Here is a 72089-nt window from a genome sequence, read left to right on the forward strand (position 1 = left end):
TATAGTTTGTTAACAGGAAATTTGTGGAGTGGTTGAAGAACGAGTTTTAATGACTCCAACCTAAGTGTATGTAAACTTCTGACTTCATATATATGTATATATATATATATATATATATATATCTATGTATGTGTGTGTATATATTTATATATGTGTATATATATACCGTGTATATACTGTGTGTGTCATGCCCTGACCATAGAGAGCCTTTTTATTCTCTATTTTGGTTTGGTCGGGGTGTGACTAGGGTGGGTTTTCTAGTTTGTAATTTTCTATGTTGGCCTGGTATGGTTCCCAATCAGATGCAGCTGTTTAGCGTTGTCTCTGATTGGGGATCATATTTAGGCAGCCATTTCCCCACTGTGTTTTGTGAGATCTTGTTTATGTGTAGTTGCCTGTGAGCACTCCATAGCTTCATGAAGATCCCACCACACCAGGAACAAGCAGCGTGCTCAGTAGGAGAAGGTATCCTGAGCTTGGGAGGAGATCAAGGACGAGAAGATATCCTGGACTTGGGAGGAAATAATGGGAGGACATGAAAGCCTTCCTTGGAAGCAGACGCAAGGAGAGAAGGGAGGACAGCGACGACGACGGTGTTCGCGGCCACAGAGAAAGCCCAAAAGACAGCCCCGATTTTGTTTTAGGGGGGAGCACACAGGGTGGTCGACGGGGCAGAGAAGTGAACCAGAGCCAATATGGGAGAAGATGGAGAAATTGGAGGAGAGAGAAATGAGAGAGTTGTGTTGGTGTCTGAGGCATGACATTCGCCCTAAGGAGCGTGTTATCAGTCTGATGCCACCTGAGTCAGCTGGGACTTTGCCCCCACCCAGACAACGGGTCCAACCATGGAGCAGGACTGGACGCCGTGCCTGGACAGGGCGTCGGCGCAGAGGAAGGCTCCGGCCTTGGGGCGGGACTGGACACCATGCCTGGACTGGGCATCGGCGCAGAGGAAGGCTCCGGCCTTGGGGCGGGACTGGACACCATGCCTGGACTGGGCATCGGCGCAGAGGAAGGCTCTGGCCTTGGAGCGGGACTGGACACCATGCCTGGACTGGGCATCGGCGCAGAGGAAGGCTCCTGCCCTGGAGCTGGAGGTTCCGGACTGTGGACCGGTGCAGGAGGTTCCGGACCGTGGACCGTCGCAGGAGGTTCCGGACCGTGGACCGTCGTAGGAGGTTGGAAGCGCTGGACTTGGGACCGTCGCCGGAAGCTCTGGACTGGGGACCTGAATTTGTTTCTAGTCATCTCTCCTCCTTCCTTCAGGTTTCTTCTTATTTTGGACTTTATATGGCGGTTGGCAACTAACTTTAGGTGGATTACCACCACCGACTGGAGTGTGGACCTCAGTTCATCTTTCAATCACCCACCTGGGTATATGCTCCTAAAAACTGTTAGCAGGTGTTGTTATTCTTCAATAACACTGACACCAAAGCAAATCAGGGGGAGAAAAATAGGTTTATTCAAAGAGAACAAATCATAGTTGTTATGCTGAGAAGTAGATGGTAGATGTTCATTCTTCTCTGTCCTCAATGATTCTCCACAGAACAAAAGACATGATGTAATTTGTAACCACCAACCCTAGCCTGTGGTTGACCAATTAGAATTTCTGGCAATAAAATTGGCCAATGGCCAAATAACAAGTATCTATAGTCAGGCTCAATGTATAGACTTTTCAGACCAATGAGATCTTGCCACATGTAGCTATGAGTTGTGGACTGAAATTCCTCCCATGTCTCTGAACCATTTATCCTTAAAAACAACTATTTCCATTGATCATAATTCCCTATTACAGAAAATACACTTTCTATTGATCGTTAATTCCCTCTTGACCTTTAGTCCTCTGCGTTGTGTATTTATTCTTCGAGGAGATGGCACATGGGTATATGCTCCTAAAAAACAATGAGGATATGGGAGAGGCCGTTCTTGCAGCGCGTTGAGCGCCACAAATAGAATCCAGTACTATATTAGCGCCTGGCCGCGCAGATGCTCGCAGACGCGCGTGTGCAGTGTGGGTGCAATGATTGAATAACATGTATGTGTACATTTATTTTGCAACACTCTCGCACGCGAGCGGTGTGGTCAGCATGTAAGAATACATATATTAAAATGGGCTATTTTCATCCCTTTCCTGTGTAACTTCTCAGAAATAGACATAATATGGAAAAGAACAAACAAATCAGTTGATGTGTGTGCGGGGGGGTTGAAACTATAAACCCATAGTCTTGGCTGTCTCATCTCTTCCAGGATTTTGAGAGGGAGGGTGGACAATGACCCTGTCATAGCAAATGTAAGCAATGTCCCCACGCGCTCTGGCTGCTTTCATGGCTGGGATAAGTTATTTTCTCTTCTGGCGCACAGCTTCAGGATAGTCCTGAAACAGCAACAGGGATCTAGACAGTCATAAGACCGGGACAATCTGCATTCCCAGCCACAAGAGCTAACTGCGTCGCGGGCTACTTTCAAACCCTCAAGAAAACCCAGCTGGCTTGATAGGCAGCTAACAGTGGTAGCTAGGCTAGCTGCTACACCAAGCAGCACATCAGACCCTTGATCGGCAGGATCCCTGGACAGATGGCAGAGGTCCCAGCAACTGTGGCCAACCCTGTCGCAGGATCCAAACTCAGAAGGTAGCTAGCTAGTAGCCACACTTTTTCAGTAGAACACTTTTTCAGAGACTGCGAGGAGTGCCTTCCCCGAGGTGTGTGAGGGGTGAGAAGAAGGAATAGAGGGTGATAAACGTAGATGGTGAGAAAGAGGGAGCACAACTAAGTGGAAGGAAAGAAGTAATTGATTTTGGCCATTTTTCTATGGCCAAACAAGTATCCATCTTGCCAGATTCCTTACTTTTGAATCCCTGTCTTGTATATCTTGTCCTCCTGGCCTGTAAACACACACGCAACAGATGGGCTTTGACTCTCAGGAAGTGGTTTGTTTATATTACAGATACGAGTGAGCTTCCATGCCCCGACGAATTGAGACTGTCCTGAGGGCAAAAGGGGATGCAACTCAATATTAGGACCACACTGTTCCTAATGTTTTGTACACTCAGTGTATATATGTTTGAGCTCCTATGCTTCTCAATGGACAGATCATATGTAGGATAACATTTGATACTTGTCACAAATGCCATACAATACATAAAAACATTTCAAAACCAAATGTAGCATATATGTAACCCATTCTCAACCTACTTTGCCTTGAAGCTGATACTTCAGGTCTTCACAACAGTGTCTATTTCAGTCCAATAGGTTTGAATTTCTAGTCCTTCCTGTTCTGCCGGTCTCTGCATTGTTGTCATAGGTGGCTTTGTCATAAAACACATCTTGGCCAGGTCGTTTTTCTAACATGGCCACGTCGTTTTTCTAACATGGCCAGGTCGTTTTTCTAACATGACCAGGTCGTTATTAGATACTGTCATGAATACCCCACTTGGATAAATAGAGATTTTAGTATCGGTAGGAATATTATTCTCTAGTGTCTCCCCTAAGGCTTCTTGACCAGCCAGTCAGTCAGTCCCTTCTGGGTGGTAGCTTCGGACAAGGTTGTGGCAAGAAACACCTGTTATATCCACTTAGGGGTTACCAGAAGGTTCTGAAGACTTTTAGTTGACCCCAATCCAGTCAGATTTGGGAAGCAGTGCTCTAAATAGATGTTTGAAAGAGAGAGAGAGAGAGAGAGAGTGATAGAGACAGGGAAACAGAAAGAGAGGGGGGAGAGAGGGAGACAGACGGAGACAAAGGGAGAGAGACAGAGGTTGGCCTATATATAGGGTCTGGACTTGCCACATGTAGAATCTGTTCCCCTTGGTGAACCACAACCGTTTGTCAGTGTTGCTGTGTCACTGCCACGCCGCCTTCATGAGAACTGCTATTTTAGTTTTAGGAGGATGGCACCGCACGGGACCACCTTGAACTGTAAAGGTTACAGTCAGCAACTACTGTAGTCATATCGAAATGGATGTTTGCTAAGTCACTAAGGATAGGCCATTGAAGGTCAGCTTAATTATACATTGGAGTGCGTTAGAAATACAAAATGTATTGCATTTACATTTTTGCTTGTCGCTATAGCAGGCATAAAATGAAATATCCCAAGCTGGCAGTGTAAGAGAATGGAGCATAATGTTCCAGTCAGTCACCAGACTGTCACCTCTGTAGATTTCTGTTGATGTCTCAATGACCTGGCTGACAGCCATACAATCAATGCATAAAGCCTTTGAGGGAACTATTTCATATGCACACAAGTTATACTGTGCCTCTTATATTATGGACGCGCACGCGCACACACTACAAACACTTTGGGCAACATACAGTACCTTGTGCACAGTAGTGTGGAGCGTCTCTGTAGCTGCTTGGATGTTAATTATGTGCTGTCCGGGGTTAGGTTTCACATAGGCCAGCTGAAAATAAATGTCAGTCACAGTTTGTGCTTGCAGGGCAGATAAGGGTGGAGAGAGGAGGGGAGGGGGTGGTAGGGAAAGGAAGAGAGTGCAGGGTAAAGAAGATATTGGCTCAGTATTTCACACAGGGATGTCATTGGGTAACATCGCTGACAATTGTCTGTTTCTCTCTCTCCAGCAAAGGAAAACTCCCCCCTGTCATGGCTGCTCCATCCTTCCTCCTCCTCTTCCCCCTGGGTTTGCTGTCTGCTGTGAGATCAGCCTCGCTGATGGACCCAGGCTCAATGACGTCATCAGGTAGACTGCTACACCCCGTACCTTTTCACACACTCGTTTGTCTCGTCATGTGATTGTCAGCACTGTAGAGAGAATGTGATGTGTTGAAATGTATGACACACCTACTGTATCTGATTCCACCTACGGTAACTGACATTTATCTCTGACAACAATCATCTATCTTATAACACAATACTCCTTTTTTTCTAAATCGGATCTATTGCTCTTTTTAGTATCAAATCTTTAGCATGTGAACCGATGCCCTTTCTTGTTCGATCCAATATTGCACAGTCCAGGGCATTTACACTTATCAAATCTTATATCAGACAACAGTTGCAGAGTCCTGTGTTTGCACACATGGGAAAAGGTTGTTGGTTGAGCAAACGGCAGCCGTTCCTTTTTCAGCCAGTCCGACTGCACCAGATCAATAGTGAAGGTAAATAGATTGAACAGGGCTGTGACAAAGTCCAGGGACAGGCAGACAGGATGGGTTACATGTTGACCTAACACAGCTCCCTCCATACAGCCAAGGAAAACATGCATTTTATATACTGCACGTTTATTAACCACTACTACAAAGGACAAATATTATGTCAAACGTAATATAAGCTATAGATATCATGAGTAAAAAAATGGGGAAGGGAGCCCTAATTGTTTTGCTCCAGTAACCATGTAAATGGTGTCTCTCCTGAGTGGTGCAATCTAAGGGACCAAAATTCAGGAATGTCATATTCATGGCCATATTCTGTTGCCACATCATTTGTGAAACTATGCTCCGAGTCTCTGAGTTCAGAACATGGCGTTATAGAGAGAGATAGCTGGACCCGGAGTTGAGCGATGTCCTTGCAATGCACTGGCTGCTGCTCAAATGGACTCTGTCCATTGTAAGTGGGTTAAAGTGAACAGCTCTGGGCCAACCTCTATTGTAGAAACTGTTCCCTCACATGATGTTTGGTCAATCTGTATGGAGTGATCTAGAATGTTTTGTCACTTACCATGAGCCTGTCTCCACTACTCTGGAATGTTTTTAAATTTGGTCTGGAGGACTCCAGTACATAATGTATCTCTCAGTGACCCTGTCTAACAGCACTCTCCATGGGGAGTCCTCAATCCTCTCCTCATCCTCTCTTCCTCGCCTCCTCCTCTACCCAGAGCTCAGTGGTCCATAGATTATAAGGGCATAAACCTGGAGCACTCCCTTATGGATTAAACTGTAAAAGTAATGGGACGCTGTTGGCCTGCTGGTGAAGATTTAATGTTGGAACACGTCTTTGGCAGGAGTTGAGAACTCTCCCCTGAGTCATCACACAGGGATCTCTCTCCCCTCTCTCACATGAGAGGGGTGGTGTGGCCTCTCTCCTCCCTCACATGAATACCTGGGTGGTGTGGCCTCTCTCCTCTCTCACATGAATACCTAGGTGGTGTGGCCTCTCCCCTCTCTCACATGAATACCTGGGTGATGTGGCCTCTCTCCTCTCTCACATGAATACCTAGGTGGTGTGGCCTCTCCCCTCTCTCACATGAATACCTGGGTGGTGTGGCCTCTCCCCTCTCTCACATGAATACCTGGGTGGTGTGGCCTCTCCCCTCACATGAATACCTGGGTGGTGTGGCCTCTCTCCTCTCACATGAATACCTGGGTGGTGTGGCCTCTCTCTTCTCACATGAATACCTGGGTGGTGTGGCCTCTCCCCTCTCACATGAATACCTGGGTGGTGTGGCCTCTCCCCTCTCACATGAATACCTGGGTGGTGTGGCCTCTCCCCTCTCACATGAATACCTGGGTGGTGTGGCCTCTCTCTTCTCTCACATGAATACCTGGGTGGTGTGGCCTCTCCCCTCTCTCACATGAATACCTGGGTGATGTGGCCTCTCTCCTCTCTCACATGAATACCTGTGTGATGTGGCCTCTCCTCTCACATGAATACCTGGGTGATGTGGCCTCGCTCCTCTCTCACATGAATACCTGGGTGGTGTGGCCTCTCTCCTCTCTCACATGAATACCTGGGTGGTGTGGCCTCTCTCTTCTCTCACATGAATACCTGGGTGGTGTGGCCTCTCTCTTCTCTCACATGAATACCTGGGTGGTGTGGCCTCGAATACCTCCTCTCTCACATGAATACCTGGGTGATGTGGCCTCTCTCCTCTCTCACATGAATACCTGGGTGGTGTGGCCTCTCTCTTCTCTCACATGAATACCTGTGTGATGTGGCCTCTCCTCTCACATGAATACCTGGGTGATGTGGCCTCGCTCCTCTCTCACATGAATACCTGGGTGGTGTGGCCTCTCCCCTCTCTCACATGAATACCTGGGTGGTGTGGCCTCTCTCCTCTCACATGAATACCTGGGTGATGTGGCCTCGCTCCTCTCTCACATGAATACCTAGGTGGTGTGGCCTCTCCCCTCTCTCACATGAATACCTGGGTGATGTGGCCTCTCTCCTCTCTCACATGAATACCTAGGTGGTGTGGCCTCTCCCCTCTCTCACATGAATACCTGGGTGGTGTGGCCTCTCCCTCTCTCACATGAATACCTGGGTGGTGTGGCCTCTCCCCTCACATGAATACCTGGGTGGTGTGGCCTCTCTCCTCTCACATGAATACCTGGGTGGTGTGGCCTCTCTCTTCTCACATGAATACCTGGGTGGTGTGGCCTCTCTCTTCTCACATGAATACCTGGGTGGTGTGGCCTCTCCCCTCTCACATGAATACCTGGGTGGTGTGGCCTCTCTCCTCTCACATGAATACCTGGGTGGTGTGGCCTCTCTCCTCTCACATGAATACCTGGGTGGTGTGATCTCGCTCGTCTCTCACATGAATACCTGGGTGGTGTTGCCTCTCCCCTCTCTCACATGAATACCTGGGTGGTGTGGCCTCTCTCCTCTCACATGAATACCTGGGTGGTGTGATCTCGCTCGTCTCTCACATGAATACCTGGGTGGTGTGGCCTCTCTCCTCTCACATGAATACCTGGGTGGTGTGATCTCGCTCGTCTCTCACCTGAATACCTGGGTGGTATGGCCTCTGTCCTCTCACATTAACATCTGGGTGGTGTGGCCTCGCTCCTCTCACATTAACACCTGGGTGGTGTGGCCTCACCCCTCTCTCACATTAACATCTGGGTGGTGTGGCCTCTCCTCTCTGAAACTAAGCCTCACTTTGTTCCTGGACTTCTAGAAGGTCAGAGTGGGTGTCAATAAGGTTCATACAGGTGACAAAAGCATGTAGAACATATCATTTTAATAATTTCAAAAGTTGGCTAAATAAAAAAGCAATGACAATAATAATGCCTACTAAAGTAGTTTTTATTAGTGAGCTTTCTCTGGTTTTCTGTTTGTGATATGTGTTACTGAATTGTGGGTAGCTAAAATTATACACAAATAGTTTGATTCTAGTGTCTGTCTTTCCCCGGGGGTCTTTAGTTCACCTGGCAATAGGCTGTTCCCAAAAACTGCTGCAAACACTTAGCGCTTCCAGTTTACATAAACTTCTGATAACTATTTAGATAACGACTGGCCATCATGATGTGTCCAAAATTCCACCTTATTCCCTATGAAGTGCACTACTTTTGAACAGAGCCCTATGGGGAATAGGGTGTCATTTGGGATGTAGTCAGACGCTGAGCAGTCTCCGGGAACCACAGAGTTCCGTGTTCATTTGATTGGTTGTCAATGAAGGCAGTGCTAAGGAGATGATTGTGGACTTCAGGAAACAGCAGAGGGAGCACCCCCATCCACATTTTGATTGGTTGTCAATGAAGGCATCCACAGATTTTGATTGGTTCCACATTTTGATTGTCAATGAAGGCAGTACTAAGGAGATGATTGTGGACTTCAGGAAACAGATTGTTGGTCAGAAGGCAGTACTAAGCAGATGATTGTGGACTTCCCCACCCCCATCCACATTTTGATTGTTGGTCAATGAAGGGACAGCAGATGATTGACTTCAGAAGGTGGACAGCAGTGGAGAAGGTGGAAAGTTTTAAGTTCCTCGGCGTACACCTCACAGACAAACTGAAATGGTCCACCCACACAGACAGTGTGGTGAAGAAGGTGCAACAGCGCCTCTTCAATCTCAGGAGACTGAAGAAATTTGGCTTGTCACCCAAAACCCTGCCAAACTTTTACAGATGCACAGTCAATACCATCCTGTCGGGCTGTATCACCGCCTGCTACGGCAACTGTACCACCCTTAACCACAACGCTCCCCAGAGGGTAGTGAGGTCTGCACAACGCATCACCGGGAGCAATCTACCTGCCCTCCAGTACACCTACAGCACTCAACGTCACAGGAAGGCCAAAAAGATCATCAAGGACAGCAACCCCCCGAGCAACTTTCTGTTCATACCGCTAACATCCAGAAAGCGAGGTCAGTACAGGTGCATCAAAGCTGGGACTGAGAGACTGAAAAACAGCTTCTACCTCAAGGCCATCAGACTGCTAAACAGCAATCACTAACTCAGAAAGCCTGCTGCCTGCATTGAGAACAAATCACTGGCCACTTTAATAAATGGATCACTAGTCACTTTAATAAATGCCACTTTAATAATGTTTACATATCTTACATTACTCATATCATATGTATATACTGTATTTTATGCCATCTACTGCATCTTGCCTATGCCGCTCGGCCATCGCTCATCCATATATTTATATGCACATATTCTCATTCAGCCCTTTAGATTTGGGTGTATTAGGTAGTTGTTAGGGAATTGTTAGATTACTTTTAGATATTACTGTACTGTCGGAAGTAGAAGCACAAGCATTTCGCTACACTCGCATTAACATCTGCTAACCATGTGTATGTGATTTGGAACTGGCCCAGTCTTCCTCAACAACAGTGAAACATCTTCCTCCTTTCTCCGCCTCTCTCTGCCTCTCTCATTCTCTCTCCTCTCTTATTCACTCCACTATTTCCTCTACCGCGCTTCTATCTAAATGCCCCTGAAACTCTCAGCGTGTCTCTAGTTCCGTCGTAGTTTCTACCCCAACCTGTTTTAGTATTTCTACCCTTTACATATATTTACCAGATGTGCCTCTGAGATGCAAGTTCTGTTGGGCCTTCCTAGAAATCTTTAGCTCCATGTTTTTTCACCAGTGGGCAGACCGCATAACAAGTAGAAAATATGCTTTTGGAGACGCTCCCTGTGTTTAGGGCCAGACCAGGGTGATTAGTGTGTGAGTGTGTGCCTATGTGCGTGCGTCTGACTGTCTGGACCCTGCGTACCTATTGATCCTGTTGTGCTGATTTTGAGGCTCTTGCTATTTAGCCATGCAGGCAGAAACAAGCGGTGACTGCACAGCGTTTGGTACGCCTTGCCCCACACACACACACACACACACACACACACACACACACACACACACACACACACATGCACTACAATTTCAGAGCCCTCAGTCTGAGCCCTACAAAGAGCAGTACTGGGTTGTGTTTACGGTTTGTAGCAGGGCTTGGCCAAGTTAAGTAGAGACAGGTCCCAACGATACAGCCAAGTTAAGTAGAGGCAGGGCCCAACGATACAGCCAAGTTAAGTAGAGGCAGGCCCCAACGATACAGCCAAGTTAAGGAGAGAAAAGGGCCCAACTATACAGCCAAGTTAAGTAGAGGCAGGGCCCAACTATACAGCCAAGTTAAGGAGAGAAAAGGGCGCAACGATACAGCCAAGTTAAGTAGAGAAAAGGGCCCAACTATACAGCCAAGTTAAGTAGAGGCAGGGCCCAACCCAGCCAAGTTAAGGAGAGAAAGGGCCCAGCAGCCAAGTTAAGGAGAGGCAGGACCCAGATACAGCCAAGTTAAGTAGAGGGGGCCCAACGATACAGCCAAGTTAAGGAGAGAAAAGGGCCCAACGATACAGCCAAGTTAAGTAGAGGCAGGGCCCAACGATACAGCCAAGTTAAGTAGAGGCAGGGCCCAACGATACAGCCAAGTTAAGAAGAGAAAAGGGCCCAACGATACAGCCAAGTTAAGTAGAGGCAGGGCCCAACTATACAGCCAAGTTAAGTAGAGGCAGGGCCCAATGATACAGCCAAGTTAAGTAGAGGCAGGGCCCAACGATACAGCCAAGTTCAGTAGAGGCAGGGCCCAACTATAAAGCCAAGTTAAGTAGAGGCAGGCCCCAACGATACAGCCAAGTTAAGGAGAGAAAAGGGCCCAACGATACAGCCAAGTTAAGTAGAGGCAGGGCCCAACTATACAGCCAAGTTAAGGAGAGAAAAGGGCGCAACGATACAGCCAAGTTAAGTAGAGAAAAGGGCCCAACTATACAGCCAAGTTAAGTAGAGGCAGGGCCCAACGATACAGCCAACTTAGCCAGGACCCAACGTTTAAGTAGAGGCAGGGACCAACTATACAGCCAAGTTATGTAGAGGCAGGGCCCAACGATACAGCCAAGTTAAGGAGAGAAAAGGGCCCAACTATACAGCCAAGTTAAGGAGAGGCAGGGCCCAACGATACAGCCAAGTTAAGTAGAGAGGCAGGGCCCAACGATACAGCCAAGTTAAGTAGAGGCAGGGCCCAACGATACATCAACGATACAGCCAGAGTTAAGTAGAGAAAGGGCCCAAGTTAAGTTAAGGAGAGAAAAGGGCCCAACGATACAGAACGGTTAAGTAGAGAAAGGGCAAGTTAAAGGAGAGACAGGGCCCAGGCCCCAACTATACAGCCAAGTTAAGGAGAGAAAAGGGCCCAACTATACAGCCAAGTTAAGTAGAGGCAGGGCCCAACTATACAGCCAAGTTAAGGAGAGCAAAGGGCGCAACGATACAGCCAAGTTAAGTAGAGAAAAGGGCCCAACTATACAGCCAAGTTAAGTAGAGGCAGGGCCCAACGATACAGCCAAGTTAAGGAGAGAAAGGGCCCAAGCCAAGTTATACAGCCAAGTTAAGTAGAGGCAGGGCCCAACGATACAGCCAAGTTAAGTAGAGAAAGGGCCCAACGATACAGCCAAGTTAAGTAGAGAAAGAGGGCCCAACGATACAGCCAAGTTAAGGAGAGGGCCCAACGATACAGCCAAGGTAGAGGCAGGGTCCAACTATACAGCCAAGTTAAGTAGAGGCAGGGCCCAATGATACAGCCAAGTTAAGTAGAGGCAGGGCCCAACGATACAGCCAAGTTCAGTAGAGGCAGGGCCCAACTATAAAGCCAAGTTAAGTAGAGGCAGGGCCCAACGATACAGCCAAGTTAAGTAGAGAAGGGCCCAACGATACAGCCAAGTTAAGTAGAGGCAGGGCCCAACTATACATCCAAGTTAAGTAGAGAAAAGGGCCCAACGATACAGCCAAGTTAAGGAGAGAAAAGGGCCCAACTATACAGCCAAGTTAAGTAGAGACAGGGCCCAACGATACATCCAAGTTAAGTAGAGAAAAGGGCCCAACGATACATCCAAGTTAAGGAGAGAAAAGGGCCCAACGATACAGACAAGTTAAGTAGAGACAGGGCCCAACGATACATCCAAGTTAAGTAGAGAAAAGGGCCCAACGATACATCCAAGTTAAAGGAGAGACAGGGCCTAACGATACAGCCAAGTTAAGTAGAGGCAGGGCCCAACGATACAGCCAAGGATTTATGGGAAAGAATGGAAGGAGAACCAGGGAAGAACTTTCAAGGGGTGAGGGATGGAGGGTATGAGGGATGTTAAGATGATACATTTCCAATTTGTGCTACTAGTTCAGGGTGCCACTGGCACAACATTGGGCGTCCACCATGGCTCTCCACCTCACTCTCTTCTGTATGGGGGCTTTGGCCTCTTGCCAGGAGATCCTAGCTTTGTTCAGTTCTCGTAGTGTTCTTGGCACAACATTGGGCGTCCACCATGGCTCTCCACCTCACTCTCTTCTCTATGAGGGCTTTGGCCTCTTGCCAGGAGATCCCAGCTTTGTTCAGTTCTCGTAGTGTTCTTGGCACAACATTCAAACATCTGGCAGATATTAGCCTGGAGAAACCATACAATGCTCAGGCCTTATTCCATGTTCCAGGTAGAAACATACTCTATAAGGAGGCCAGTAACAGAACAAAATGATGTGAGAATATTTTATGTTGGCTCATGACAACTAAAAGCCCCCAGTGAAAACTAGGCTAGAACCACCTCAGTCAGTCCGTGTGAGAGACCAGCGACTAATCTTAACAAAGCAATCCAATGCCAAAGCAGTGTGCGCGTGTCTGTTGAGAAGGGTAACTGTAACCCGACCGACTCATCTATATTTACTCTCAGCCATTCTTAATATGACATAACCAAGCTAATGCTGTGGTTGGGAGGTTATTACAGGAGATGAACATTATCTTGGGCTAATAAATGACTGGATCCTGGCTAATCTGTCTGGGACTGTGAGTGGACCCCGGCAAACTATGGTTATCACACTTCAAAGTAGAATGGGGATGATGGTCTTAAGGCTCAACTCAATCTAACCCACATAGAAGTATTGTTGGTATTTCTTTAACTCTTATTTTACAAGGTAAATTAACTGAGAACACATTCTCATTTGCAGCAATGATCTGGGGGATAGTTACAGGGGAGAGGAGGGAGGGTGAATGAATCAATTGGAAGCTATTAACTGAGTAGTTATTTTTCCTATGGCCATATACATTCACTAAATGTTTTAATGTACTTTAAAAACGAACAACTCCTGCTACTTTCATTTCACAGGTTTGCTTCCGGTCTGTTTTCAGAATAAGACGTTTTGGTGTGCAGACAGTAGTTTGTGAATATGGACTAGCACGGTGTAAACATTGACAAGTTGAATAGGTTTTCAACCTTAGATAGAGCTCCAGTTAACTTTTATAGGGATTCTGGAAGGAGTTTGACACGTGCTTTAAAGTGTCTTTTTAACCGCTTACGGTGTAAATATGTTTTTTACCCTACAGCTGAGCTCAACGTTTGTAGTCTTGTGGAAATTAGGCTATTCAGGCCTACAGCTTAAGATTTGACCCAATATACACTACCGTTCAAATGTTTGGGGTCACTTAGAAATGTCCTTGTTTTCCATGAAAACATACATGAAATTAGTTGGAAAATGAATAGGAAATATAGTCAAGACGTTGACAAGGTTATAAATATTGATTTTTAATTGAAATAATAGTGTCCTTCAAACTTTGTTTTCGTCAAAGAATCTTCCATTTGCAGCAATATTCTGAAGAGATTTCACCCCATGCTTCCTGAAGCACCTCCCACAAGTTGGATTGGCTTGATGGGCACTTCTTATGTATCATATTGTCAAGATGCTCCCGCAACACCTCAATAGGGTTGAGATCCGGTGACTGTGCTGGCCACTCCATTATAGACAGAATACAGGCTGACTGCTTCTTCCCTAAATAGTTATTGCATAGTTTGGAGCTCTGATTTGGGTCATTGTCCTGTTGTAGGAGGAAATTGGCTCCAATTAAGCACCATCTGCAGGATATGGCATGGCGTTGCAAAATGGAGTGATAGCCTTCCTTCTTCAAGATCCCTTTTACCCCACCATGCTTGACAGATGGCGTCATCACTCCTCCAGACTCTTTTTATTTTTTCTGCGTCTCACAAATGTTCTTCTTTGGTATCCGAACACCTCAAACTTAGATTTGTCTGTCCATAACACTTTTTTCCAATCTTTCTTTGTCCAGTGACTGTGTTCTTTTGCCCATCTTAATATTTTATTTTTATTGGCCAGTCTGAGATATGGCTTTTTCTTTACAACTCTGCCTAGAAGGCCAGCATCCAGAAGCTGCCTCTTCACTGTTGACATTGAGACTGGTGTTTTGCGGGTACTATTTAATGAAGCTGCCAGTTGAGGACTTGTGAGGCGTCTGTTTCTCAAACTAGACACTAATGTACTTGTCCTCTTGGATAGGTTGTGCACCGGGGCCTCCCACTCCTCTTTCTATACTGGTTACAGCCAGTTTGCTCTGTTCTGTGAAGGGAGTAGTAGACAGCGTTGTATGAGATCTTCAGTTTCTTGGCAATTTCTCGCATGGAATAACCTTCATTTCTCAGAACAAGAATAGCCTGACGAGTTTCTTTGTTTCTGGCCATTTTGAGCCTGTAATCGAACCCACAAATGCTGATGCTCCAGATACTCAACTAGTCTAAAGAAGGCCAGTTTTATTGCTTCTATAATCAGAAAAACAGTTTGCAGCTGTGCTAACATAATTGCAAAAGGGTTTTCTAATGATCAATTCACCTTTTTAAAATTATCAACATGGATTAGCTAACAACATGCCATTGGAACACAGGAGTGATGGTTGCTGCTAATGGGCCTCTGTATGCCTATGTAGATATTCCATAAAAAAATCCAGCTACAATTGTTTCCAGCTACAATTGTCATTTACAATATTAACAATGTCTACATTGTATTTCTGATCAATTTGATGTTATTTTAATGGACAAAAAAAATAGTGTTTCTTTCAAAAACAAGGACATTTCTAAGTGACCCCAAACTTTTGAAAAGGTAGTGTACTTTATTAACATTTCTTTGTCATTCAGGCTTATTTTTCATATTCTGAAAAACATATGTTTAGATTTGAGAAGTTTTATTGGAGCACTTCCTACATCGATGATTTGAAATCTCAACCACTTCCTGAATGGAATTGTGTGTGTGTGTGTCAGGTTGGTGCCAGGAAGACATATGGGCCAGCAGGTCATGGTGACACAGCAGAACCGTAGATATACATAGTTTGCCAAATCTCTGCTTAAGAATTAGCATCTTAATGTCCTGCCACTCCATTTGGTTTCTAGGGGAAGGTTTTCAAATCTGTACTCAACCCCCCTCCAACCCTCCCCTTTTGAAAAGTACACAAATGTTTACCATCCAGGCTGCACTGAATGACAACATGGAGGTATCTAATGCGACAATTTTGCAGGTAAGCAGTGGCTACTAGAGAACTTTTGGGTTAAAATCCAGGTCTCCAATTCAAGCACCAGCTCAGGATAAAAGGATAATCAGGATAATTAATCATGCTAATCCAAGGCACCGGGACATCGCCATCGGTCACGAGATCCTGTTCACGTATCATGATGGAGAAGACGATTTCAACAACCAGCCTTGGTGTGAAAAGTCCCTTCGTTTATTCCTTTCTTGAGATTTATCTAATATAAAGACCGTATGTGACCGTCCGGCTCAAATCGGTTTTATGTAGCAAAATATTTCATTGTGTTTTTTACATTGGATAAAAGTAAAGAGCTACAAAACTACAGTTGAGGAACAGTGGGAAAGTAATTTTGCTTTGAAAGTTGATAAACTTGTAAACTAACTTTTGAGAGAATGTCCTTTGAATGTTTTGGTACGACTATTGGAGAGCTCCTCTTTGTCTACACCCATTCAGCATTGTTCACAACCTCTTAAGCTTTTGCCCCACCCATCTCTTTAAGGGTTCATCCGAATGTACTAACAGCAGTCAAGCACACAACCTAAGTTACTAGCTACTTCCAGACATCTAAGTGAGCGAGAACAGCAACAACAACATTACTTTCCCTAGCAGAGTGTTGTACTCCAGAGCGTTGGTGACTGCAACTGTGCTGTCAGATTGCCCATTCGTAAATTCAGAGCACTTCGCGTTCAGAGCGCACAGCAGACACTCTGGCTGATGAGTTTACTGACACCGGCCATATTCAACAGGTGTTGAGCATTTGTAAATTCATCAGTTATTCTGCGCTGTCTCGCACACTCAGACGTGAGTGCTCTGAAACCGGTGTAGATGGCCAGACTGAATTTACGAATGCACTCTAAATGGTTACTTGCATAGTAGAGTCTTTTGTTAAGACATGTAGTTAGCTAGCTAGTTAGGTAAACAATGAACCCTAATGAATCATAATCACATAATGTTACAATCCTGCATGAATCTACAAGTGAACCTGGTTGGTAATCTAATGTTAGCTAGCTAACATTAGGCTATAGCTAGCTAACATTAGGCTAAAGCTAGCTAACATTAGGCTATAGCTAGCTAAGCAAATGGCTCTGAGATACAAATAATAAGCTCATACACGTAATGCTAGCCAGCCGGCCAGCTAGAGGTTTTCAAATCTGTACTCAAAACCCCTCCCCTCCCCTCTAGTTAGTTTGGTAAACAATGAACCATAATCACAACTCATGACATTACTACCCTGCATGAATCTGCAGGTAGCTAACCAACCAAGTTGAACATTAGCTAGCTAACATTAGGCTTTAGCTAGCCAAGCAAATGGCTTTTTCTGTCAATTAGAAATGTGTAATATCTGAAAATGTAGCTAGCTAGACTATTCATGGTTGGACGTGTCTCCTGTCAGATGCCATGGTTACCCTTAGTTTGAAGATGTAATCCGGAGACAGGTGTTTTCTCCATCTCCTTAGCTATCACACTCAAATTCCACTGATTTCAAAACTCAGTCCTCCAGAAAGTGGAGAACAACACTTATGCATGCTACATTTTTTTTAAAGCCAGGTTAGACAGGATTACCTAGACATACTGTCCAGCTCAAATAGACAGAAGCGTGCTATATGGCAGACCAATACAAACCCATCTCTCGGCATGTCCAGCCCACTCATTATCTCAGCCAATCATGACGAGCGGGAAGGTTAATGTCTTCTTTGGCTAAACCAACTAGGCTCGTAAATTTATCAATTGTATTCGTATTTACAGATGGCAACACTTTTGTTATTAAGGCACATAAAAGTTCACATGTTCCAGAAGGCATGTCTGCCATAAAAATGCATTTTGATAAAAAAAATAAAGACTTTACGTTCAAATGGCTCTCCTGTGAAGTAGTGACCCGCGACATACGCATAGTTTCCTGAAATGGGTCACATATTGCCCTCACCTATTGGATAACTTTGAAATGAGGATAGAACATTAGCCAGTATCTCGTTTTCTTCTTGCTCAAAGAGAAAAGGTCCCACCTGCTGCGCGCACGTGTGTGTGTGTGTGCGTGTGTGTGTCTGTGGTTATGTTGGTGTGTGTGTGTCTCAATCTATTCCATATTGTAAGACATACCCAGCCTTGTGGATTGGGTTTTGTCCCACGTCTCTCTTATCAGTGTGGTGACAAACTATACTGTGTTCCATCATTTGCTAATTAGTCAGATGAGTGAATGATGGATATGGTTAATGTCATAGAGATCCTGTTGGTATTATAATCCTAATTCTATGGTTACTAATGTAATACTGCTGCATGAACACCCCAGTCAGAGGAGACCTTCCCGTCAACACACATTTACTGTAGCAGTTATTATTAGCTATTATCATCCTACTTAATAGAATCAGTGTTCAGTAAACACAGTTTTTATAACACTCACTCTGTCTGTCTTGCTCATCTGTTTGGCTTTAATGGATCAGTCCTGCAGACGTGTATACACAGTGCGATGGCCTTGAGTAGCATTTAATTTGGTTTGTACCGGTGATAGAAAGCTAAGAGCAAAGAATTGCCAGCGTACCTCAGAGACTAGTAAGAAACAACAGCTTCCTCTGTTCTGTGTGTTTAGTCTGTTTGTACAGTGTTTTTGTGTGTGTTTGTGCATGTGTGTTTGTGTGCACATTAATGTGTGTGTAAAAAGCTGTGGCCTTTCTCATGTCATGCTCTGAATGGATGTAGCCTAACTCAATTTGCACGGAAATCACATTCAATCCCACTGATTTGGACACTTAAGTGGAGAGAGCAACATGGTTGGTGAAAGGACATGCTTTTAAAATGACAGAATGTCCTGTAAAGCAGAGGGATATTACATGGGGCCTATGGGGATGGATGTAGGGCACTTACTAGCTAATCACATCTGTATTCAGAGCTACAGGTTTAAGCACAGTAGTTACAAGGGAGCAATGGATCTAATGATGGGAAACATTTAAGGCAAGGATCTAATGATGGGAAACATTTAAGGCAAGGATCTAATGATGGGAAACATTTAAGGCAAGGATCTAATGATGGGAAACATTTAAGGCAAGGATCTAATGATGGGAAACATTTAAGGCAAGGATCTAATGATGGGAAACATTTAAGGCAAGGTTTAGACTGCAGCTAGCTGGTGTGTCTAGATGAAGAAGAAACTGTAAAGGCCAACATGGCATTCTGATGAGCCTGTGAATGTAATGACAATAAAAGGCTGTTTTTAATTATTGTGAACGTCCTTTTTATGCATGTAGAACTCGGACAGCACACGCATGTAGACACGCTTTATTATTTCACTTTTAGATTTGTGTATTGTTGTGAGTTACTTTTTTTTTAAACTAGGCAAGTCAGTTAAGAACCTATTCTTATTTACAATGACGGCCTACCCCAGCCAAACCCTCCCCTAACCTGGATGACACCATAATTTGCAAATAAATTCATTAAAAATCCTACAATGTGATTTTCTGGATTTTTTTCATAGTTGAAGTGTACCTATGATGAAAATTACAGGCCTCTCTCATCTTTTTAAGTGGGAGAACTTGCACAATTGGTGGCTGACTAAATACTTTTTTGCCCCACTGTACATGTTCATGAGAGTCTCACCTTTGCACAGAGTAGCCCAAACTGTCCGGATGCTACAGACAGAAGTTGGCAGATCTGTCTCCTGACACTTGTGGAGGTCAAAACCATTGTGTTCGTGAGAGTCATCTTTCCATTGAGGGGTCATAATAGTTGTCGGCCAAATCGTTCGGATGCTGCAGATGATTTTGTGAGAAGAGAAGATTTTCGAGATGTCGCATGTTCTGACAAACACCGCTCTAGCTTTGTCACCTTTCGCCGCAGATGTGGTAGTGTGACATGGGCAGATGTGGTAGTGTGACAAGGGCAGATGTGGTAGTGTGACATGGGCAGATGTGGTAGTGTGACATGGGCAGATGTGGTAGTGTGACATGGGCAGATGTGGTAGTGTGACATGGGTAGATGTGGTAGTGTGACATGGGCAGATGTGGTAGTGTGACATGGGCAGATGTGGTAGTGCGACATGGGCAGATGTGGTAGTGCGACATGGGCAGGTGTGGTAGTGCGACATGGGCAGGTGTGGTAGTGCGACATGGGCAGGTGTGGTAGTGCGACATGGGCAGGTGTGGTAGTGCGACATGGGCAGGTGTGGTAGTGCGACATGGGCAGGTGTGGTAGTGCGACATGGGCAGGTGTGGTAGTGCGACATGGGCAGGTGGTAGTGTGGGCAGTGCGACATGGGCAGGTGTGGTAGTGCGACATGGGCAGGTGTGGTAGTGCGACATGGGCAGGTGTGGTAGTGCGACATGGGCAGGTGTGGTAGTGCGACATGGGCAGGTGTGGTAGTGCGACATGGGCAGATGTGGTAGTGCGACATGGGCAGATGTGGTAGTGCGACATGGGCAGATGTGGTAGTGTGACATGGGCAGATGTGGTGATTGAGACGCATTCAAAAAAACAAATTTCTAGTTTAAACTGACAGATTTTTGGGGGAATTTTTGAATTATGCTAATTGTATTTCCATGGGGGGCGCCGACATCGGCCTCAGGTTCAACTTCTATGGACACCGGAATGTTCTTGCAACGTTCCCACGAAACATGCCAAGAGCATTATCTTATTGTCAGAGAACATGGTAGCCATGATCTGTGTACGTTGAAGGTGTGACGTTGATGGAATATTCTCCTAACCCTCAGAACACTGGACACTGGAACGTTCCAATGAAAAGTGTCTAGAACATTAATATTGAATATGCTGAGAACATGGTAACCACATTCTGGGTAAGATCTGTTTGACATTAAGGAAATTGTCTCTTGGAAACAGTCCTTGCACATTACTGGAACATTCCTATGAAAATGTTAGGTATTGACCTAATGAGACTCTTAAAGGGAAATTTCTTCTAAATGTTTCAACTTCATATTCATCCTCTCCAGCACCACCCCAACATCAACATATGTGAAAATGGGGTGTTTCTATGTTTGGTAGTAAACAAGATAGAGGAAGATATGTGTTTCCAATAGCATCATCGGTGTGCATCATGTCATTTTAACCAATTATGAGTAGGCACTGCCTACTAATGGATGGGTTGGCTTACAACGTCACAAAATAATGTGCGTGCTTCCATGGGGCAGAAGTCAGCCTGTTGTAATTCTGGATGGACAGATTGCTAGCAAGAATGACAAGAAACTGCTATGTGGGGAATTGTAAGTGGCTCATTTCATCTTGTTATTGATACCATGTCTTAACTGATTTCATGTCAAGGCTAATATTTTTTACATTTAACTAGGCATGTCAGTTAAGAACAAATTCTTATTTACAATGATGGCCTAGGAACAGTGGGTTAACTGCCTTGTTCAGGGGCAGAATTACAGATTTTCATCTTGTCAGCTCTGGGTTTTGATCTAGCAACCTTTCGGTTACTGGCCCAAAGCTCTAACCACTAAGCTACCTGCCACCCCATAATATGCCCCCCCCCAAAAAAATATAGCTTACATGTTGTCAACAATCTAAGCCAACCTCATCTGTTTTGCCCCATGGTTGCGCACACACATCATTTTTGTTGCTAAAACAACCAACCGTCTCGTCAACAACTGGAGATGATGAATATGAGTTGAAACATGTTAACATTTCCCTTTTAAGGGAACATTTTTTGTTAGCTGGGCATTTACCAAATGAGTTGGAAATGAGTCAGCGTTAGCCTCTTCAGGGTAATTAACTTACCGTTTAGCAATATACCCACTGATTCATCCCTATAATGCCTTTTGCTCTTTTCAAACCAGGATTTATCACTAGTCACCAGGCAGCTTTGGTACTCCCATAAAGTGATTTATTTTGACTGGTGAGGGTCTGTATGATGCATGATGACCAAAGCTGACATCTGGGCAGTGAGTCTGGCTCTTGTTTCCTAGCTACGCTGTATGGAGGAAGAAATGCAGGCAAACACTGTTTGAGAGAGAGAGTGAGAGAGAGAGAGAATTATTTATTTGTCCTTTTTTGCTCATCTTCATCAAGTGTGCCAATAATTTTGTACCTGGCGGTAGATGACATCACAAAAAGCTACAGACAAAGGTCTCTGGACCTTTAGTTGTCAAAAATGTACACATCAAAGGTTTGAATGAGCATGCAGGAGACCGTTTCACCTCGGACCTTTCACATCTGACTCACTTTACGGCTGGGAGGCTGGATAGATGTGTCCCGTTGGTGATAGATTAGTGGAGAATTGCCTCATTATATGGAAATTTAGCAGACACTTTTATATAAAACCACTTACAACTTTACAACTTCAGCATTAATTCATCACAATCCTTTCACTTACTTAGCCTAGTACACAAGCTATGATGGAGTACACTTTCTTTTGACGGGGCCTTATTATTACTATTATTATTATTATTATTATTGTATCATGACTCAGATTTATTTGATCTTAGTCAGTTTTGATACATTTTGAGAGAAAAAGTCATGATTTGACATTCGTAAACAATTTACAGTTCAGACGTCTATGTTTCTTTAATCCGTTTGGGAAGGGTCTTTAATGTAATATTTCCATTCATGCTTCGCCTATTAGTTTAGCTTTACAGTAATTGCCTTGGCAAGTTGTTTTAAGATGCAGATGGAGGATCTTAATTTGATCACTCTTTTGTTGCTGAGAATTATCCTGCAAAGCAGGACATACAAACGTGTATTTGAGTTTTAAAAAGGCTTCTAAAGTTTGTAATTTCCACATAGAAATGTCAGACTTGATTTGCCCTAATGAAAAATGTATCAACCCCTACAAAAATGTCCATACATTTTTAATACACATAATAATTCACATTTCCTGTTGCAGCAGGATTATATTCTTGTTATAGAAAACTGTCTCAAATTAAGATCCTACATCTGTACGTGTTTTCTTCGATGAATCTCTACCATTAATCAAATCTTTCAGTTGGCAGGGGTTAGATTTTTTAAAATTAATATTGAACTCCGAGTATCTTAAAGCTTCAATATGTAACTTTTTGGCCAACCCAACCAAATTCACATAGATATGTAAGTTATAGATTTGTAATTGAAAGTAAATCTAAGAAGCGGTAGATATGCTATTTCTATGCTTCCCGTTCCACAATTGACTTTTTGCGTCTTTTACTTTCAGTTTTGTACACCAGCTTCAAACAGCTGAAAATAAAAAAAAATTGGTTATGGAAAAGATATGTGACAACGGTTTAGATGGTACGGTCATTATCTACATAATGACTGCTGACCACCTGCACACCAACAGTTTCCTTGCAGACTCTCAGACTCTCAGCACATATGCCCAAACATACAAACACACAAAAACAAACATTGTTTAAGTGCCTCACTGTATTTATATTTCTGTATTTATATTTATTTTATTATAACTATTACTTCTTGTTATGCACCCTGTCGAGAGTGAACCTGCAAGTAAGCATTTTATTTTACTGTGTTGTGCCATGTGATTACGGAATGACAAATAAACTTTGAGTTGACTTGACTTGTAGGCCATTCTCCTTGCTATAGGTTGTGGCCTCATGGCTTTCCAGGTCTGCGGTAACTCTGATTGTGGCAGCTGGAATTCGAGGGGTGGGAGTTAGGGAGGGTTGAAATAACAGAGTGCAGGGAGCAACAGATCGACCTTGGTGTGAGAGAGAGAGAAAGAGACGGCGAGAGAGAGGAATGCACTGAAATAGGAGATGTAGGCCCATATTCACATAAAACCTGAATGCAGTATGTACATGTATTTAACACCACAAAGAAACTGAGAAATACACTATATACACACAAGTATCCAAATACACCATTTCAAATGAGTGGATTTGTCTATTTCAGCCACGCCCGTTGCTGACAGGTGTATAAAATCGAGCACACAGCCATGCAATCTCCATAGACAAACATTGGCAGTAGAATGGCCTTACTGGAGAGCTCAGTGACTTTCAATGTTGCACCATCATAGGATGCCACCTTTCACCAGGTCAGTTCGTCAAATTTCTGCCCTCTAGAGCTGCCCAGGTCAAATGTAAGTGCTGGTATTGTGAAGTGGAAACGTCTAGGAGCAACAACGGCTCAGAAGTGGTAGGCCGCACAAGCTCACAGAACGGGACTGCCGAGTGCTGACTAATCTGGAGTGATGAGTCCCGCTTCACCATCTGGCAGTCCAGACGGACAAATCTGGGTTTGGCGGATGCCAGGAGAACGCTACCTGCCCGAATACATATCTGACAACTGTAACATTTGGTAGAGGAGGAACAATGGCCTGGGGCTGTTTTAATGGTTCGGACTAGGCTCCTTTGTGCCAGTGAAGGGAAATCTTAACGCTACAGCATACGATGACATTCTAGATAATCCTGTGATTCCAACTTTGTGGCAAAAGTTTGGGGAATGCCCTTTCCTGTTTCAGTATGACAATGCACTCGTGCACAAAGTGAGGTCCATGCAAAAATGGTTTGTCAAGATTGGTGTGGAAGAACTTGACTGGCCTGCACGGAGCCCTGAACTCAACCCCATCGAACACCTTTGGGTTCAATTGGAACACCAACTGCGAGCCAGGCCTAATTGCCCAACATCAGTACCCAACCTCACTAATGCTCTTGTGGCTGAATGGAAGAAATTCCCAGCAGCAATGTTCCAACATCTAGTGGAAAGCCTTCCCAGAAGAGTAGAGGTAGCAAAGGGGGGACCAACTCCATATTAATGCCCATGATTTTGGAATGAGATGTTCAAACAGGTGTCCACATACTTTTGGTCATGTAGTGTATGTTCCATGTTGATAATGGTTGTGATGGTGATGATATTGCCACTTATCAAATGCAAAGCATTTCCACAAACAAAAAATGTACAAGTACATTTTCATTGAAATGGCTAGTATTTGAAGATTTTAGTAGACATGTTTATGAGAGTAGATAACTTTGTGTGGGTTCTGGGTTTTGTGCTGCATTCAGTAGGGGAGAGCAGAAATCAATGGCACCTTCAGACCCTTATTTATGGTTGTGCCAAACCCAGAGCCTCACAACTGGATGACAAACTCGCTGGAAGGGAGGATGGGGGTGTGGCGGGGGTGGAAGAAGGGAGAATGGGCAGGTGGGGGTGTGTGGAGGAGGTGGAGGAAGGGAGGATGGGCCGGATGGGGGGTGCTGGAGGGGTTAGAGGAAGGGAGGATGGGCCAGTGGGGGTGTGGAGGGGCTAGAGGAAGGGTGCAGGATGGGAGCCTTACGGTGAGGCGGTGGAGGGGTGTAGCCCGCCAGGAAGATCTGTAGAAGTTTGTGATGGGTGACAAGCCGTGCCTCCTGGGTTGAAGAGGCGCTGTGATGTGTGTGTGTGTGTGTGTGTGTGTGTGTGCATGTGTGGTGGGGGTGTGTGTGAGTGGTGGATGGGCAGGTGGGGGTGGGGGTGTGTGGAGGTGGAGGTGGGAGGGGGCCGGTGGGGGTGTGGAGGGGGTAGAGGGGAGGATGGGCAGGGTGGGGGGCTGAGTGGGGGGGGGGGTAGAGGAAGGAGGATGGGCCGGTGGGGGTGTGTGGGGGTGTGTGTGTGTGTGTGTGTAGGGGGTAGGAAGGGAGGATGGGCCGGTGGGGGTTTGGAGGGACTAGAGGATGGGCTGGTGGGGGGTGTGTGGAGGGGGTAGAGGAAGGGAGGATGGGCCGGTGGGGGTGTGGAGGGGGTAGAGGATGGGCCGGTGGGGGTGTGGAGGGGGTAGAGGAAGAGAAGTGGCTGATGAGGGATCGAAGAGAAGTGGCAATGGAAAAACAGAGTAGAAAACTGTATATTTAGGTTACACTCAGGTGCCCCGCTACCAAGATTTGATGACTCAAAATGTCACTGTTTTCTACAGTAGTAATGCTCTGTCTGATTGAAATGCACAGAGCACAGCTAGCAGGGGTTGCTCTGTCTGATTGAAATGCACAGAGCACAGCTAGCAGGGGTTTGGAATGTATATGTATGAACAGCCATTGATTAACTGTTGTATGAAATGCTTTGCTTCTCCCTGTCTCAACCCAGAGGAAAGCACAAACTCAATTACACTCAGTTCCACCCCATATCAAAGTTTGTTCCAAGTCCACACCCCAGAGGCCTGCATATTTCTCCTAATGAAAGATTTGATCCACACCACAGATGGAGTCACATACTGTGTCTTGTCTTATGCAGTAGCCCATGTTATTTTGTTAGTTTGCTTCTCTGTGATCATTGAAGTCTGTCTCTCTCTCTCTCTCTCTCTCTCTCTCTCTCTCTTTCTCTCTCTCTCTCAGAATTAAAGATTGTGCTGAAATCAAACTACTGGGCAAATAAAGGTATTTTTCAATATAAAAATCTCTCTCTCAGATCCCTCTGTCCAGGCTCCTCATTTGACTGGGTGTAAGTCCAGGGAACAGGAGACGTTTAGGTGTTGGTGGAGTCCCGGAAGCTTCCAGAATCTCACGGAACCCGGAGCACTGCAAATCCAGTACTGGAAGAAGTGAGCAGAGAGAGATAGATGTTTATTGTTTAAGTTCTATTCTCTCTTTATCAATGACCGATGGGGACTTGAGAGTAGGGGTGTGCCGATCTCATTATACATTATTTAAAGAACAGGAAGTGTGATTTAAATGTGATTTACTTACTTGGACGTGTTTTTTTTTCTGATCACGGATAATAATAAATGGTACTTGCGTCATAATTGTATTCTGAAAATTCTCCATATCCGTTCCGATACTCGTTTTGTCCGGGTACTCGGCACACCCCTACTTGAGAGGATGCCTACATATACCTCTAAAATGTATATTTGCATAATAGACCTGTAAAATACCTCTCTCTCTCCCTTAGGAATGACTTGACGAAGGAATGGAAGGAGTGCCCTGACTACTCCTCCTCTGTGAGGAACGAGTGTTTCTTTAATAAGAACAACACAGTTATCTGGATCAAATACTGTGTGCGGCTCCACTCTGAAAGCCAGAACAAAACCTACGATACCTTGTGCTTCGAATTGCAGGACATTGGTGAGGGCACAACAGAGACATGCTAATATGGACTGTTGTACTTAACAACACTTAGTTGATAGCCCCTAGACACTTCTTTATGCCCAGATGCAGAACTGAGGAATCTGAATGGGCCTGACTGGCTTACCTACTGAGTGGGGTTCTCAATGAAATCCCTGTTCATTTTCTGGAAGCAACTGATGTCTTTTAAAAATCCAGAACTTGACTGTTTGAAATACACAATTGTCATCAAGTCTCAGTCTTGACATCATCAGGGGCAGTTGACTTTAACACTTTGTTGCGTTCATCTACCTGATTGGTTGAGGGGCCATCCAAACATGACGTGGGATGAGGGGTTGATTACTGTTTCGTTAAATCATGTTGACAGAAGTAATTGGGTTGAAATGAAAACCTGTAAGCACACTGGGTTCCCAGGAGGACCAGGAGCCGTAAGGCCGAGAGGGCCAACACGTTATCAGAAATACTAGGACAACAGCATTGTCCTGTTGCATGTTGGTCAATGTCAGACCATGCTCCGGGTTAGGGGTGGACAATCCTTAGTCAGAATAGAACCGATGATAATGATTGATCGTAGCAGCAGCTGTTGTTATTATTCAGAGGTTTCACACCGACTGGACTAGTGGATACAGGTACACTGACGGGTGTCAGACATGCTCTTCTAATGTAAGGTAGACAGTGTGATAGACATTTTCTATAGCAGGGTTCCCCAACTGGCGGCCCGCGGATGATTTTATTTGGCCCCCGGATGATTTTATTTGGCCCCCCATGTGAAAGTAAATAAATTAACTCTTAAATAAATAATTGAGTTAAAACATTTTATTGTTGGACAGAAAATACATCAGGAAAAAAATCACCAGGAAATCAGCTCAAAGTGATGTAGGAAATCTGTTCCCAAGTCTTCCCATAGAGACACATGTGAACATATCCCAATGTAATCAAGGTTTGAAATTATTATATTTAGTCAAATACTGTATCTGTTTGGGCTTATTGCGGTCCATTTGCAGTGTACAAGTAATTTATAATTATGTTCTGGCCCCTCGACCCTCCGCTCAAGAAACAATCTGCCGGCGGCTGAATGTAGTTGGGGACCCCTGGTCTATAGACTAGCAGCGGAACGTGAGATTTTGGTCCTGGGAGCCACAAGGGGTACAGGCTGGCTTTGTCCCAGTCCAGCTCAAAAACACATGATTAAACCAATTGAGGTTTATGTTGAAGACAATTCTAAATTGGTTGACTTGTCTCATCAGTGCATAATGCATATGGAGAAGGAAACCACTTTACACTATTGGTCATTTATTGGCCAGTCATTCATATACTGACCTATGCCCTTTCGTCCCTGCCAGTGCACCCTGACCCGCCAGTGGCTCTGAATTGGACGCTGCTGAACATCAGCCGGTCGGGCCTGAACTATGACATCATGGCGAGCTGGGAACCCCCGCCCTCGGCCGACGTATCCGTTGGATGGTTGACACTGGTGTATGAAGTCCAGTACAGGAGGAGGAACAGCTCACACTGGAAAGTGGTGAGTCACAGGGACACACACACACACACCCTGACGGCCTATTACCCAGCTGCCTCTGTAGCTTTGATGGGGCCGTAGCGGAAGCCAGAGCTAGGCCTTCTGGGAAAACAGGGTCTTAATGAGGGGCAGGGGTCAGAGGAGTTAGAGGGCAAGGCCAGGGAAGGTCACTGACAGATCAATCTCTCATAGACACAAACAAGTGGAGAGATTCTGTTGTTGACTGCCTCAATCGGCGACAGTACCAAGTTTGTTTGTGGCACAGAAGACTGTATATAGAAACACATTTACTCTGAGACATAATCACTTTTTATTTGGACATTTCATAGCTTTACATCATATTCCTCTCTTACGAATGTTTTTTCCCATGTCTCCCTCTTCCCCGTCTCTCTCTCAGTTGGAGCATGAGTTTGGCACCCAGCAGTCTATCTACGGCCTTCAGACAGGAGAGGCGTACGAGGTGCGTGTGCACTGTGCAATGAGGGCCTTCAATAACTTTGGGGAGTTCAGTGATGTCATCTTTGTCCACGTGCCAGAGATTCCCAATAAAGGTGAGAGGTTGGGGGTCAGGTGGGTTCGGGCAGGGCAGGTTGGGGCCAGGCAGGGCGTGGTAGAGCGGGGTCTGGGTGGAGTCAGACAGAGTGGTTCATGTTGAGGCAGAGGGAAGAGGAGGGGCGGTGTTGTTTACACTATTAAATGTAGTTTTACAGAGACAGTGCACATTAATCATCATTACTGTAAAAGTGCCCATTTTAGCCAGATTTTTCAACTGCCGTCCCTGGGAACAAACATGGCAGCCATCTTGTGCAAGGATAAGATAGTATCACTGTATAATGACAATGGTTAAATTAGTGTTCTTCATTATAAGATATGTTGGTGGTGATGATGATAATGATGGTCCATGATGATGATGATGGTCCATGATGATGATGATGGCCGTGATGAAGATGATGATGATGATGATTAAGTTGATGATGATGATCCTGTTCTAGAGTCAACGTTCCCTGTGACTCTGGTCCTGATCTTCGGGGCTGTGGGTGTGGCCATTCTCCTCATGCTCATCATCTTCTCTCAGCAGCAGAGGTGAGGACACACACACACACACAGGCATGCGCACACACACACACACACACACACACACACACACAGGCATGCGCGCACACACACACACACACACACACAGGCATGCGCGCACACACACACACACACACACACACACACACACACACACACACACACACACACACACACAGGCATGCACACACACACACACACACACACACACACACACACACACACACACACACACACACACACACACAGGCATGTACACACACACACACACACACACACACACACACACACACAGTCATCTTCATCTCATCTCTTCCTCTTACTCTTCCTCTCAGATTGATGGTGATTCTGCTGCCTCCTGTCCCTGCACCCAAAATCAAAGGGATAGATCCAGCACTGCTTAAGGTAAGACAACAAACACTGCGTGTGTGCGTGCGTTTGTCTTTTGAGTAGGTGTGATCAACTATTTAGGATGTACAAACAAGTATGAATTGATATGGCTCAGAGTGCATTACAGATTATTGTACTCAACAAAAATATACATGCAACAATTTCAAAGATTTTACCTAGTTAGAGTTCATATAAGGAAATCAGTCAATTTAAATACATTTATTAGGCCCTAATCTATGGATTTCACATGACAGGGAATACAGATATGCATCTGTTGGTCACAGATACCTTTAAAAAGGTAGGGGTGTGGATTAGAAAAAGTCAGTATCTGGTGTGACCACCATTTGCCTCATGCAGTGCGACACATCTCCTTCACATAGAGTTGATCAGGCTGTTGATTGTGGCCATGGAATGTTGTCCCACTCCTCTTCAATGGCTGTGCGAAGTTGCTGATATTGGCGGGAACTGGAACATGCTGTCGTACACGTCGATCCAGAGCATCCCAGACGTTCTCAATGAATGACATGTCTCGTGAGTTTGCAGGCTATGCGAGAACTGGGACATTTTCAGCTTCCAAGAATTGTGTTCAGATCCTTGCGACATGGGGCCGTGGCTTATCATGCTGAAACATGAGGTGATGGCGGCGGATGAATGGCACGACAATGGGCCTCAGGATCTTGTCACAGTATCTCTCTGGATTTAAATTGCCATCAATTAAGTGTAATTGTGTTTGTTTCCGTAGTTTATGCCTGCCCATACCATAACCCCACCACTATCCCGCAGGTTAAAAAGCCAGATGTGGGGCTCCTGGTCTGGCGTGATTACACGTGGACTGTTTGGTGGAGGAGGCTGTTTTTAATGATTCAGGCTAGGTCCTTTAGTTCCAGTGAAGGGAAACATTTACTCTACAGCATACAATGACATTCTAGACGATTCTGTGCTTCCAACTTTGTGGCAACAGTTTGGGGAAGGCCATATCCTGTTTCAGCATGACAATGCCCCCGTGCAAAGCAAGATCCACACAGAAATGGTTTGTCGTTCGGTGTGGAAGAACTTGACTGGCTTGCACAGAGCCCTGACCACAACCCCATCAAACACCCTTGGGATGAATTGGAATGCCGAATATGAACCAAGCCTAATGGCCCAACATCAGTGCCCGACCTCACTAATGCTCTTGTGGCTAAAAGCAAGCAAGTCCCCGCAGCAATGTTTCAACATTTAGTGGAAAGCCTTCCCAGAAGAGTGGAGGCTATAACAGAAAAGGGGGGACCAACTCCATATTATTGCCCATGATTTTGGAATGAGATTTTCGAAGAGCAGGTGTCCACATAATTTTGGTTATGTAGCGTATCATAAGCCATATGTGCAAGTACATATGATGAAAACACATAATCCACATTGAAGTTAATTCAAAACATGGTTTGAGTAGGAAGTTGAACAATGACATACTATAAGAGATTACTTGTTGTGTTTTTATTATTACTTTTATATTAGTTCTCTATTTTCTCTCTCTCTCTCAATTGTTGGGAAGGGCCCGTAAATAAGCATTTCACTGTTAGTCTACACCTGTTCTTTACGAAGCATGTGACCAAGAATATTTGATTTTATATGCTCTAGAGATACGAGCTAAGGGGAGGAGGATGTGTGGTTGTGACCAGGTGTCATTGTGTTGGTGTGCTGATGAAATGGGATGTGGGCTGCTGTTGATGAGGAACATGTACATTTCAAACAACCCCACCACTTGTACAGTAGCTCAAGTAAACCACTCAGTGTCCCTATGAACAGGAAACCACTCAGTGTCCATATAAAGAGGAAACCACTCAGTGTCCCTATGAAGAGGAAACCACTCAGTGCCCCTATGAAGAGGAAACCACTCAGTGTCCCTATGAACAGGAAACCACTCAGTGTCCATATAAAGAGGAAACCACTCAGTGTCCCTATGAACAGGAAACCACTCAGTGTCCATATAAAGAGGAAACCACTCAGTGTCCCTATGAAGAGGAAACCACTCAGTGTCCATATAAAGAGGAAACCACTCAGTGTCCATATAAAGAGGAAACCACTCAGTGTCCATATGAAGAGGAAACCAATCAGTGTCCATATAAAGAGGAAACCACTCAGTGTCCATATAAAACAGGAAACCACTCAGTGTCCATATAAAGAGGAAACCACTCAGTGTCCATATAAAGAGGAAACCACTCAGTGTCCATATAAAGAGGAAACCACTCAGTGTCCATATAAAGAGGAAACCACTCAGTGTCCATATAAAGAGGAAACCACTCAGTGTCCATATAAAGAGGAAACCACTCAGTGTCCCTACGAAGAAAAAACACTCAGTGTCCCGATGAAGAGGAAACCACTGTGTCCTTATGAAGAGGAAACCACTCAGTGTCCCTATGAAGAGGAAACCACTCAGTGTCCCTATGAAGAGGAAACCACTCAGTGTCCCTATGAAGAGGAAACCACTGTGTCCCTATGAAGAGGAAACCACTCAGTGTCCCTATGAAGAGGAAACCACTGTGTCCCTATGAAGAGGAAATAAAACACAGTAATATGATAGGACTGGAAATTACCAGGGCACGCACATAGAAATAGAATCTAAATTATTGATATTACTATAATAATAGGCTTTGTGGGTACACATGAGGGCTTGGCAATGAAACGCAAAGACCATCAATTTTGTCCTTGGAAATGCATGGAGTTTTTTTATAGCCAATTTATAAACTCTCTCTGCTCCACTATACTTTTCAGTGGTTAGAGTTCAAGATGCTCTTATACTATTTTAAGGACTGGATCTTAGGACAACAGCATATACGGTACAACATATTGTATACTTTACAATTTAGAGACAATTGATAAGATGGAGGGTAGGGTTGCACATTTTGGGGAATATTCAGGTGGAAACTTTCCGTAGGAATTAACGGAAATATATGCAAATTAATATTAATACCATTTAAATGTAGATGGTTTTTGCATTGGATATATTTACCATATCATATGGAGACAGAAACATAAACATTTTACCTTATCATAAGTAGACATAATTGTAAATGATTAAATCCTTCCAATAGAAAAATACATATTTAGTTACAAATTTAACTTTAATTAAATGAGTTGACTCTAAACATGGGATGATTTCACTGAACAACAAAAGAAATGGAATATTGAATGATCCCCAATGATCCATCGCATCTCCCAAAAACGTTCTCAACATACATATTTAAAATGATAGTCTAGAAACAAAAGCTTTGGTTGTCTTCCTCTCAGGCTTCCATGTCTTCTCCCTGGACCTCCTCAATGTCCACGTCTTGAACATCAGACTCTAAGGCCTCATCTTCACTGTCACTTTCCAACCTTGTTGAGGATGGCTCGTTGTCAGGCTCAAAAAGGCAAAGATTTGCCCGGACGGCCACCAAATTTTCAACCCTTGTATTGGTCAGCCTGTTGAGTGCTTTGGTGTGTGTGTTCCCAAACAAGGACCAGTTGCACTCCGAGGCGGCTGATGTTGGTGGGATTTGGAGGATGATAGAGACAACAGGGGAAAGAGCCTCAGATCCACAAAGTCCCTACCAGGTGGCTGATGAGATATGTTGGCACGACTGCCATATTGCATCTCCATCCCAAAGCCCTTGCTTGGAAGTGTACTTTACCAGACTGCCAAGAACCTTGCCCTCATCCAGGACAAGGTGGCGAGACACGGTAGTGATGACACCATAGGCCTTGTTGATCTCTGCACCATGCTCTTTCCAGCATACTTGGGGTCCAACATGTGTGCTGCAGTGTGTATGGGCTTCAGGCAGAAGTCTTCACGCTTTTTGATGTATTTCAGAACTGCAGTTTCCTCTGCTTGGAGCAACAGTGAAGTGGGCAGGGCAGTACATATTTCTTCTCTTACATCTGCAAGCAGAGTCTGAACATCAGACCAGACAGGATGGCATTGTCTCCCTCAATCCGTGCAATGACAACTGCTACCGGTTTCAGGAGTTTCAGGCTGCTTACCACTCTCTCCCAAAATACATCATCCAGGGGGATCCTCTTGATGGGGCTGTCCATATCGGCAGACTGTGATATGGCCATTTCTTGGAGAGACTCCAATGGGTGTTGCTGAGCAGCTTCAATGTGGTGCTCTTATTCTTCTCACTTGGTGCTCACCAGCACCAAGTGAATCTGCTACCTCACCAGCAACCTGGTGAGGTAGGTTGCTGCTATAACTTGATGACCCTTCACATACCTAACCATTTCCTTGGCTCTCTTGTAGAGTATATCCATTATTTTCAGTGCCATGATGTCCTTGAGGAGCAGATTCAATGCATGGGCAGCACAGCCAATGGGTGTGATGTGAGGGTAGAACAAGCAGCCTTGTTTGGTCTACCCATGTTTGCAGCATTGTCTGTCACCAGTGCAAAAACCTCCTGTGGTACAAGGTCATTAATGACTGCCTTCAGCTCATTTCCAATGTAGGGACCGTTATGTCTGTGGTGCCTTGTGTCTCTGCTCTTGTAGAATACTGGTTGAGGGGTGGAGATGATGTAGTTAATTATTCCTTGCCAACAAACATCCACCCATCAGAAATGATTGCAATACACTCTGCTTTCTCTATGATTTGCTTGACCTTCACTTAAACTCTGTTGAAATCTGCATCCAGCAAATGAGTAGATAAAGCATGTCTGGTTGGAGGGGTGCGTGCTGGGCGAAGAAGATTCAGAAATCTCTCCCAATACACATTGACTGTGAGCATCAGAGGTGAACCAGTTGCATACACAGCTCGAGCGATACATTCATCACTATTTATCTGACGATGTTCCTTGAGTCAAAAAAAACTATTGATTCCAGGAGGACCATGAGCTGTTGCTATCGATAAGGTGCCTGATTTAATAATTTTCACCTCGAATAGAAGAGGGACTTTTGTCAGAGGTTGCTTATTGTGAGCGCTGAGGGAACTTTATGCACTTGGCCAGATGATTCTGCATCTGTGTTGCATTCTTCACATATGATTTGGCACAATCTTTGCAAATATACACAGCTTTTCCTTCTACATTTTCTGCAGTCTAATGTCTCCACACATCAGATAGTGCCTGTGGCATTTTCATATAAAGATTTTTTTTAAACATTTTTAACAAAACCCAATACAATTCCATGTACAGATAAATAGTTAAGCAGTTAGATTAAACAACTGCTTTGTAAGATACGTATTTTTAAAATGAAACATGTATGGAAACAGGTGAATTACACTCCTCAGTTAGCAGGCTCAAGCAAGCTAAAAACCCACATGGTAGCAAAAAATAACTAGCAGAAATTGTTAACAAGTTAGAAATTATTTAAATACACTGCTGTAGGCTACTATTTACTAGTTAACAAATAATAATGTATGTCATAAAATATATTCAACCCACCCAGTATTGTAATCAAAACTTACCAGAAAGCATGTAGTCCTTGGCTCAGACAGTGTAGTAGTGTGGGCTCAAAAGCATCTCATTAGTGTGCAAGATCTTGAGAATCAGCTGTACATGTGATGGAAGAATGCACTGTACATGCAGAGGGTTGTAATTCCATTGAATTGGGGATAGTTTAACCAAAATATGCCCAAAGACCTAAATTTGACTTATGTGTATCCCACTAAAAAAGGTCAACTGTTATAAGCTATTTTTTTTTGCTGAATTTAAGCAAAATTCTCAGGCTTATCTTCCCATGGAATATTTCCTGGAAATTTTCTGACCCTTTGCTACCCTAATGGAGAGTGATAATGCCAGCATAGGATGAAGTTGAATGTTTCAGAGGGGAAAATTGTCTTCAATACACAGTACTGCTGTATACAAAATAGAAATGGGTCCTTACACACTCAACATGTTGCACATAATCCCTGTCATACACATTACACTTCTCATAGCCACATATATTCACATACATCATTTATGTATTTATTTGACTTGTTTTACCTAGAGCCAGAATTGCAATTGAAACATTACTTAAAATATGTATTCTCTTCTTTTTTTATATACCTGCTTAAAACACAAATACACAGTTGAAGTCGGAAGTTTACATACACTTAGGTTGGAGTCATTAAAATTACATTTAAATTAAAACCACTCCACAAATGTATTGTTAAGAAACTATAGTTTTGGCAAGTTGGTTAGGACATCTACTTTGTGCATGAAAGTCATTTTTCAAACAATTGTTTACAGACAGATTATGTACACTTATAATTCACTGTACCACAATTCCAGTGGGTCAGAAGTTTACATACACTAAGTTGACTGTGCCTTTAACAGCTGGGAAAATTCCAGAAAATTATGTCATGGCTTTAGAAGCTTCTGATAGGCTAATTGACATCATTTGAGTCAATTGGAGGTGTATCTGTGGATGTATTTCAAGGCCTATCTTCAAACTCAGTACCTCTTTGCTTGACATTATGGGAAAATCAAAAGAAATCAGCCAAGACTTCAGAAAAACAATTGTAGACCTCCACAAGTCTGGTTCCTCCTTGGGAGCAATTTCCAAATGCCTGAAGGTACCACGTTCATCTGTACAAACAATAGTACGCAAGTATAAACACCATGGGACCACGCAGCCGTCATACCGCTCAGGAAGGAGACGCGTTCTGACTCCTAGAGATGAACGTGCTCTGGTGCAAAAAGTGGAAATCAATCCCAGAACAACAGCAAAGGACCTTGTGAAGATGCTGGAGGAAACAGGCACAAAAGTATCTATATCCACAGTAAAATGAGTCCTATATCGACATAACCTGAAAGGCTGCTCAGCAAGGAAGAAGCCACTGCTCCAAAACTGCCATAAAAAAAGTCAGACTACGGTTTACAACTGCACATGGGGACAAAGGTCATACTTTTTGGAGAAATGTCCTCTGGTCTGATGAAACAAAAATAGAACTGTTTGGCCATAATGACCATCGTTATGTTTGGAGGAAAAAGGGGAAAGCTTGCAAGCCGAAGAACACCATCCCAACAGTGAAGCATGGGGGTAACAGCATCATGTTGTGGGGTGCTTTGCTGCAGGAGGGACTTGTGCACATCACAAAATAGTTGGCATCAAGAGGAAGGAAAATTATGTGGATATATTGAAGCAACATCTCAAGACATCAGTCAGGAAGTTAAAGCTTGGTCTCAAATCGGTCTTCCAAATGGACAACTTCCAGAGTTGTGGCAAAATGGCTTAAAGACAACAAAGTCAAGGTATTGGAGTGGCCATCACAAAGCCCTGACCTCAATCCTATAAAAAGTTTGTGGGCAGAACTGAAAAAGCGTGTGCAAGGAAGGAGGCCTACAAACCTGACTCAGTTACACCAGCTCTGTCAGGAGGAATGGGCCAAAATGCACACAATTTATTGTGGGAAGCTTGTGGAAGGCTACCCTGGAACGTTTTTCCCAAGTTAAACTATTTGAAGGCAATGCTACCAAATACTAATTGAGTGTAAGGAAACTTCTGACCCACTGGGAATGTGATATATGAATCATTCCCCTCTACTATTATTCTGACATTTCACATTCTTCAAATAAAGTGGTGATCCTAACTGACCTAAGGCATGGAATTTTTACTAGGATTAAATGTCAGGAATTGTGAATTGTGTACATACTCCTTGGCTTTGGTGTATTTAAACTTCTGACATTATCTCCCTCTCTCTCTCACTCACTCACTGCTTCACTCTCCCTACCTCGCTCCCTCTAACACATACATACACTCACTGTCCCTCTTTCTCTGTCTCTCACACCCACACTCACTCTCCCTTTCTTTTGTCTCAAACCTATTCTCTCTCTCTGCATGCTTGGAGTGTTTGGTGCATGCTGGGAATTGAATGAGCGAAAGAGTGCGTGTGTTGTGTAGAGTTAGATATTCAGAACTTTCTTTCGGTTTTCTCTTTCTTGGTGCCATTTTTTGTTTTCTTCTGTGCATGATTAAGGTTATTTTTTTATATTTTTGTTGTGGTAGAATTAAGTATTTTGTTTTTCGTATCGAAATTACCCTGAGTTTGGCAAGGATGTTACTGAAGCTACTGTCACTGTGGAGGAGTTTCTGGTCGATGTAGGAGAGAAGGTAGGATATGAGAATGTTGCTTATGCGTCACGGATGAATAAAGCGATGGTGGTATTTCTTAAAGAAGAGCGTCTTGTTGATTGGATGGTTGAGCATGGTGTACTTCTTAAAGAAGAGCGTCTTGTTGATTGGATGGTTGAGCATGGTGTACTTCTTAAAGAAGAGCGTCTTGTTGATTGGATGGTTGAGCATGGTGTACTTCTTAAAGAAGAGCGTCTTGTTGATTGGATGGTTGAGCATGGTGTACTTCTTAAAGAAGAGCGTCTGGTTGATTGGATGGTTGAGCATGGTGTACTTCTTAAAGAAGAGCGTCTGGTTGATTGGATGGTTGAGCATGGTGTACTTCTTAAAGAAGAGCGTCTGGTTGATTGGATGGTTGAGCATGGCGTATTTCTTAAAGAAGAGCGTCTTGTTGATTGGATGGTTGAGCATGGTGTACTTCTTAAAGAAGAGCGTCTGGTTGATTGGATGGTTGAGCATGGTGTACTTCTTAAAGAAGAGCGTCTGGTTGATTGGATGGTTGAGCATGGCGTATTTCTTAAAGAAGAGCGTCTGATTGATCGTATGGTTGAGCATGGCGTATTTCTTAAAGAAGAGCGTCTGGTTGATTGGATGGTTGAGCATGGTGTATTTCTTAAAGAAGAGCGTCTGATTGATCGTATGGTTGAGCATAGCGTACTTCTTAAAGAAGAGCGTCTGGTTGATCGTATGGTTGAGCATAGCGTACTTCTTAAAGAAGAGCGTCTGGTTGATTGGATGGTTGAGCATGGTGTACTTCTTAAAGAAGAGCGTCTGGTTGATCGTATGGTTGAGCATGGTGTACTTCTTAAAGAAGAGTGTCTGGTTGATCAGATGGTTGAGCATAGCGTACTTCTTAAAGAAGAGCGTCTGGTTGATCATATGGTTGAGCATGGCGTACTTCTTAAAGAAATGTTTATTCAAGTTACGTCGCTTTTTTTCTCCGTCAACAAGGGTAACGATTTCAAATGTACCGCCGTTTATTCCAAATGAGCTATTGGAGCGCAAGTTATTGCGCCGTTGGGTTGCAAACACCCAGCGTTGAAACAGGTTATGTCGTTTCGGCAACAGGTGTTTACGGTTTTGGACTCACCAGAGCAGACTTGAGAGTTATCGTTTAAAATCAAGTATGACAATAGGCTGTATATGGCTTATACTAGTACGGCTAGTCAACGGTGTTTTGAGTGTGGGGATGTTGGTCATAAGCGACATGCTTGCCCGAAAAGGGAGAAGGCCGAGGGAGGGGCGCAGGTGGTCATCGTAACGCCTGGGCCCACTGATGTAGGGAGAGGTGGACCGACAGCGGTTGAGCAGCCACAAACACCTGTTGCTGAGGAACAAGTTGTCTGTATTGAAGGCACGGAGTTGCAACTTGTATTAGAGGGAAATGTTATGCAGCAGAAAAATATTGTTGTAGAAAGTAAGGATGGATCTGAAGAGCCAGCTCCTCAGACTGGTGGGGAGGTGCCCAGTACGAGTGCTGGGGTAAAGGAGGGGGTTCATGTGGAGCTAATCTCCCAGGTAGTGGAGGAGATGCCCACTGTGAGAAATGGGGTACAGGAGGGGGTTCATGTGGAGCTAATCTCCCAGGTAGGGGTGGAGATGCCCACTGTGAGTAATGGGGTACAGGAGGGGGTTCATGTGGAGCTAATCTCCCAGGTAGGGGTGGAGATGCCCACTGTGAGTAATGGGGTACAGGAGGGGGTTCATGTGGAGCTAGGCTCCCAGGTAGTGGAGGAGATGCCCACTATGAGTAATGGGGTACAGGAGGGGGTTCATGTGGAGCTAATCTCCCAGGTAGTGGAGGAGATGCCCACTATGAGTAATGGGGTACAGGAGGGGGTTCATGTGGAACTAGGCTCCCAGGTAGGGGTGGAGATGCCCACTATGAGTAATGGGGTACAGGAGGGGGTTCATGTGGAGCTAGGCTCCCAGGTAGTGGAGGAGATGCCCACTACGAGTAATGGGGTTCAGGTGGGGCTAGTCTCCCAGGTAGTGGAGGAGATCCCTGGTACGAGTGATGAGGTGCAAGTGTGGAGTGTTGAAAGGGATGTGGTAGAGGGGAGTCAGGGGTCTGTGGCCTCAGCTGAGGAGGATCAGGAGAAGGATATGGATATCTCTTTTGATATGATAACAGCTGGTGAGGACTCGTATTGTTGTTTTTGATCAAATAAAGGAAGCCTTAAGACAGTGTGACCAAGAGGGGAGTATGGTTTTAGTTTGGGACTGGAACTGTACAGTGGATTTTACTGTTGATCGCACCTCTGAAGAACCACTCCTGCGGTCAGCCACTTGCCTGTCTGGTCTATTAACTGAGTTTGAGCTTTCTGATGTGTGGAGAGTAAGGAATGCAAAAGTTAGGCAGTACACATGGCTAAAAGTTCATGAAGGTTGTGTCAGTGCAGCAAGGTTAGACAGGTTGTATGTATCTGATCACTACTCTAGTAGGGTTGGAAGGTTAGACAGGTTATATGTATCTGATCACTACTGTAGTAGGGTTGGTAGGTTAGACAGGTTGTATGTATCTGAGCACTACTGTAGTAGGGTTGGAAGGTTAGACAGGTTGTATGTATCTGACCACTACTGTAGTAGGGTTGGAAGGTGTGACATTACTCCTGTGGGTTTCTCTGATCATCATATTGTTACTGTTGATATTCACTTGTCCTGTCCACGAAGGTCATCACCTTACTGGTATTTTAATGTTAAATTGATACATGATGTCATGTTTTGTGGCAGGTTTTTGTTGTTTTGGGGAAAATGGAGGGTTACAAAAGGGAATTTTGAGTCCTTGAGACAATGGTGGGAGGTTGGGAAGGGCCAAATGCGATTATTTTGTCAACAGTATACTGCTCTGTCTCAAACTGAAGTTAGAGACTATCAAGGCCCTTGAACAGGACATCAAATCTATTGAATTGAAGCTGCTCACTCAGAACAACCCTGGACTAGTCATGAACTTACGGGACAAGAGACATGAACTGAGGTCCTTTCTGCATGAAAGAGTGAAGGGTGCCTTGATTAGGTCTCGTTTCGCTTCCCTCAAGGATATGGATGCTCCTAGCGCCTTTTTTAAACCTAGGACAGTCGACATTGAAACATATGGTCTGCCTTCGTCTCTCTGATGGGAAGGTGACCACGGATGACAGTGAAATGTGTCAACATGTCGTGGATTTCTACTCTGCCCTCTATAAGGCGGAGGATTGTGACTCTCTGTGTACTGAACAGTTGTTACACGGTCTTCCTCAATTGGGACCTGAGCACAGAGTCACATTGGACTCTGACATTACACTGCAAGAGCTGTCCACAGCAGTTATGCAGCTCTCAACAGGCCGAGCCCCTGGCATTGATGGTTTACCATCTGAGTTTTATAAGCACTTTTGGGGGTCTATTGGGGAGGATTTTTATGAAGTGGTGTGTGAATCTTTTCATGAGGGTTCTCTTCCTGTATCCTGTGCAGTGCTTTCAGTGTTGCCAGAAATGGGGATTTTGCTCTCATAAAAAATTGGAGACCTGTTGCTTTGCTGTGCGCTGAATACAAAATTGTTTCTAAATGTCTCTCAAACAGGTTGAAAGAGTATCTGGGATTGTTGATCCACAAGGACCAGTCCTACTGTGTACCTGATCGCTCTATTGTTGACAACTTGTTTCTGATAAGAGATGTTTTAGACATTTGTAAACTGTCTGATGTAAATGTGGGTTTACTTTCTTTGGATCAGGAGAAGGCTTTTGATCGTGTGGACCACCAGTACATGTTCAAAACAATGAAAGCCTTTGGGTTTGGGGATGTTTTTTTGACTTGGATGAATTTACTGTATGCTGGGGCCTCGTGTATGGTGAAGGTGGGGGGTGGTTTGAGTTGCCCCATTCCTGTCCAAAGGGGCATCAGGTAGGGATGCCCAATTTCAGGGCAGTTATATGGCGATTGAACCAATGTTTGTTTTTTAAGGGCGAAGCTTACTGGTTTCTCTGTGCCAGGTGTAATGAAGGGTCCCACGATAGCACTGTCTGCGTATGCAGATGATGTGACAGTTTTTATTACAGGGGGTGAGGATGTTAAGGTTCTCTCAAACGCTCTAAAGGTGTATGAGGGGGTCTCCTCAGCTAGAGTTAATTGGGGAAAGAGTGAAGCGCTATGGGCAGGTCAGCTTCAGTCGGGGTACGCTCCACGGTTACCAGGGGGGCAGAGATGGGATGAAGACTTTGTTTTTCTTTCTAGGCTCCAATGTCTTTCAGAAAAAGTACTGGGAGGGTATATTGGAGAAAGTGTGTGCCAGACTGTCAAGATGGAAATGGGTGCTGCCCCAGCTGTCTTATAGGGGAAGGGTCCTGGTAGCTAATAATCTTGCTGCCTCTACCCTGTGGCACAGACTAATGATTTTGCAGCCACCAAGGGTCTGATACAAGAGCTTCAGAGGACCCTTGTCAATGTCTTCTGGTCTGGACAACACTGGATTAAAGCTGCAGCCCTGTACCTGCCACTGCATGAGGGTGGGCAAGGCCTGATGGACATTTCCTCTAGGATCATGGCTTTCCCACTTCAAGCAGCCAGAGACGGTTCTAGCTGGGTCAAAACAGCCTACATATTGATTAGGAGAGCAGGCTGTTTGGGCTTAGAAAAGCACCTTTTCCTCTTAAAGCTGGAGGGGGGTGATTTGCCTGGCCTGACTCCATTTTATGAGTGTGTTATGCAGGCTTGGAGGGTTCTTGTCAAGTCCCGTAACGCCTGCACGCCACCAGGGATGTGTTTTTTTTGAAGAGCCTCTTTTTCACAACACTGCCATCCAGTCCTGTGTTCTGGGTTCAGCTAGCCTACGTTCATGCCTGTTAGGTGTGGGGTGTACCAAGCTGGGTCATCTGATGCGGAGCAGGAGCAGATTGTTGGAGGAGCTGGGAGAAAGAGCGGGGATCCGATCATCTCGCCTACTGAGGAAGGTCGTCGCTGAGGTCTATGACTCCTTGCCAGTGCTTCATCTGCAGTATGTGACTGACACTTCCAATTCTGATCGGTGGAAGGAGGGTCTGGATTGTGTTTCCTGCACTGATTGCTAGTGCTGCGGCGAGGGCATTTGAGGAGGACATGGGGATGCTGCTTTCCTTCGATACCCCGGAGCTGGGGGAGTTCAAGGAGGTGGGAAAGAAGGCCATGTACAGAATATGTGTAAAGGTGTCCCATGCCTCTTTCCTGGAAGGGGTGAAATCGACGAGGTGGGCGGGTGTGCTTGGTCTAGGTGCCTCCCCAAAAGGCTGTTGGCGATCATTATATAAACTGCCTATTGATAACCTCCAATGGAGGATAATACATGGAGCCATAGCCACCAATATACATCTGGTACACCTGGATCCTACTGTTGGGGAGGGGTGTCCATTCTGTGCTGAGTCTGAAACTCTGGCACATCTGTCCCAGGTTGGTCGGGATGATTGACCTGATCACTAATTGGTTCTCAACATTGGGAGAGGTTCTCTTCCCAACTGTATATATTTGGGCCAAAGTACAGGTTCAGTCAAAAGGGTGTAGTTGTGTTGCTTAATTTTGTGTTAGGGGCAGCAAAATTAGCGATATGGAAGACCTGAAAGAACAGTATTCGGGGACAGGGGTCTGTGGATGTGGTGGGAATGCTGGAGGGAATGTTTTCAGTGAGACTAATTGTTGAGTTTGCCTATTATAAACTTGTCAACAATACTGATCTGTTTTTGAGTATATGGGGTATTCAGAGGCTGTTGTGTTTAGTTACTGTGGAGGAGGATTTGGACTTGTGTTTTTAATTTATGTGTAACTGGTTTTGTATGAGTATTTATTGTGTGGTGGGCTCTATCTCTCTCTCTTTTCCACTCATTCAAGGGCTTTATTGGCATGGGAAACATATGTTAACATTGCCATAGCAAGACGAGCTTCAATGCCATACAACACTCCTTCCGTGGCCTCCAACTGCTCTGAAATGCTAGTAAAACCAAATGCATGCTTTTCAACCGTTCGCTGCCTGCACCTGCACGCTTCGACTAGCATCACCATCCTGGATGGTTCCGACCTAGAATATGTGGACATCTATAAGTACCTAGGTGTCTGGCTAGACTGTAAACTCTCCTTCCAGACTCATATCAAACATCTCCAATCCAAAATCAAATCTAGAATCGGCTTTCTATTTCGCAACAAAGCCTCCTTCACTCACGCCGCCAAACTTACCCTAGTAAAACTGACTATCCTACCGATCCTCGACTTCGGCGATGTCATTTACAAAATAGCTTCTCATACTCTACTCAGCAAACTGGATGCAGTTTATCACAGTGCCATCCGTTTTGTTACTAAAGCACCTTATACCACCCACCACTGCGACCTCTATGCTTTAGTCGGCTGGCCCTCGCTACATATTTGTCGCCAGACCCACTGGCTCCAGGTCATCTACAAGTCCATGCTAGGTAAAGCTCCGCCTTATCTCAGTTCACTGGTCACGATGGCAACACCCACCCGTAGCACGCGCTCCAGCAGGTGTATCTCACTGATCATCCCTAAAGCCAACACCTCATTTGGCCACCTTTCCTTCCAGTTCTCTGCTGCGTGTGACTGGAACGAATTGCAAAAATCACTGAAGTTGGAGACTTATCTCCCTCACCAACTTTAAACATCTGCTATCTGAGCAGCTAACCGATCGCTGCAGCTGTACATAGTCCATCGGTAAATAGCCCACCCATTTTACCTACCTCATCCCCATACTGTTTTTATTTATTTACTTTTCTGCTCTTTTGCACACCAGTATCTCTACCTGCACATGACCATCTGATCATTTATCACTCCAATGTTAATCTGCTAAATTGTAATTATTCGCCTACCTCCTCATGCCTTTTGCACACAATGTATATAGACTCCCCTTTTTTTTCTACTGTGTTATTGACTTGTTAATTGTCTACTCCATGTGTAACTCTGTGTTGTTGTCTGTTCACACTGCTATGCTTTATCTTGGCCAGGTCGCAGTTGTAAATGAGAACTTGTTCTCAACTAGCCTACCTGGTTAAATAAAGGTGTGAAAAAAAGACAGTAGATAATAAAAATGTACAATAACTATTACACTCACAGAAGTTCCAAAAGAATAATGACATTTCAAATGTCATGTCTCTCCCTCTGTCACACCCCATCCAGAAGGGAAAGCTGGACGAGCTGAACTTCATCCTGAGTGGACCTGGTATGGGGGCTCTCCACTCCTACCCCCCGGACCTGTACCAGGACGTGCCCTGGGTGGAGTTCATCGAGCTGGACGCAGACGAGCCTGAGCCTGGGGAGAAGGACAACCAGAGCTCAGACTCACAGAGACTGCTGGGTCACAACAACCACCACACAAACCATGGCTGCTTTCATGGCCTCAGGTATAGGATGGAGCAGGCTTTGTTCAGTGAAACTATTCTGAAATGATACTAGGAAAGTGTCAGTCTACAGGAGCCTCTGCATGGAGCAGCGTTAAAGTAGCTAGCTATGAGATCTGGAATGGTACCTCCAGGTAACTCTCTCTCCCCTTCCACCCCTTCCTCTCTCTCTCTTTCCTCTTTCTCTCTCCCCCTCCCTCTCTCCCTCCCTCTGTCCCTCTTTCTCTTTCTCTCTCCCTCCCTCTCTCAGTATCCCTGATGATGACTCTGGCCGGGCCAGCTCCTATGATCCAGAGCTGCCTGACCAGGAGACCCTGATGTTAATGGCTGCCCTCCTGTCCTGCCAACCCAACAAAGTTGAGCCATGCTTGGGGAACTGTAGCCACTCAAGCACCCCATCCCTAGATGTGCTGGAGGTCCCATGCCCCGGGCTCCAGGCTCCAGACTTACCTCCAGAGGGAGGGGAGAGGCACCTGGTCCAGACCCAGCTGGGAGGCCCTCAGAGCTGGGTTAACATGGACTTCTATGCCCAGGTCAGCGATGTGACGCCCACCGGAGGTGTGGTGCTCTCGCCAGGCCAGCAGGTCGGAGCCCCGGAGAACACTCCAACAACAAAGAAGGATAAGAAGGGAAAAATGGAGGGGGGAGAGGAGGAGAGTGAGGAAGAGGAGGAGAGGAGAACAAACAAGCTGAAGTTTCAGCTGCTGGTGGTTGCTCCTGAGGCAGGGGGCTACACGACAGAGAGCAGTGGCCGGCAGATGAGCACCCCTGACCCCTCTTCACCTGGGGAGGTCTACCACACCTTCCCCCCACCTTCTGCCGAGAGCAAGCCCCACCAGGAGGCCTATCTTCCTGCTACCACCCTCCTAGGGGACTACCAGTCCCCCTACATCCTTCCTGACTCCCCCCCTGCTCAGTTCCTCCCCCTGTATCAGACTACACTGTGGTTCAGGATGTTGATTTCCAGCACAGCCTTCTCCTCAACCCCCCTTCCCCCCAGAGGTCCCCTACCTGTTCCCCACAACCTCCCTCCAAGCCCCTGCCCGTCATGCCCATAGGGTACCTCACCCCAGACCTGTTGGGCAACCTCTCGCCTTAAGAAAAACTACACCGCCCAGGAGGCCTTGGGGCGTAGAGGTTGGAGGCCACTTGTCATGAAGTCAATAATCATCACAGACAGCCTTGTTCTACTTGATCAATGCTGGAAGCCAAATATTTCATGGGACAGACTCGACAACAAGCATGGTCGTTTGTTTGAGAGTTTGCTTGAAGGGAAGCTGAGGAAGAGAAATGTTTAGTTGTTGTGTTTGGCTTTTATGAGTGACTGGAACTTGAGGAAAGAGCTTCTGTAAAATTGGCCTTTCTGGTTTGACAGAGCTTAAAGTAATACGTGAACAAATCTTACGGTGTTCTTTCTGACTAAGACTGAGACACCGACAAACCCACAGTCTGAAACCTTGAAATGCACGGTTCTCTAATATACACACAGATACACTTATGCACCATACATACACAGACAGACATGCTCAGACATGGTTCTAGTTCTATGTTACCTGATACTTCAATATATCTGTTGTTTGACTGATGAGGTGCATTGTAAACATTTGCCTTGCAGACACACCTAGTCCCACCATAATGTATAAATATCTACGTTTAACATATACATATTTAATATTCTAGCTTGTTGGTTTAAGTCTTAATTTGACTGTAGATGGATCCAATAACAAAATGTCTGGGAGAATAACAAGCACATCTACTTGCCATTTATACAAACACACCAACTTTAACATCATCGTTATGGCCTCATTAATTGTCAGAACACTTGAGTGTGCTGTTTGTCAAACTTAGCGCTACAGCGAGCAGTGACTATTAGTAACTATGGTCGTTCATTTTGCGCTCTCATTATTTTGCTTAATGGCATGTTTTCATGCTTATATTTCTCTTGCATCCTTTTTGCGGCAGAGTCATCTAATTATTACCAGACTGAGGTCAGTTTTTAACACGGCAATTAGACGACCTGTCTGCACTCACTGTGACAACTCAGACACCGGTCACTATAATAAACAGAGAACAAGAAAACACGTAACACCAAGCAGATTTCACTTACAGCGTAGACTTCATTCTCACAATATAGGAAAGACTGCTTTTATATGTTCTACTTTCTGACTTTGCATTCATTGTAAATGCAGGGACAATAGAGCTCCACAGTGGAGGTGTCATAATAACCATAAAACCTAGTGGTCAAACAGGGAAATAGTTCCAATCATTCATTTTCCACCATAGGGGATTTTTAGAAACACTTCAAATAAGGGTTGTGTTTCATGTAGGCTTACCCTGGTGTGACGTTTTGATAACCATGTAAATCTCTCACGGACAAGGTGACTTTATCAATATATTCAGATCTATTTACGCTCAGAATCGAAAAATGCTAATTAATGTCAAAGTAGACATGCAAAACTACAAATCCCTGCAAGCTCCTGCACGTCGTCTCCAGCTGACACCTTTGCTAACAGATATTGTGTCAATTTAAAATTTGCACAAGACAGTTCATAGAATTCTCTGTTTAAAGAAATGTTGCCAATATATTCATTACTACATTTAGCTAACAATGGTTCATCCAGAGATTCTCACCTTTGCCTAGATTTGGCAGTCTTGTCCAGATTGTCATGGCATTTGTAGTTCTTTATGATAGTGACATTAGCATGAATTAGCATTTTGTTTTTGTGCAGGTAAATACAGGCAAATATATTGATAAGACACCTTGTCCTTGAGAGATTTATATGGTTCTCAAAACGTCATGCCAGGTTAAGCCTACACGAAACACAGCCCTTAGTTTACCGATTTCTAAAATCCACTAAGGGAAAGATTTATGGTGGGAAAATGATTGGAATCATTTCCCTGTTTGACCACTAGGTGTTATGGGTATTATGACTCATACTGTGGTACTACTCTATGACTGGAAATGTGAAAAGGGGTAGTTATAATATTTTTATGTTTCTAAATGTAATGCCAATGTTAATGTGCTCTCGCTTGCACTTTGTAATGATAGTAAAATTAGCTCCTTTTGATGTAGTGAAATATGTACTTAGAAGCTCAGAGCTTTCTATACGCCCACAACCTTACAAACATACCCAGGCACACACACACACAGAAGGGGAAAGGATAGTATCCACTCTTCTTTTGAGCTGACATACACACACACTGTCGTAAAGGACAACAACTGGCTGTGAACGGGAAATGTAACATTAAAACAAAGAACACATTATCATATTTGATTAATCTGTATTAGTAATTCCAGGTGAACGCTATGATCCCTTAATGATGTCACTTGTTTCATCGACTTCAATCAGTGTAGATGAAAGGGAGTTAACAGGTTAAATAAGGATTTGTAAGCCTTGAGACAATTCAGACATGGATTGTGTATGTGTGCTATTCAGAGGGTGAATGGGCAAGACAAAATATTTAGGTGCCTTTGAACGGGGTATGGTAGTAGGTGCCAGGCGCAATGGTTTGTGTCAAGAGCTGCAACGCTGCTGGGTTTTTCCACCCTCAACTGTTTCCCGTGTGTATCCAGAATGGTCCACCACCCAAAGGATATCCAGCCAACTTGACACAACTGTGGGAAGCATTGGAGTCAACATGGGCCAGCAACCCCGTGGAATGCTTTTGACACCCTGTAGAGTCCATTCCCTGACAAATTGAGGCTGTTCTAAGGGTAAAAGGAGAGGGGGGGATGCAACTCAATATTATGGAGGTGTTCCTAATGTTTGGTAAACTCAGTGTACATGTATCATCACTTCATTTGCTTAAAGTCTGTATTTTGCATTAGTATGTAATGTTTCCATGTATTGTGATTGTTGTTTATACTTCATGCTGTTTTTTGTTGTTTTGTTTTAGTTTTCTACCTTATGCGCATTGAGCGTGGAAAATGCACACTACAAATGAAATATTATTATCATCATCAGAAAGATTATCTTGATCCACAAGAGAACCATCAGCTCCAGAGGATATGTGAGGAGCTGTCCCACTGAACCAAAACTGGCTGAATCAACATTGTTTCCACGTCATTTCAACAAACAAATTCAATGTGATTACTTTTGAGTCAGTGTGGAAAACTGATTGGATTTGCGAAGTTTCTTTGTGTAACTGGGATCCATTCAGCCTGTACAAACTGCATCATAAGGACTAAAAGCCTCTCTGTAAGTGCAGGAAATCTGTGATTATTTTGTGTTCACTACAGGAACTCTTGAACTTGAGGATTCGCATGGCTTTATCACAAATACAACAGCATAGAATAAGCTATTTTAGATCGAAGCTGTGACACAGCCCTTGCCAATCAAACCTTAAGACCAGGTTTCTGAGGTAAATATGAAACATATATTATGCCGGCACAGCAAGAATGTTCACTTGTGGATTCATCTATTTAACAATTAATGAATGATAACTGTTTTTAGACACATGCTATCGTTCACAACCTGCGCAAATGTGCCATTCTCTGTCATGCTTATTCTCTCTCTCTCTTTTTCTCGCTTTCTCTCTCTCTCTGCTACCAGCATGTAAACATTGAAAAATAAATGTCTTAATATATCTCTACTAGTGCTGTAACAACTACTGTATTATGTATGTTGTATTTTGTCCTGTTACTAGTCAGAAATATTGCTGCTCGGCACGTTCCCTGTCTGCATTCAGCCTTGCCACAGGCTTATTCAGGCGGGTGTAACTTCATAGAAGGTTGAAATAGAAATGCATTATCATGGAACAGACATTGTTCTATGTTGTGTAGTAGAATATGAAAGCATTGGAGTCAGCTCTATTCATTGCATTTCTATATGCAACATTCTAAAACTTTGCAATTAACTGAATAAGCCAGAGGTGCCTATGTGTATGTACACTATAAGGAAAGCTCTATCAGATTATTTAGACAAGTACTGCTAAGGTTTAGTCTGTTGGACGTTGGTAAATGTTTGTATAGTGGAATGTGCAATGCGACATGGACGTGGTTTGTAGCATCCAAGGTTGCCATACCCAAGGTGTAACACTTTACCTTACACCCAGAGTCATAACACATTATGACACGGTCATAACCAGTCATAACATGGTCATATCACTGTCATGACCCATATATTTACACCTGTTGTGACATATTATGCATTATGTTGTGGCTGGTTCTGACACCTACATAAGTGTCAAAACATTCATTCAAATGAGTTTTTTCCATGCCAAATAGTTTCCTTTCTTTGAAAGTTTGAATCTTCAATTATTTTTTTGTTGTTGCAATGAATTCTTTACAGTAATGTTTTTTTTAAATCAGATTTTAATTAACTTGTAGAAAATACACTTTATGACACTGTCATGAAGCATTATGACCATCCTGTGTCACTTTACTTGGACTAAGAAAATACACTTTATGACACTGTCATGAAGCATTATGACCATCAGAATCATATAAGCCTCGTACATGTCCTAATGTCAGATACCAGTCAAAAAGAGAGTGTCTTGTTCGCCTCCTGCGTTGGAGGTAGGTAATACTGTGGACTCGTAGGCTGTGGTGTAATGGAATGTTTTGCCTTGTGTGGTACAGTAGGTTTTGTGGGTTTTGACATTCTTATGTAGGTGTCATAACCAGCCATAAAATAACGCAATATATGTCACAATGGGTCTAAATATATGTGTCATGACAGCGTTATGACCATATAACATGTTATGACGCTGGGTGTCAAGTAAAGTGTTACCATTCAAGATTACCAGACATTTGTTTACCATTTGTGTCAGTAATTTTGCCAATGTACCTAATGTTAAATTGAATACTAATGTGTCAATATTAGCTCAATTATTTGTGCTTTGGAATATTAGACACTGTATGAATTAATTAGGCTGTTATATATACATATTTTGTATTTCAGACGAAGTCAAGTCTGTGAATTAGTCTGTGAATTATCTATCATGAATGCATAGCAAAGTCTGTTTTAAAATTGTATAAGAATTGAAGATGGAGACACCTATTGCCTTGATATTCACTACAAAGATAAGATATTGTGTGTTTTGATCCATCAGCCAATAAGAAGCTTTCCTACAGAGTATTTTGTATATGGTGATACAGTATAGATATTGTAGCACAAGTATTATTTCAAGATATAAGCCAATATCTTAGTCTGATCATGCTGTAACTAAACTCTATATTGTTTTTGGTTTTTGTACAATCCCATGTCATCTGTGTCAAAGGGTTGTCGTAAGTGTTTCATATGTTGACTATTAAAGAGCGAGATGAGCAGGAGGGTACTACAGATATGAGTTATAGTTGTTTTTAAATCGTCACGAAGCGTCTGCATCAGCAGACCAGAGCATCGACGCTACGGGCTCAGGTTATGTTTGTTTGTTATTTTTAGGCTGAAAGTGTTGAGTTCTGGGATTTATTTTGGAGTTGATTGGCTATACACCCAGCCTGATGAAAGGGTCTGGTTCGTGGGGTTTCTGAAGTTCTGCTGCATTTCTTTCTTTCCTGTTGTTCTCTTTTCAATATCTTTCAAAAAGATTCACAATAAATATATATCTTTGTCGGTTAGGTATTTGTACATTGTTGTTGATTTCTCACACTACTTAAAAAGGTCATGCCTGAGTGTAGATACTCTGATTTAAAGGCCAGAATGCATGGGCCATTAAACCTTCTGATGCAGAATGAAATAGGAGCGTGATATTCCACATTTTAGGTCACTCAGGATGAGTTCACAAGGTGCCGTGTCAGTGGAGGGTGTTGATTCAGTAAATGCTCTACCCAGCAAGGAATAAATAGTGTGTGCGTGCTCGCGCGTTTGTCTCTCCGGCGCTAACTGGATCAGGAAGCATCCTGGAAGCAGCCCTGTGTCGAGAGGACAACAGATTGGCCAATTAGACAGAGCCTGTGTACTCAGCTGCTCAGTGTGGGGCTGATTGGATCAGAGAGCCAGCCACTCACAGCTCTGCGTCCCAGGACATTGCAGGTAATTACCCATAAGTCACTGCTCCCCCTGTATTGGATCTTCAGGCCAATTACGCCCACGCTATCTGCCCACACAGCACTCGTTTATTGCCTCTGCTTGCTTGTTGACCTTCTTAGAGGAGCAGTCTCAATGGTTATTCAGCTCCATTACAGTGAGGAGTTGCTGTCTAGAGACGCTTCTGGAATATGCTTTTTAAAGGTGGAAGAGGATGCCTTGACCCCATTACATAAACTCCTAAGTACACTGAGTGTACAAACATTAGGAACAGCTGCTCTTTCAATGACAGACTGACCAGGTGAAATCTATGATCCCTTATTGATGTCACCTGTTATATCCACTTCAATCAGTGTAGATGAAGGGGAGGAGACAGGTTTAAGAAGGATTTTTAAGCCTTGAGACAATTGAAACATTGATTGCGTCTGTGTGCCATTCAGATGGTGAATGGGCAAGACAAGATTTAAGTGCCTTTGAATGGGGTATGGTAGTTGGTGCCGGGCGCACCATTTTGAGTGTGTCAGGAACTGCAACACTGCTCATTGGACCAGTATCAAGAATGGTCCACCACACAAAGGTCATCCTGCCAATGGCATGCCAGGGGTCGAAAATGTGTCATTGATGAAAGAGGACAAAGGAGACAGACGAATTGTGCAGAACAACAGACGGGCCACAGTTAGTCAACTGACAGTCCAGGACAACATTGGTGCCCAAAGACGCAAACAAGAATAAACAACTCGTCGTACCTTGACACGAATGGGGTATGACAGCCGACGACTTTACGGAGTTACACTTCTTTCTGACAAAAAAAACACGGGGTTGCAGTGGGCAAAGGAACGAAAACACTGGATAATTGGAAAAACATTGCCTGGTCTGATGAATCCAGGTTCTTGCTGTTTCATGCTGATGGGAGGACTAGGGTATGGAGAACCATACGAGGACGTGCATCCATCATGCCGGGTGTCAACATTGCAGACTGATGGTGATAGTGTAGGGTGTGTTTTCATGGCACACATTAGGCCCATTGATAAAAGTAGAGCAACGTTTGAATGCCACATGATGTCTGAACATCATTGCCAATCCTGGCAGCGGTGTATCCATCTCCACATTTTTTCAGCAGAATAATGCCCCATGCCACAAGGCTAGGATTGTCCAGGAATGGTTCCACAAACGTGATAGTGAATTCAGCTTCCTGCAGTGGCCTGCCCAATCACCAGATCTCAATCCAATTGAACATCTGTGGGATGAGATGGAATAAGCTAAAAAGAGTAGAGATCCACTACCAGCCAACTTGACAGAACTGTCAGAAGCTTTGGAGTCAACACCTTGTAGAGTCAATGCTCAGATGAATTGAGGCTGTTCTGAGGGCAAAAGGGGGTGCAAGTCAATATTAGGAAGGTGTTCCTGGTGTTTTATACACTCCGTGCATATGTGCTGTGTAGAATCCCAGTTTAGGCCTCGGAGGTAAGGCATTATAATACATGCTGCCGTGTTAACTTGAGGAAAGAAAGAGAAAGAACACTGTTTGCAGTTGGTCACACTGGTCACACGAAGGTAACCTGGTCACACAAAGGGAACCTCCTGGTCACACGAAGGGAACCTACTGGTCACACAAAGGTAACCTCCTGGTCACACGAAGGTAACCTACTGGTCACACAAAGGGAACCTCCTGGTCACACGAAGGGAACCTCCTGGTCACACGAAGGGAACCTCCTGGTCACACGAAGGTAACCTCCTGGTCACACGAAGGTAACCTGGTCACACAAAGGTAACCTCCTGGTCACGCGAAGGGAACCTCCTGGTCACACTGGTCACACGAAGGGAACCTCCTGGTCAAATGTCCTACACGAGGAAAGCTCAGCTCAGCAAAACTATTTGAAATGTGGGTTTCTTTATACAAAGAATTAGAGTAGGAACATCACTTTTATTAATTAATTAAACAATTATTAGCCTACTGCAGCAGTATTATGCCTAGGCCTGTACTATGTAGAGAAAGAGAGGGAGTTGACTCACTTTGAAAGCAATGTTCCTCCCAGGAATGTAATTTGTGAACCCAGTCATCTGTGCAAGGGAAAAGGGACACTGCCCAGTTTTCTGGTGTAACTAGTCTACAGGCTGCTTACACAAAGAGACATGCTCTGGCAATGAGCAGGATGGCCTGTGCAAGAGAGAGCTCTGGGACCTTTAACGTATCTCCTTTGCCATCTGGTGTTAATGGTTCTGAATTACAGGCAAAAAAAAGTGTTTCTGGGAGTGCTTTACTGTTTACTATTTTGTTTGAATAGTTGTTAAAAGTTGAACATGATTATTACCGTGATACATGTTTGTAGTAATATGACTTCCACTACTTGACTAACATGTGAGTCAGGTGTTAAAGAACTAGACACTTGTATAGTAGGCGACATGCCAAATTCCTTTGACAGTCAAACCACTCTGAAGGGCTTCTCAAATTACTTCTCAGCTAGCACATTTGGTTTATTAGAAGTAGAATAATGTTGAAGACATCAAAACTATGAAATAACACACATGGAATCATGTAGCAACCAAAAAAGTGTTGAACAAATCAAAATCTATTTAATATTTTAGATTCTTCAAAGTAGCCACGCTTTACCTTGACGACAGCTTTGCATACTCTTGGCATTCTCTCAACCTGCTTCACAATGTAGAAAATAGTAGAAATAAAGAAAAACCCTTGAATGAGTAGGTGTGTCCAAACGTTTGATAGGTACTGTATGTTTTTGGTTTCACATTGGTTGTGGGAACGAAGCCATACGTTTCCTGACCGGTAAAACAACATGTTTTTTAAACATTCTGAGAACAGAATGGAACATTTCACCTTTTCTGGGCATGTTGATTTTTAGGTTGTAGGGAGGTTCTGAGAATGTTTTACTCTTAAAACGTTTTCATGGAAGGTTTTATTAACGCTTTAAGAATGGAAGTTACAGGTTATTTGGAGGTTTTTCAATAACTTACTTAACTTTCACTGAATGTTTTAATGCAACTTTTAATAACACTGCTAGCTTATTTTGGGTTAAACTTTTAAAACTCCAAGCACTGTTAGGACACATGGAAACAAATTTCCTTGGGCGTTAATCAAACAAATACCTTTCTTTTTATTGTGACACAGCATCATGACCTATAATCTTCTGATCTTTATCCATGTAGTTAGTCCATTATCTGTCACCAGGATGGATGATTTTAGTCTATTTAAACAGACTCCATTTCAAAGGAAGCACTCATTAAGATCGATGTGGCCAATTAGTAGGTGTTGCCAATTATTGGGCGCGGCCAACACCCCTAAACACACTTAAAGGAACATTTTATTTTATATTTTATTTCAGTAGTCCATAGTTGATATAGTCCCAAAATGTTTTGTATATCAGCAATCAAGTTTTAAATATTCGGTTAGTATTCACACCCCTTCAGTTTTTCCACATTTCATTAAGTTACAGCCTTATTCCAAAATGGATTCAATAGTTTTTTTTCCTCATCAAGCTACACACAATACCCCATAATGACAAGCAAAAACAGGTTTTTAGAATTGTTTGCAAAGTTATACAAATACATTTTTTTACATAAGTATTCAGACCCTTTACTCAGTACTTTGTTGAAGCATCTTTGGCAGTGTTTACAGCCTCGAGTCTTCTTGGGTATGAAGCTACATGCTTGGCACACCTGTATTTGAGGAGTTACTCCCATTCTTCTCTGCAGATCCTCTCAATCTCTGTCAGGTTGGATGGGGACCGTCACTGCAGAGCTAATATCAAGTCTCTCCAGAGATTCTGATCGGGTTCAAGTCCAGGCTCTGACTGGGCCACTCAAGGACATTCAGAGACTTGTCCCAAAGCCACTCCACTTGGCTGTGTGCTTAGGGTCGTTGTCCTGTTGAAAAGTAAACCTTTGCCCCAGTCTGAGGTCTTGAGTGCTCAGGAGCAGGTTTTCATCAAGGATTGCTCTGTACTTTGCTCCATTCATCTTTCTCATGATTCTGACTAGTCTCCCAGTCCCTGCCACTGAAAACATCCCCACAGCATGATGATGCTGCCACGACCATGTTTAACCGTAGGGATGGTATTGGCCAGGTGATGAGCGGTGCCTGGTTTCCTCTAGACATGATCCTTGGCATTCAGGCTAAAGAGTTCAATCTTGGTTTCCATGGTCTGAGAGTCCTTTAGGTGCCATTTGGCAAACTCCAAGCTGGCTGTCATGTGCCTTTTACTAAGGAATGGCTTCCATCTGGTCACTCTACCATAAATGCCTGATTGATGGAGTGCTGCAGAGATGGTTGTCCTTCCGGAAGGTTCTCCCATCTGCACAGAGGAACTCTGGAGCTCTGTCAGAGTGAACAATGGGTTCTTGGTCACCTCCCTGACCAAGGCCCTTCTCCCCAGGCGACCAGCTCTAGGAAGAGTCTTGGTGGTTCCAATCGAATTCCATTTTAGAGTGATGGAGGTCACTGTGTTCTTGGGGACCTTATTTATTTTTATTTTTATTTAACTGGGTAAGTCAGTTAAGAACAAATTCTTATTTACAATGATGGCCTACACCGGCCCAACCCAGACGACGCTGGGACAATTGTGCCCTGCCCTATGGGACTCCCAATCACAGCCGGTTGTGATACAGCCTGCATTTGAACCAGGGTCTGGTGACGCCTCAAGCACTGAGCTGCAGTGCCTTAGACCGCTGCGCCACTCGGGAGCCCAACGCTGCAGAAATGTTTTGGTACACTTCCTGAAATCTGTGGCTAGATACAGTCCTTTCTCTGAGCTCTAAGGACAATTTCTTCGACCTCATGGCTTGTTTTTTGCTCTGATATGCACTGTCAACTGTAGGTTTTTTATATAGACAGGTGTGTGCCGTTCCAAATCATGGCCAATCAATTGAATTTACCACAGGAGGACTCCAAGTTGTAAAACATCTCACGGCTGATCAAAGAAACCGGATGCACCTGAGCTCAATTTCGAGTTTCATAGCAAAGGGTCTGAATACTTATGTAAATAAGGTATTTCATTTAAAAAAATATACATTTTCAAAAATGTCTTAACTTAATATGGGGTATTTTGTGTAGATTTGTGAGGGGAAAAATATTTGCAATTTTAGAATAAGGCTATAACGTAATGTAATACCAGCAGCATACCACCCTGCATACCACTGCTGGTTTGCTTCTGAAGCTAAGCAGGGTTGGTCCTGGTCAGTCCCTGGATGGGAGACCAGATGCTGCTGGAAGTGGTGTTGGAGGGCCAGTAGGGGGCACTCTTTCCTCTGGTCTAAAAAATATGATTGGGGACACTGCCCTGTGTAGGGTGCCGTCTTTCAGATGGGACGTTAAACGGGTGTCCTGACTCTCTGAGGTCATTAAAGATCCCATGGCACTTATCGTAGGGGTGTTAACCCTGGTGTCCTGGATAAAGTCCCAATCTGGCCCTCAAACCATCACAGTCACCTAATAATCCCCAGTTAACAATTGTCTCATTCATCCCCTGTAACTGTTCCCCAGGTTGTTGCTGCAAATGAGAATGTGTTCTCAGTCTACTTATCTGGTAAAACAATGGATAAATAAAAATTAATAAATAAACTGTGGAAAAAGTGCACTGTATAGCTGTCAAACTACAGAAATACAGTCGGTGTCATGCCCTGACCATAGTTTGCTTTGTATGTTTATATGTTTTGTTTGGTCAGGGTGTGATCTGAGTGGGCATTCTATGTTGTATGTCTAGTTTGTCTGTTTCTGTGTTTGGCCTGATATGGTTCTCAATCAGAGGCAGGTGTTAGTCATTGTTTCTGATTGGGAACCATATTTAGGTAGCCATATTTAGGTAGTTTTTCCATTAAAATGATGAACAATTACCACGCCACATCTTGGTCCGATCCTTACTCTTCTTCAGACGAAGAGGAGGAAATCTGCCGTGACAGTCGGTATAATGCATTTTGCATCATGATGTTTTCACACACTGTTGCTGGTATTTTGGCCCATTCCTCCATGCAGATCTCCTCTAGAGCAATGATGTTTTGGGGCTGTTGCTGGGCAACACGGACTTTCAACTCCCTCCAAAGATTTTCTATGGGGTTGAGATCTGGAGACTGGCTAGGCCACTCCAGGACCTTGAAATGCTTCTTACGAAGCCACTCTTTCGCTGCACAGGTGGTGTGTTTGGGATCATTGTCATGCTGAAAGCCCCAGCCACGTTTCATCTTCAATGCCTTAGCTGATGGAAGGAGGTTTTTACTCAATCTCACGATACATGGCCTCATTCATTCTTTCCTTTACACGGATCAGTCGTCCTGGTCCCTTTGCAGAAAAACAGCCCCAAAGCATGATGTTTCCACCCCCATGCTTCACAGTAGGTATGATGTTCTTTGGATGCAACTCAGCATTCTTTGTCCTCCAAACACAACAAATTGAGTTTTTACCAAAAAGTTATATTTTGGTTTCATCTGACCATATGACATTCTCCCAATCTTCTTCTGGATCATCCAAGTGCTCTCTAACTTCAGACTGGCCTGGACATGTACTGGCTTAAGCAGGGGGACACGACTGGCACTGCAGGATTTGAGTCCCTGGCGGCGTAGTGTGTTACTGATGGTAGGCTTTGTTACTTTGGTCCCAGCTCTCTGCAGGTTATTCACTAGGTCCCCCCCGTGTGGTTCTGGGATTTTTGCTCACCATTCTTGTGATAATTTTGACCCCACGGGGTGAGATCTTGCGTGGAGCCTCAGATCGAGGGAGATTATCAGTGGTCTTGTATGTCTTCCATTTCCTAATAATTGCTCCCACAGTTGATTTCTTCAAACCAAGCTGCTTACCTATTGCAGATTCAGTCTTCCCAGCCTGGTGCAGGTCTACAATTTTGTTTCTGGTGTCCTTTGACAGCTCTTTGGTCTTGGCCATAGTGGAGTTTGGAGTGTGACTGTTTGAGGTTGTGGACAGGTATCTTTTATACTGATAACAAGTTCAAACAGGTGCCATTAATATGGGTAACGAGTGGAGGACAGAGGAGCCTCTTAAAGAAGAAGTTACAGGTCTGTGAGAGCCAGAAATCTTGCTTGTTTGTAGGTGACCAAATTCTTATTTTCCACCATAATTTGCAAATAAATTCATAAAAAATCCTACAATGTGATTTTCTGGAATTGTTTTATTTATTCTGTCTGTCATAGTTGGAGTGTACCTATGATGAAAATTACAGGCCGCTCTCATCTTTTTAAGTGGGAGAACTTGCACAATTGGTGGCTGACTAAATACTTTTTTTGCCCCACAGTATATACACTGCTCAAAAAAATAAAGGGAACACTAAAATAACGCATCCTAGATCTGAATGAATTAAATATTCTTATTAAATACTTTTTTCTTTACATAGTTGAATGTGCTGACAACAAAATCACACAAAAATTATCAATGGAAATCAAATTTATCAAACCATGGAGGTCTGGATTTGGAATCACACTCAAAATTAAAGTGGAAAACCACACTACAGGCTGATCCAACTTTGATGTAATGTCCTTAAAACAAGTCCAAATGAGGCTCAGTAGTGTGTGTGGCCTCCACGTGCCTGTATGACCTCCCTACAACGCCTGGGCATGCTCCTGATGAGGTGGCGGATGGTCTCCTGAGGGATCTCCTCCCAGACCTGGACTAAAGCATCCGCCAACTCCTGGACAGTCTGTGGTGCAACGTGGTGTTGGTGGATGGAGCGAGACATGATGTCCCAGATGTGCTCAATTGGATTCAGGTCTGGGGAACGGGTGGGCCAGTCCATAGCATCAATGCCTTCCTCTTGCAGGAACTGCTGACACACTCCAGCCACATGAGGTCTAGCATTGTCTTGCATTAGGAGGAGCCCAGGGCCAACCGCACCAGCATATGGTTTCACAAGGGGTCTGAGGATCTCATCTCGGTACCTAAGGGCAGTCAGGCTACCTCTGTTGAGCACATGGAGGGCTGTGCGGCCCCCCAAAGAAATGCCACCCCACAACATGACTGACCCACCGCCAAACCGGTCATGCTGGAGGATGTTGCAGGCAGCAGAACATTCTCCACGGCGTCTCCAGACTCTGTCATGTCTGTCAGGTGCTCAGTGTGAACCTGCTTTCATCTGTGAAGAGCACAGGGCGCCAGTGGCGAATTTGCCAATCTTGGTGTTCTCTGGCAAATGCCAAACGTCGTGCACGGTGTTGGGCTGTAAGCACAACCCCCACCTGTGGACGTCGGGCCCTCATACCACCCTCATGGAGTCTGTTCTGATCGTTTGAGCAGACACATGCACATTTGTGGCCTGCTGGAGGTCATTTTGCAGGGCTCTGGCAGTGCTCCTCCTACTCCCTCTTGCACAAAGGTGGAGGTAGCGGTCCTGCTGCTGGGTTGTTGCCCTCCTACGGCCTCCTCCATGTCTCCTGATGTACTGGCCTGTCTCACTGGTAGCGCCTCCATGCTCTGGACACTATGCTGACAGACACAGCAAACCTTCTTGCCACAGCTCGCATTGATGTGCCATTCTGGATGAGCTGCACTACCTGAGCCACTTGTGTGGGTTGTAGACTCATGCTACCACTAGAGTGAAACCACTAGAGTGAAAGCACCACCAGCATTCAAAAGTGACCAAAACATCAGCCAGGAAGCATAGGAACTGAGAAGTGGTCTGTGGTCACCACCTGCAGAACCACTCCTTTATTGGGGGTGTCTTGCTAATTGCCTATAACTTCCACCTGTTGTCTATTCCATTTGCACAACAGCATGTGACATTTATTGCTTCCTAAGTGGACAGTTTGATTTCACAGATGTGTGATTAACTTTTGAGTTATATTGTGTTGTTAAAGTGTTCCCTTTATTTTTTGTATGTATATATATATATATATATATATATATATATATATATATATATATATATATATATATATATATATATATATATATATATATATATATATATATAGTTATATATGTGTTGTTAAAGTGTTCCCTTTATTTTTTTGAGCAGTGTATGTATATATATATATATATATATATATATATATATATATATATATATATGAGAGAGAGAGAGAGAGAGAGAGAGAGAGACCACATAGCACAATATGAGTGCATCAACCACCTTTATTGATATGTTCTTACATGTTCCACCACCTACACTCCACAGTCAGAAAGAATTTGTTCTGTACAAAGCATAGGGTGTTCTAGGTGACCGTAGTCTTCCCCAGAGACCTTCATTAAGTACAGTATATTCAATATTTCTCTCTACCCACCTTCATTCCAGCTGTTTTTTTTGTTAGTTGAAAAGTGGTCACTTTGTTTTGTTAGTTCATGAACAGTGCATTATAGATATGTGTGTAATATTGCCAACAGCAATAACAGTGACAGAAACATGGAAAACTAAGCACACATTATCACAGCTGTACGCTATGAATATTGAATTTTGTCTACAAAACACACTACTGCTTTAATAAACACAGCGTTAATTCAAAGGTACAAATAAATGTTGTTGCTTGAAAGGAGTGACATTCGATTTTTAGTTGAAGAAAAAGTTGAAAAGGTTGATGGGGTCATAATAGAAAAATCTTACTCTATTAATAATGTATTTTATTCAAATTTGTTTTGTTAACACTGAATATAACAATGTCTAACAAACGCTGAGTATAACAATGTCTAACTAACGCTGAATATAACAATGTCTAACTAACACTTAATATAACAATGTCTAACTTTGGTTCAAATCTTGCATTTCTGGCCATGATTTCAGTTTATTTCAACATTGGCCGCTACTCCTTCATACTCCTTCTAAAGCTCTCGATATTGTGAACTTTGAATTAAGGGGGTGGTCATATTGTATGGCCCTCACCCTCCCCTCCCCCCAGCCGGACATCAGACAGACACCACTACAGCGTAGTTTCTGTGCCTACCTTCATTTTGGATGGAGGGAGCAAAACGGAGGGGGAGAAACATCAACATAGTCACCCCATACACTCCCAGGAGGGTGACACCAATGCACCGACAGAGAGAGAGAGGGTGGAGGCTACCTTCCTTGATGTCATACTATCCCTTTGGGTACATCTCAAATACCATCCTATTCCCCATATCGTAATAGGTTTAGGCTTAGCATTCTTCTACCAGACCCAATGTATATCTCCATCCCTCTCTATCAAGTGTGGCTTTACAGTACCGGAGCAATACTAGTTGGTAAGATGGTATGAGCGCTTTGCCCCGGTGTTGGTCTCACAGATGTTAATACGAGGCCTATAAGCAAGATAACTTTCACAGAGCCATGGCCCTGCTTACAGCTGCTCTCAGCTTCAGGTTTCAACACCCGGGGATCAGGCTGACATCACTGGCAGAGGCTGCTGTCAGTCAGCGGGGGGCAAGCGTCACTGTCAGGTCTCCCTGATGTGATTGTTGGAGTCGCCCATCAGTCCCTGTCACTGTCAGGAGGCGGGCAGCGCCTCATCACAGTGTCAGAGCCCAATTGGCTCGTTGCGCACCCCATTGCCAAACAGCCCCCGTCAGTGTCAGCATCAGCTGACCTTGGAGGAGGGACTTATATCAGACCCCTCCTTCAAATGTCAGCTGAGCTCTGCCTTTCACCTGGCCCTCCCCTTCACTCAGGGCCTCTGCATAATATGCCGTTCCTGCGCCTCCCTGGGCTGCTGACCCATATGCTCCTGACCAACATGCAATTGGCCATGGGCCTGGCCATGGTGGAGCCCCTCAGCTCCATTTTGGTGCTGCTGCTGCTCCACCCCATGGCCACGACCGTGTTCGCGCCCCACCTTACTCTCGTCATGGTGACCGTGAACATGGCTTTTGCCATGGTGACCGTGCCCATTGCCATGGTGATGATGGCCGCGTCCACCGTGAGGTGTATCCCCTCCAGTGACTGGCTTCTCTTCTCCCTCAGGCTTTACCTCTACCATCCTGTTGCACTCTGCTGGGATCTCTGTGTTCTGTGTGTGAGAGAGGAGGATGGGTGTTGGATGGTTTGTCATAGAACTAATTCCCACATACAAACACATACATACCGTGTGTGTGTGTGTGAGTGTGTACCTCATACGTGCAGTCCCCACAGATGCGTTGGCAGTAGGTCTCCTTAATGGCGTTCTCTACGTAGGGAGTACCCAGGATGGAAAAGGGGAGGAAGATATGGTGGGTCAGACGACCACACCTGAGAGAGAGAGAGAGAGAGAGAGGGAGAGGGAGAGAGAGAGAGAGAGAGAGAGAACATTTACATGATCAATTACACATCTTAGAATCAGCTATTAAAGACTAGCAGAACACACTGGATTCTTCAATTACATTAAATGAACTACAGGACAAAATACAAAACCTCCGATCCAAAAAGGTCTGTGGTGTTTATGGTATCCTAAATAAAATGATAAAATATGCAGACCACAAATTCTTAGTGGCTATACTTAAACTCTTTAACATGATCCTCAGCTCTGGCATCTTCCCCAATATTTGGAACCAACTAATGATCACCCCAATCCACAAAAGTGGAGACAAAATTGACCCCAATAACTACCGTGGCATATGCGTCAACAGCAACCTTGGGAAAATCCTCTGGATTATCATTAACAGACCTGCTCCCTGACAATGAATCTCAGTAGGACAAAAATATCGGTGTTCCAAAAAAGGTCCAGATGCTAGAACCACAAATACAAATTCCATCTAGAGACCGATGACCTAGAGCACACAACAAACTATACATTCCTTGGCCTTTCACATCAGCACCACAGGTAACTTCCACAAAGCTGTGAGTGATTTGAGAGACAAGGCAAGAAGGGCATTCTATGACATCAAAAGAATCATAAAACTCCAGTTAGGATCTGGCTAAAAATACTTGAATCAGTTATAGAACCCATTGTCCTTTATGGTTGTGAGGTCTGGTGTCCGCTCACCAACCAAGAATTCACAAAATTGGACAAATACCAAATTGAGACTTCATGCATAATTCTACAAAACCTCCTCCATGTACAATGTAAAACACCAATAACACATGTAGAGCAGAATTAGGAGGATACCTGCTAATTAGCTGTTAATTCTACAACCACCTTAACGGAAGCAATTCCCAAACCTTCCATAATAATGCCATCACCTACAGAGAGATTAACCTAGAGAAGAGTCCCCTAAGCAAGCTGGTCCTGGGGCTCTGTTTACAAACACAAACAGACCCCACAGAGCCCCAGGACAGCAACACAATTAGACCCAACCAAATCATTTGAAAACTAAAAGATCATTATTTGACACATTGGAAAGAATTTACTAAAAAACTGAGCAAACTGGAATGCTATTTGGCCCTAATCAGAGAGTACACAGTTGGATAATAACTGAGTGGCTGACCCAAAATTAAGGAAAGCTTTGACTATGTACAGACTCAGTGAGCATTGCCTTGCTATTGAGAGATGCCACCGTAGGAAGACCTGGCTCTCGAGAGAAGACAGGCACTGCCCACAAAATGAGATGGAAACTGAGCTGCACTTCCTAACCTCCTGCCAAATGTATGGTCATATTAGAGACACATATTTCCCTCAGATTACACAGACCCACAAAGAATTAGAAAATAAACTAAGTGAAATACCATAGTGTGCTATCACATCAGCAAGTTGTGTGACCTGTTGCCACAAGAAAAGGGCAAACTACTGTTAATACAACCCATATTTATGTTTATTTATTTTCCCCTTTTTACGTCAACTATTTTCAGTGTTACAACACTGTATGTGGCCATAATATAACATCTGAAATGCCTCTGTATTTTTGAATCTTTTGTGAGTGTAATGTTTACTGTTCATTTCTGATGGTTTATTTCACTTTTGTAAAACCCCTTGACCTTTCCACAGTTTGTTGTGTTTCAGCATGAATTTAAAATAGATGAAATGTAAATGTTATGTCACTGGCCTACACACAATACCCTATAATGTGAAAGTGGAATTATGTTTTTAGAAATTGTTAAAGTATTCAGCCCATTTGTTATGGCATGCCTAAATAAGTTCAGGAGTATAAATGTGGTTAACAAGTCACATAATAAGTTGCATTGACTGGCTCTGTGTGCAATAATAGTGTTTAACGTGATTTTTTTAATGACTACCTCATCTCTGTACCCCACACATACAATTGTAAGGTCCCTCAGTCGAGCAGTGAATTTCAAACAAAGATTCAATCATAAAGAGCAGCAAGATTTTCCAATGCCTCGCAAAGAAGGGCGCCTGTTGGTAAATGCTAAACAAAATAAGACATTGAATATCCCTTTGAGCATGGTGAAGTTATTAATTACACTTTTGATGATGTATAAATACACCCAGTCACTACAAAAACTCAGTTGCCGGAGAGGAAGGAAACCGCTCAGGATTTTCACCATGAAGCCAATGGTGACTTTAAAATAGTTACAGAGTTTAATGGCTGTGATAGGAGAAACCTGAGGATGGATCAACAACATTGTAGTTACTCCACAATACTAATCTAATACATAACTGAGTAAAACTCGTCATATTTTCAAGCACAGTGGTGGCTGCATCATGTTATGGGTATTATTGTAATTGTTAAGAACTGGGCAGTTTTTCAGGATAAAAAATAAATGGAATGGAGCTAAGCACAGGCAAAATCCTAGAGGAAAACCTGGTTTAGTCTGCATTCCAAAGAACACTAGGAGATACATTTACATTTCCCAGAAAGACAAAGCTGTAATCGCTGCCAAAGGTACTTCTACAAAGTATTGACTCAAGGTTGAGAATTTTACATTTCATTTTTAATAAATTTGCAAACATTTCTAAAAACATGTTTTCACTTTGTTATTATGGGGTATTGTGTGGAGATGGGTGAGAGAAAACAATGAATTTAATACATTTAGAATGTCGAATAGCACAACAACATGTGGAATAAATCAAGGGGTATGAATATTTTCTGAAGGCACTGTATTTCACTTGCTTTGGCAATGTAAACATACAGTTTCCCACGCATATAAAGCCCTTTGAATTGAATTGAGAGAGAGAGAGATACTTTAATGATTACACAGCAGCATGCTGTAGGAAAAAGAGGTATGTATATGAGATATATGATACTGTATAAGACAAGATACTGTGTGTGAAAGAGAGAGAGGAACAGACAGAATGCTGAGCAGTGTTTTGTATTTCTGAGCAGACCGAGCGCAGGCAGGCAGGAAGACAGAGAGACAGAGAGACAGAAAGACAGACAGACAGACAGAGAGACCACAGTAAGGAGCTGACCTGTCATAGATGAGGAAGTCATCCTTCTTTCCAGCCAGGGCCTGCCACACGTCATCCTGTTTGGGTACCTGTTTGTACAATATGATGTTCTCAGACAGTTTCTGGCTCAGCAAGGTGTGAAGGTGCTGGGCCTGCTCTCCCTGGTGGTTCACCACCATATAGGTCACATTGTCCAGACCCTGGCCCTCCAGCTTCAGGCGCAGCTCATCCAATCTGCTCAAAGGAACACAAGGAAGTGAAAAGTGAGGATATGGAGAGATGGCCAAAAATAAATAATGTTACAACAAAATAAAGAACGGGCATTCTATAAAGAGATGTGCTGCTGACAACCGGAAAAGTGTCAATTGTAAAGATTCTTTTAAAAAAAACACTCCATTAGGGGTAGGAAAGTGGCTAAGGGAATGGAACAGAGCCCTATCTGGTCCACTTACAAGGATGCCTGCACCAAGCAGAACGATCAGCTGGCCTGGAGGAGGGCCACCACCGTGACCTGGCCCATAACCCCCTTCATTGGCTCCACCTCCCCAATGCTCCAACCAGGTGGTGGCTTACAGCGGGTCCCCTCCCCCTCACTCTCTGCTCCGCCCCCAGGGAGCAGGCAGAGAGCCAGGAGCAGGCTGAGCCCCGCCTTCATCACGGTGCCTTGCAGCAGGCTCGATCTGCTGAGTGTGTGTGAGTAGAAGAGAGAGACTGAGAGAGAGAGAGAGAGAGAGAGAAAGAAGCAGGACTCAGGTTAGAGTCAGCTCAGGTAACGAAGATTTGAACAGTGTCCCTTTCCTGTGTCAACACTAGAGAGAAAGCTCAAGCTGACAATCTCAGAGAATGAGGGGGATGTTCCCTATGTACAAATGTTGGGTCCAAATCTTCCTATATTACTTCTCTTTCTCTGAAAGGAACTGATTTATTAGGTATTTTCAATGGCAGGTAAAGGAGCAATCTGCAGTTGCTGCATCCATTTTTGGACTCATAAATTAATTATATGTACCCATTGATTCTTGAAGAATATATATATATATATATATTGTTGTTGTTGTTGTAATTTAGCAGATGCTCTTACCCAGAGCGACTTACATTAGTGAGTGCACAATATTTTGGTACTGGTCCTTACGAATGCCTTGTGAGCTTAGTTCAACTGTCGTAGCCCATCAGAACCCAAAATATAAGCTTGTTTTACACCAATGTTTGTAAATAAAGTCAATGTTAACAAACACTGTATAGCCACAAACATGGTCAAAACTATTTTCATATTATGGATGGTCAGTTCTTGCATCCATAGCTCTGTCTATGAATTTGAGAGTGGTTACATTTCTCCAGTCCCATCCCTCAGCTTATTACAAAAAAAGTGGCGATGAGACGCTCTGTTATTGTTTCAACAGCGGATTGCCCCTTTAACGGAGACAAAGAACGGAAGACTTTGAAAAAATATATATTTATCTGCTGATATGAAATAAATGAGTGATTCGAATATAAGGTCATTCTTTCTGATGTTTTACACTCTAGCCTTTAATTATAGGGATATCATGTTGTTGTTGTTGTTTTTATTCTATTGCACAACCAAAGGCAACAACAGAAAAACAACAGAAAAAGAAAGATTCGGAGACGGGTGGGTAAATGCAGAAAGTTCTCTCTCTTTCTCTGCATATTAATGCTATAGAAACACTTAATTGTAAACCAACTGGAAATTATTAAATATATGCCGCACGGAGCATCAAAAAACAACGGGTTTTTTAAATAGCAAAACACTATCTCAATTTGTTCATATCGTCCATCACAGGTTATATACAGAAAGAAAACATATAGAGATGTAGGCTTTTCTCTGTGTTATCAGAATGCACAACAAGTTACAAAATAATTCTGCAGTCACTTACCCTCTGTTAAAATGTCCCTCCTTAGTCAGCTCAGCTCTGTCTAGCAGTAGCTTTTGGAACAACAACAACTCCCTCTGCTCCCCCCTTTTATACTCGCACTGTTATTTTCCTGAAAGGAAGACAAAGTTCATGATGGGGTTCTGTGCAGATGCACTTCTGTGTGTGTGTGTGTGTGTGTGAGAGTGAGTGAGTGAGTGAGTGAGTGAGAGTGAGAGAGAGAGAGAGAGAGAGAGAGAGAGAGAGAGAGAGAGAGAGAGAGAGAGAGAGGGAGAGAGAAGGGGAGTACACAGATCTTGAGAGTAACATGGAAAGTAACAGTGAACTTTTAACCATCACTATTGCTTGGCAATTGTTTGTCATGTCTGTGCGCACTAGGCTTGCAAATCAAAATGTCCCTATATCTATATCTGCATGCACATCATATGACTACCTCTGTCTCATTCCTTTGCCTGAAAAAGTGAAGCCTGCCACAGAATGGTTAAAGAACAGAACATTTTGACAAGCCTGTTTTTCTCTGAAGGGGAGAAGTGAAAAAGGAATAGTGAAGAAATGGGGTGAGGGGAGGGAGAGGAAGTGGGGGTTGGCCAGTGTCCAGCATGTTATGCAAGTCAGCACAAATACAGTATATCACCTGATTGCCTAACTGAACAATTGGACACAAAACAGATAAATCTAACAAAAAGGAGAGAGAGAGCTTGCATGTATGGACTTGCAACCCATGAAGGCTATACTGTGTTGTAGAGTTGAACAGAAAAATGCCAGAAAAAATCCCAAAGTTGTTCCATGTACTGTCTTGCAGCATGGTATGAAAATCCCAAAGTTGTTCCATGTACTGTCTTGCAGCATGGTATGAAAATCCCAAAGTTGTTCCATGTACTGTCTTGCAGCATGGTATGAAAATCCCAAAGTTGTTCCATGTACTGTCTTGCAGCATGGTATGAAAATTCCAATCTTCTACAAAGAGGGTTTAACTGCCAATGGCTTATCTCTGTTGTTCCATTTCAAGGGCACAGAGAAATAAAAGTCAATGTTCCAAAGACATCATAAAAAAATACAAGGATGCAATGAACTCTTGGGAAACACAGAGCTTAAGTCCTTAAGCAGCAAATTGGTTGACATTCAGTATGGATCTAGGCCAGCTTATGAACCAGTGATCAGTAAGGGGGCAGAAGTCAGCTAGCTAGAAGATAGGACCACAGCAAGTCAATGACATAAGACTTGGTTGAACTCTTCTACCTATTATGGCAGTAGGTACCATAGGACAAGGTTTATCCACAGGTAAGATTACAGTACAGGTGTAATTGGGTATAAGTTGAAAGACAATCAAGATTGTATAAAAAAAACTATCATTGGCCCATTTAGATGACACAATGATGGTATTTATTTTAATTGGTCCACACACAGATCTGTAGAATAGCCCACTGGGAAAAAAATGTTGAATCAATATTTTTCCACGTCATTTCAGTTAAATCAATGCGGAAAACAAATTGGATTTGCAAAACCTCATCAACGTAAGAGCATTTTGTCTTTTAACCTTAATCCAACAAAATGCTCAGTCAGTAATTTTCACTATTAGTTTACACTTGTTCTCTTATGAAGCATGTGACAATTAAAATGTAATTTGAATGGTATTTGTCAAGATTTCATTTAAAACTGAGGGGTACACTTAATGCATTGTGAAATCTGTTGTAAAATGTATTTTAATGTTTAAAAGTGTTATTATAATATATATATTACTGCCTTATTTTTTGCTGGATCCCAGGAAGAGTATCTGCTGCATTGGCAGCAACTAATGGAGATCCAAAACAAATACAAATAGGAAATAGGCCTACTACAAAGTAGGATCAATGGGTTAGTCAGCAAACTTTGATAAACAAACAGAAATAACTACAGGTTTTCTGGTTCATTAGGAAAGCTTAACTAAGATATGTGTTTTTGGTTGTTGGGTCAATCAGTCCATGCCTATTCAAGCTTATCTTTTCAAAACAAATGCAAGTTATTTCAAAATATTTAGGCAAGTTAATTGGCTAAGTCATTGATCTTGTTTTGTAGTATACCCCTCTGATGCACCTTGATGTTGTTATGCTGCACATGGCTAAAAACTCATGGTTTGTGGATAATTGCATTCTCAACCTCTTCAAGTTGCATTTCGCTACACCCGCAACAACATCTGCTAAATATGTGCATGTGACCAATAAAATAGTTTGGATGTCTTCACTATTATTCTACATTGTAGAAAATAGTAAAAACAAACAAAAACCCTTGAATGAGTAGGAAGTGAAGACATCAAAACTATGAAATAACACATATGGAATCATGAGATTCTTCAAAGTAGCCACCCTTTGCCTTGATGACAGCTTTGCACACTCTTGGCATTCTCTCAACCAGCTTCATGAGGTAGTCACCTGGAATGCATTTCAATTTACAGGTATGCCTTGTTAAAAGTTAATTTGTGGAATTTCTTTCCTTCTTAATGCATTTGAGCTAATCAGTTGTGTTGTGAGGGGTGGTATACAGAAGGTAGCACTATTTGGTAAAAGACCAAGTCCATATTATGGCAAGAACAGCTCAAATAAGCAAAGAGAAACAACAGTCCATCATCACTTTAAGACATGAAGGTCAGTCAATCCGGAGAATTTCAAGAACTTTGAATGTTTCTTCAAGTGCAGTCGCAAAAACCTTCAAGCACTATAAAGAAACTGGTTCTCATGAGGACCACCACAGGAAACGGAACCCCAAAGTTACCTCTGCTGCAGAGGATACGGTCATTAGAGTTACCAGCCTCAGAAATTGCAGCCCAAATAAATGCTTCACAGAGTTCAAGTAACAGACACATCTCAAAATCAACTGTTCAGAAGAGAATGCGTGAATGAGGCCTTCATGGTCGAATTGCTGCAAACAAACCATTACTAAAGGAACCCAATAAGAAGACGAGACTTGCTTGGGCCAAGGAATAGGAACAATGGACATTACACCAGTGGAAATCTGTCCTTTGGTCTGATGAGTCCAAATTTGATATTTTTTATTCCAACAGCTGTGTCTTTATGAGACGCAGAGTAGGTGAACAGATGATCTCCACATGTGTGGTTCCCACCATGAAGCATGGAGGAGGAGGTGTGATGGTGTGGGGGTGCTTTTCTGGTGACACTGTCTGTGATTTATTTAGAATTCAAGGCAACTTAACCAGCATGGCTACCACAGCATTCTGCAGCGATAGACCATCCCACCTGGTTTGTGCTTAGTGGGACTATAATTTATTTTTCAACAGGACAATGACTAAAAACACACCTCCAGGCTGTGTAAGGGCTATTTGACCAAGAAAGAGAGTGATGGAGTGCGGCATCAGATGACCTGGCCTCCACAATCACCCGACCTCAACCCAATTAAGATGGTTTGGGATGAGTTGTACCACAGAGTCAAGGAAAAGCAGCCAACAAGTGCTCAGCATATGTGGAATCTCCTTCAAGACCGTTGGAAAAGCATTCCAGGTGAAGCTGGTTGAGAGAATGTCAAGAGTGTGCAAAACTGTCATCAAGGCAAAGGATGGCTACTTTGAAGAAATTAAAATATAAAATATATTTAGATTTGTTTAAAACATTTTTGGTTACTACATGATTCCATATGTGTTATTTCATTGTTTTGATGTCTTCACTATTATTCTACATGTAGAAATAGTAAAAATAAAGAAAAATTGTGGAATGAGTAGGTGTGTCCATACTTTTGACTGGTATTTAACAATGAATTACTATTTTGATATTGATCACTGCACTTTTGGGTTGAGCTTGCAAGTTAAGCACTTCAATGTAATTGTGCATGTGACAAAAAAACTTGAACTTGAACTGAACTCAATGATACTATCTTAAGCGTAAACGATTAACTTAGAAAATTGTCTTGTCTGCAAATTCAAGAGGTGTATGTTGACAACGGCAGATTACAAATGCTGTGTAGGCTAATTTGAAAACCTTTGAGACAAGTTGTTCCATTGCAGACAAGTAATATATTCTATGTGAAATAGGCAGAAAGGCAGACCACACAAAATTGATAATAGTTCTATTTTATTCTCTTCTAGATTTGTTAACCCGGAAGTACCTTCTTGCTAAATTTGGTCAGCTTCCTTATCAGAATTTGTCCATGAGAGATTAGTTGATTCTAGTCCTTTCTAAAGATCTC

General features: G+C 43.6%; 1 protein-coding gene and 1 pseudogene across 3 annotated transcripts; one reads left to right on the forward strand and one right to left on the reverse strand.

The window, feature by feature from the left end:
- Positions 1–2284: 2284 nt before the first annotated feature.
- LOC112262593 (growth hormone receptor) lies at positions 2285–46270 on the forward strand. The gene is given in 11 exon segments (XM_042331380.1): positions 2285–2630; positions 4578–4696; positions 25829–25961; positions 26309–26481; positions 27825–28003; positions 28398–28551; positions 28993–29083; positions 29410–29479; positions 44658–44881; positions 45129–45807; positions 45810–46270. Coding segments are annotated over 11 exon segments (2046 nt in total). The 5' UTR covers positions 2285–2574; the 3' UTR covers positions 45978–46270.
- Positions 46271–60919: 14649 nt separating this feature from the next.
- Positions 60920–68075, reverse strand: LOC112262594 (annotated as a pseudogene). 2 transcript variants are annotated; one of them, XR_002955385.2, is made up of 5 exons: positions 67920–68074; positions 66483–66741; positions 66052–66264; positions 62879–62996; positions 60920–62778 (listed from the first exon to the last, which is right to left on the reverse strand). The product of XR_002955385.2 is annotated as a selenoprotein Pa-like, transcript variant X1 (transcript). The 2 variants fall into 2 exon arrangements; XR_006084794.1 differs by having other exon boundaries at positions 62131–62778; positions 67920–68075.
- Between the last annotated feature and the right edge of the window lie 4014 nt (positions 68076–72089).

The sequence above is a fragment of the Oncorhynchus tshawytscha genome, linkage group LG12 (genome assembly GCF_018296145.1).
Source record: "Oncorhynchus tshawytscha isolate Ot180627B linkage group LG12, Otsh_v2.0, whole genome shotgun sequence".
Lineage (NCBI taxonomy): Eukaryota > Metazoa > Chordata > Actinopteri > Salmoniformes > Salmonidae > Oncorhynchus > Oncorhynchus tshawytscha.